Source organism: Gavia stellata, chromosome Z, assembly GCF_030936135.1.
Source record: "Gavia stellata isolate bGavSte3 chromosome Z, bGavSte3.hap2, whole genome shotgun sequence".
Classification (NCBI taxonomy): Eukaryota; Metazoa; Chordata; class Aves; order Gaviiformes; family Gaviidae; genus Gavia; species Gavia stellata.
The window spans coordinates 35,157,626-35,229,714 of record NC_082637.1 but is presented as its reverse complement, the minus strand read 5'-3'; positions in this window follow the sequence as shown (position 1 = coordinate 35,229,714).

The window sequence follows — 72,089 nt, the reverse complement described above, 5'->3', positions numbered from 1 at the left end:
AATTCCTGTATCTTATACTAATGCTCTAACTTTAGAGATAAGAAGTCAGTTTGTTATTTCTTAGCTGAAAAAAAATAAATCCAGGAATCTATGACAATCCTGAATTTGTGACTCTTCTAAAGGGATTTGTAGTGAGATTTAAGACTTTTGACTAAAATTAGATTAATGTCGGGTAAACTGCAATAATTATATTCTATATACCTCCCTCCAAAAACTTTTGATAGAAGATAGTGTGCTTCAGATTCTGCAGTGAATTTCATGGAGCAGGGATTAAATAAAGATATGTTTCAGTGTTTTATAGGCGATTTGAAGATTGTGTTTTCTGTGTATGAGATGATTACTCTTCACTATTGATTTGAATATTAACTCTTTATACCTCCACATCTCTGCAATGCCAATATTGCACTTGATGTTGAGTACCACACTGGTTGCATGTGAATACTTAAACAAGAAACATAGTTAAGTCCTAGTTAGTAAAATATTTTATTGGTAAAATGTCTGAATTTTTATTTAGAAAAGCCCCGAATCTTTAACTGTGAATTGTAAAAGATGCATAAACATGTTCTAAGTTATGATTTTATTTGAAAAAGCATCCCAGAATGAAAAATGTGCAAAATACTAAATTAGGCATAATGCTGAAATTACACTTAGGAGCTAGGTAATAGAGAAAATTTATGAGCTAGCAGTATCAGCAGCAGGAAACATTAGCTAATTAAACTGAATTATGATATGGGTATTCTAATGAGGGCTGCTGTCCAGTAGGAAGTGAACTGTGATCTTTTTTAGGCATAGACACCAATAGTAACATTTTATGCAAGTACAATTAATACACTTACTAACAGCTTTAGCCGTAAGCAAATAGTTCATGATCTAACAGAAGCAGGATCTTGTCACAGGGCAGAAAAGCTCTAATTTCATCCCTTAAGTGATTCATAAACATATGCTTAGGGTCAGAGATGGTTTAAAACATATAAAAGTCTGCAGTTTTCTGGAAGACAGAGTTTTTTTATTTAATGGTGGATACCTTATCAAGCAGCAAATAGAAAGTTTATGCTATCTCTACCACATGAAACTCTTGACTATATATTCTCCATTATTATGTAGAATAAGTGAATCCTAACATAGGCTAACAAAAGAGTAAGATTTGAATGTGTGGTTCTAAAAAATTGAGTTGGAATCTGTTTTGTTTAACTGGAAATATGTAATAGCAGTTGATGGATCTTCTGAGTGTGTTTCAGCATTTTGGAGTCCGCTTAGAGTTTACAATGAATCTAGGTCCAGTATCTAAACATATCATAAACATATAATTAGAAATATGACAATAAGGTATTTCCCCTTAAATTTCTGAGTACTGTCTTGATCAAATTATATTTACTTTCTTTACCTCCTTGTTTAAACTGCAAAATATAAGCTTAGGCCCTGATTCTGTGTTAAAATACTGCTGTTACTACAAGGTGCCACAGAAAGAAATGGAGAAAGTGTAAGCAGGTTCTGCAAGGATATCAGGTCTATTTCCTTGCATGGGAAAAGCAGAAAATAATTAGTTATTTAAACAAATTATATTATTAATAAAATAATAGTCCTGGCTATATTCTTACAAGATTGGCATCCAACCAGACTAGGAGAGGCCATTTACAAATGTGCCTGATACAGCTGAGCACCCTTTTCTGGTGTGTGTGGAGAGGAGAGGCGGGAATATGATGCCTCAGTGTGGCATCCTTCCCATGCAGTTCTTGGGCACTGCAAAATCGTTTTAAAGATCATTTTATAAACCAAATTTTAAACCTCTGCATTTAAAATTCTATACCCTTATTTATAATACTTAAATAAATCTCTCATGGATCATAAACAACCTCTTTTATATATTGCCATCTTGTACATAGTGAAAGATGTCTTTTGGCTAAAGACAAAGGCTCTATGATTCTCTATTTTTTTTAAATTATATTACCTTTAGAAAATGGATTTAGCCCACAAGAATAAAATATTTTCAAATTCTGACAGGTAAGGTTTTGTTAGACTAGAAAGAAATAGTTGCAGAAATGCTCACAGCTTACCTATCCTTGAAATGCTTATTTATACAAGTATAAATATATTTGTATTTACCTCTTACAAGTATAAAATTAGTGACATACGCTTGATGTATGTGAACTAAATTTTTATAAAATTATTTTAATAAAAATTTAAAGGAATTAAACCCAACAATTCACAAAAATAAATTTTAAACTTAATTTCATTTTTAAAAATCAGAATACTTGAAAAATCAAATTAAATGAAACCTGCAGGTGATGCAGACTGGATATGTCATTTTCTCCTACTTTAAACAGCAGCCTTTTGGATGTTTGTTTTTCAAAGAAAGAAGGATTCTTCTTGGACTGGATTTTCCAGTGGGTTCAGCATCCAGCAGCCTCAGTAAATGTTCAGATTCATAGGTGCAAATTGTTCTCAGTGGGAGCTCCTAGATGTTTATCTTTCTTGATAATTTTAGCTTTTGTAGAACAATTGAACACATGGAGATCTGGCTGTCTGAATTCTTCCTCCATCTTGTTTCTTTAGAAGATTTTTTTCTCTAGCAAGACAAGTGTATGGATAAATAAGATCAGCAAGGACTAGTGAGGTATTATTTGAAGAAACTATTTTTAGTCTTCAGGGGGTCTTAACCTAGGTTCATACCTCCGCTTCATTTACTGATGTGTATGTGGCCTTAGAGCAGTGTTTCTTTACCCACCCTGCTTTTTGATTCAGTAGTTCTTCTCACCTGCTGACATATTTGTGTGTTTCCCAGCTAGAAAGGGATACACTAACTGTAGTTTATTACTCATTCAAATTTTCCAGAGGACTCAGTAACAGACTATGCTGTGACCTATTCAAGCAGTAAGGTAGCAGAGAACCAGGTGTCCAAGCTAACTCCCTTTGGGAATAAAAACTGTCAGAGAGTACACCATGTAAGTCAAATATCCAGTTCAAGAGGTGTTACTTCCATGGTTACCACTGAGCGTCCTGTCTGACATTATGGAACTTAAACAAGGGAAGATACTTACTCCTGTTGTAATCCTACAGAATCACAAGAATATAAGAACGTAAGAAAGACCCAAGCCTCTCTGTGACAGTTTTGATGAATTTATTCATACCAATTCTCAGTGCAGTGTGTTCTGAAAAACAATTTTCTTAGACACTTAACTGTCTCTCTGTGGTCTGCAATGAGCCAGGACAACATAAGAATGTGTCTTATAGGACTGAATAGGCACCAGAGATCCACTGACATCTGCTCTTTAGAATACCTGTGTATACACCAATAACCAGCAGAAACATTTGATCCATTTTCTTGTGCCTAGTAAGTTATAAGTTGCTGCTGCAACAAATTAACAAAATAACGGCTGTGAACTGAGTTCTTTTTTCACATCTGCAAGCATAATTTTGAGTAAACTTTCCCCAAATCAGTAGCATTGCATTGGTAGAAATAAGATCATTATCACGCAGTGATATGCTGGGGTCTATATTGCAGCATTGTGGAATGAACTTGGATTTAATTAGCTTACTGTAGGGCATTTATAATATAAAGCTTCTATATTCTATAACCTTCCTTGTCACTTCCTATTGCCTGAGCTATCCCGCTCCAGCAGCACCTTGTTTCGGGCTCCGTGGTACAGGAAGGACATTGATAAATGTGACTGAGTTTCAGGGGAGACCTCAGAGATGGTGGAACCAGAGCCCTTGTCTTGTGAGGACACACTGTGGGACCAGGGCTGGTTCAGCAGAGAGAAGGGACAGCTTTGGTGGCTGTCATGGTTTAAGCCCAGCTGGCAACTAAGCACCACACAGCCGCTCACTCACTCCCCCCAGGTGGGATGGGGGAGAGAATCAGAAGAGTAAAAGTGAGAAAACTCATGGGTTGAGATAAAGGCAGTTTATGAGGTAAAGCAAAAGCTGCGCAGGCAAGCAAAGCAAAACAAGGAATTCACTCACCACTTCCCATGGGCAGGCAGGTGTTCAGCCATCTCCAGGAAAGCAGGGCTCCATCACGCGTAATGGTTACTTGGGAAGACAAATGCCATCACTCCGAATGTCCGCCATTTCCTTCTTCTTCCCCCAGCTTTATATCCTGAGCATGACATCATATGGTATGGAATATCCCTTTGGTCAGTTGGGGTCAGCTGTCCCAGCTGTGTCCCCTCCCAACTTCTTGTGCACCCCCAGCCCACTCGCTGGTGGGGTGGTGTGAGAAGCAGAAAAGGCCTTGACTGTGTGTAAGCACTGCTCAGCAATAACTAAAGCATCCCTGCTTTATCAACACTGTTTCCAGCACAAATCCAAAACATGGCCCCATACTAGCTACTGTGAAGAAAATTAACTCTACCCCAGCCAAAACCAGCACAGGGGCACCCAACAGCATCCCTCGCACCGAAGGGAGGGGACGGGAGGGGAAGGGATGCAGCCAGGCTCTTCACAGAGGTGCATGACCGGAGGGTGAGAGGCAGTAGCATAAGTTGAAACATGGAAGGCTCAGGCTGGAGGTAAGGAGAAGCCTTTTCCCCATGAGGACAGCCCAGTGGTGGGGCTGGGGCCCAGGGAGGTTGCGCTTTCTCAATCCTTGGGTGTTTCACATCCTGGCTGGGTGAAGCCCTGAGCAGCCTTGTTTGATCCCACAACTGAGCCTGCTCGGGGCAGGGGCTGGGACTATGGCCTCCGCAGGTCCCTGCCAGCCTGAATTGTCCTGCAATTTCTGATACCCCCAAACTAAACTAAACACTCCTTGGGGAAAACAGACAAACAAAACTCAGAAAGGTCTTGCATAGTGTTGTCTTCTTTTCTACCAGTTTAAATTCTGATTATTTTATCTGGTGCTTGCCTATGTTTTACAAGAGTGCACAGTGTACTGGTTTGTGTAGGATGGGCTAGTAGTGAGAATGAAGTATCTCTAGTTACATTTCTACAGATGAAATATATTATAGATACTGAACCATTCAAACTGAAGATATGGTATAAAGAGGACCATGTTTGTATACTGTGTGTTGGAAATAGATTACTCAGAATATGCAATTTTATTTACAATTGAATATATTTGATTAACTTGAAAAATGCTGCATGTTCTCACAATAATTTATGTACCTAACCAGAAGTAAACCAGAATCCTTTTCCATTTGTAAATATCTATTTCTTAAAATTACTTGATTTCATTGTAGCTCAGAACAATAATTTATTGCTTTGTGAATCTATGTGCTATTAAGTATTATTAATTATTCAAATTCAGCCAAAATTGTAAGGTATGTCCAAGCAAAAAACAACTGCTGGTGATGGTGCTGCACATGGCAGATGTATCCATATCTTAATAATTTCATTGATTGAGTAAAATTTCAGCAGGTATATTGAAGGTGCTATATCAAAAGAATTTACTGAGGTATATGAAAGTGTCCAGCAGTCTCCTTTCTGTCGTCTGTGAAAAACTAACCAGCATTCTGTTGCTGGTGCTTTTTCTGGTCAGGACAACCATTGGGATTTTGCTCAGTTAGTCATGAGGTTTTGCTATTTGATTCAGGATAGACAATGGAAACATTTGGTCTTGAATATATTATTTTCCTGGGATGGCCAGCTTCCAAATGCCCAGGAGAAAGCTGACAAAATATTTGTGTTGAATGTTTAGTTTTGTTTTAAATCTCAGCTTGCCTGTTCAACAGGTATTGGAAACCACTAGTGCATTTTTACTCATTTCTATCATGTTGCCTAATCTTCTTTATTGTTGGCTGGTTTTGTAGACCTGATACTTTCTGACAGTAATATGTCCTTTTTTCTTGTCTCTAGCCTTTGCTGTTTGCTTATTTACTTATGTTTGGCATAAAAATTATTTATTTTCTTCCTGCTGATTTTGAACAGGTCTTTACTTGGTTCTTCTGAAAGCTTCACTTTCACCACTTTCTCTCCTGGGGAAAATTGGTAGCTTTTTTCACTCCTAGCTGGTGTTTAGGATGTGAACAGGTCAGTTTACAGATTCCTGCTAAGTAACAGGAGTCTCTTTAGACATGTTTCTGTTCTGAGTTAAAATAAGCCTTCCCTGCACAATAGAGTTAAAATGGTAAGACTTATAAAAAGATGAGATTTGGCTCAATCCCGTCACTTCAGTGCATCTTCCTATTACACCTCTTACTAACTTTCAAGGGAGCACTGTTAGCAAGACATTAAATGCATTTGAAAGCCCATCCACAATGCCTACAATTCACTTCACTAGTGAATATATCCAGTATTAGGCCATTTTGCCCAGTAGTTATTTATTTATTTTTTCTATATAGTAGGACATTCTTCCCTTATAATTATTCATCTTAGACATGTCTCTCATAGCTGCTTATTGCATTGCTGGATTTATTATGATGATGAACATAAACATTCGTCTAATCCAGCTCCTTGATCACCTACTCATGTTAATTTGCAACATGGAGGAGTCACTGAAGTGCTTTAATATTTTCTTTTTTTTATTAAAAAGATGACTATTTTTAATAGCTGTTCATATGATTTTTTAACACTACTTCATTGCAAATAGATTTTTTATCTACACAGAAACGATCCAAATTAAACTGTGTTACTAATCTGCATATCTTGATTCATAAGAACAAAGAAATAGATGTGGCTGTAACTAAATTTGGATGCAGTCTGAACAGCTTACAAAAATTAAGTAATGCAAAGAAGCATTTTTTTAAAGTGTTTTTTTCTTTGTTTTGTTTTGTTTGTTTATTTGTTTTAAATGTAAATTTTTCCCAATAGGCATGAAGATTTGTAATCTGTTCAGTGGGACATGACTATGTCTCCATATGGGAGTACGTCCACATGAGTATGTTAAGGTCAGTCATGGAAGTGAAGAGAACAACAAGTGAACACAAATTGTGACCTGATTATTGACTGTACAAGTCACAAATATGAAATTCATACTCTTTCTTGCTTTGTATTCAGCTTTTGAAGTGTTCATTTCCATAGAGAATTGTGTGAAATATTTGTGTTCTTTCAGAGAGGCTCCAACAATTTATTTACTTGCAACCTTTTTCATGTTCAACTTAGTTAAGAGAATCTCGTGTTGTATTCTAGTGATATTTTAGCCACAAACCCCTATTTTTGGAAAGAAATTATATCTCACTATTTCTGTCATAATAATTGCCACAACTAAGGAAACTGGATGTAGGAATGATACAGGGGATATAGGCCAGATGAAAAGTTTAGTCAAGACCCTAAACCTTAGGGAAGCGAACTTTCAGTTTAAGGAACTAGTGGATTGGACCCCCTCGAAAACTGCCCTCGAGGGTAAAGAAGGAGAAAAGAGCTGGCAGCTACTTAAAGATATTTTTCTTAGAACACAAGAACTCTTGATTTCCATTTGCAATAAATCAGGCAAGGAAGGCAGGAGACCAGCACGGCTAAGGACCTCCTGATCAACTAAAACACAAGAGGGAAATGCATAGGCAGTGGAACCACAAAAAATCATCCTGGGAAGGATATAGGGATACTTCTTGGGAGTGTAGGGGTAGGATCAGGAAAGTTCAGACACAGCCAGAGCAAAGTTTGGCAAGGGATGTGAAGAATAATAAGAATGGGTTCTACAGGTATGTTAGTCAGAAAAGGAAGACAAAGAAAATTGTACTCCCTCTGATAAATGAGATGGGGATCTGGTGACAACTGACATGAGGAAGACTGAGCTACTTAACAATTTCTTTGGCTCAGTTTTCACCGGCAGTTGCTCTTCCCACATGTGTTGAGTCCCTGAATCTCAAGGCAGTGACTGGGGGAATGAAGTCTCACTCATTGTAGGACATCAGGTTCAAGACCACCTGAGGAACCTGAACATAACACAAGTCAATGGGACCCAAGGCAATGCATCTCAGAGTCCTGCAGGACCTGGCAGATGTAGTTGCTAAGCTGCTCTCCATCATATTTGAAAAGTCATGGCAGTCAGGCAAAGTCCCCCATGACTGGAAGGTCCCTTTAAAGGTCCTTTCCAACTCAAAATATTCTGAGAGTCATTCTTTGATTCATATTTAAGATGTTGATCCCGTATATATATATGGACAGAAACTTAAGTACATGCCAGTGAAAAGTGCTTTATTCTTTTCTTCTGTTGAAGAATTTTTCATCCTTTTCTGTGCTCTCAGTATAATTAACAAGTGAGAATCTGCCCACGCTACACCAGCAGAGAACAGAATAATACAGCTTTAAAAGAATTTCAACACCTGACTTTTCTACTAATACAGGAGTTCAAATGATAGACTTTTCAAATGTATTCTCAAAACTCAGCCAATTAATTTACATAATTTAAATTAACAAGTCTTAAAAAAGCATATTCTTCCACACCTCTTGGTAGGTGTCAGTCTCTTAACATAATATAAAAACAGTCTTGGGTCATTAATTTCAAGAAGTGATAAATCATACTTGGGAACTATGTCACTATCAACCAGCACTTACTAAACTTGAAAAAAATAAAAAAATTCTTTTTTTTCACACAAGAGGTAACTTTCTGGACATAAATTCCTTCAAATAACTATGAAATGCTCTAGGTAATGATGAGTTGCCTGAGTTCCACACAGAATGTGTGGCATTACAATCTCACTTTCTTTGGTGGGAAAAAAAGCCCTAAAAACATGGTTTAAAGAAAGAAAAGTGTTTGTTCTCATACACAACCTTCAGTATTCTTAACAAATGAGAGAATCTAAGCATACAGTTGTGGAACAGAAGGAAAAAAATAGGAGTTTATAACAGTGAAATACCTATACAGAAGCTTATTGATATAGACCATGTTTATCAACTGCTACACATGCTGCCAGCTATCATCTCTTTCCTGTCTAAAAAGTTTTGCTGTATTCTGAGAAGGACAAAAAATATGTTAAGACAAGTGGAAGGATGGATGGGGTGACTGTGTTCCTGTTTGTGTCCCACCAATTGTTTCAGCTCCGATACGCCTACTTAGAATTTTTTTCCATCTCCAGGTTAGTTCAGCTGGATTAGACACCATAATGTCTGCTGTTTCTGCTGTGGAGGTATTGTACTAGTTTCTAGTCTTCCCTTTTTTCTTGTAGTTAGTAGGAGTTCCATGACCCACACCCGTTATACATTTGGAGGCTGTTACAGTACACTTAAACTAAACATCTTACAGTGATTTAATGGCACCATGCCTGATTTTCATTTACAGTGAAGTTTTACACTGCCAGAACTGTGTAAGGTATCTTCAGTGTGAGATATAGCTTCATAGGTCTTTCTTCCTTTATTAATGTGAATTGCACGTAAAACTGTATTTTCTGCTTTGCAATTGACAAAGTCCAAAATAACTATGTTACAGAGACATTTAGCTTTGCATTAGTTCCAGTTCAGAAAGAATGTGGTGTTTTGACTTCCCCAAAGATTGTGAGTTAGATTTGGAAAGTCTTCATTTTACTCTTGGAAAACTTTATTTGCATAAAGCTAACATTAAAAAGCTCCGTAGCACAGTTTCCATCCTAAATTTGCTCAGGTATAGGCACTGATGGCAGTCAGTATGCAGCTGCTGTCTGTAAGCAAATTTGAGAAGCTCCTAGAAAATTTATATATGAGTTTGAGAAGTCCATTCCTGAGTTATTTCATTAAGAGAGTAAAACTTCTTCTATAGAAGAAAAAAGAAGTTCTGGAGGTCTATAGGATCATAACAGTAATAAGTAAGATATTGAGACAATGTTCCATTATAAATGTGATATTGCAGTGCTGATAGAATCCATGGGACTATCATGTATCTGTGGTCTTCACATTATATGTTATCACAAATGAGGGCCGCCAAAGCAAAGTGGCAAAGTGGAAAATGCCAAGACAAATAAATGTATTTTTCATGAGTAAATGGATTTTTCAATGCTGTTTGATATTATATAAATTCTAAATCTTTTACAATTGAATGTGTAATTATTAGAAACATGGTACTTGCCCTTCAGAGACGGTTAAAAAGACACATCTTGTCGGCATTTACTGCATAGGTTACTAAATGCAGTGACCTTCTACTTCGCTTTCCTTTATGCCCAAACCCAGAAAACTGACAACTTGGTTTTGCCTGCAAAAAGCTTCAGAGAACATTACACAGACAATAACTAGTAAGGGAGAAATTGCACACCAAGCTGCTGTAGCAGGTCTCTTAGAAGCAAAAGTAGTGGCACACAGGAAGCACACACTAAACATATGGACTCTAATCTGCCAAAGAAGAGGCAGGTTGCAGAGAAGTCAGTAAACCTTGCCAAGAGCTGTCTTCTGTTGCCTGCCCTTGTCACACTTTGGCTCTGCCCAGGTCTCTTCTGATCATTACAATGAGGATGGCATTGAGCTTCCCACCAGGACATGGGGTTCTCTGGGGCTTTCAGTGCTTCTTGCTAGTGAATTTTTTGGCAGGAGATGAAGGCTGTAAGAGGACCAAAGGGAAATCAGCATGCTATGGCAGCAGATAGGAGAAAAGCTAATCCTGAGCTTGATATGAAAAGTTAAAGGTAAAATGGACTGTATAATCTAATGCCTTTGACCTAACTGAATGGGGCAGAAAGTAAACACTCCCCACCCCTTAGCTTCATATTACCATTACTAAAATCTGGTATTTACAGTGCCACATGCCAAAAATTCTCACTAACCTAATCTAGCAGGCAGAGTTTACCTGCAATCTTTTGATATTCCTGCCTTTATCATACAAATCTGCTACAACTGCTCTGTTGAGCAGCAGTATAGTGGTGGTTTTTGTAATGATTTTTGTGCCATTCTGAACTGTGTTTCTTTATTTTTAACCTCATGTTTTACAGAATGTTTCCATCTTCAAGTGCTTTAGTAAAGATGCAGTATTAACTACAGTACAGTTTTTTAGCAAAATCTATGGATGCTTTGTTCTGGCCTGCTACATGCCTTCCAGTTTTTTTTTCCTCCACCAACAACTTTGTGGTGAATCTGAGGGCAGCTGTTATGACTGTTCTTCTGTTTATCACTTATCTGAAAAAAAAGCTCAATTAGGAAATGGTGCCTTGATTTTTCATTCCCCTACTATGGAGTACAGTGAGCTAGCTTGCTATATAATTAATATAATTACACACAGTGCTTGGTGAAAAATTAAAAATATTTGTGCTTACTGTTTACCTGATATCATATGTGTTGCAAACCCACAAACATTCTGTATTATATCTATATTTTTTTCCCCTCATTTAGAAAACCTGCATCAAAATCGACAACAGTAATTTTTCTCCATTATTTTGTTTCCCATGAAAATTGTGTGGCACGGTGGTAGTTTGATTTAGATTTTTTATGTCTAGCTTACTTTAGTGGAAGATGCATAGTAATCCTTTCAGTTAAACCTATTAAATCTATTCCACGTGCTTGAGTGTGTTGACCAAAAAAAAAAAAAAATTAATTTCATGACAGTGGATGAGGATTTAGAAAGGGAAAAGAAAGCACATATAGGAATGATAAAGTTTATTACCCAAAAGGATTGATTGAGGCTCCTGTACAGGGAAGTGAGAGAGAATGTATCTAATGAAAAATCATCTATCAGAACTTTTAATGCAAAACTAAGCTTTCAGGACACAGACATTTTGTATACTGTGTCTGAATTTCCCAAATAGAACTTTTCTGGAAGTTACAATAGTGCATCTCTGATTAAGATCCAAGTTCCATGTTATTTACTTTAGTCATCTCTTGCAACAAAGTTCATGAGCAGTTACATAGCAAACAGTTCTAAGTGATATTGAATGTGATCTCCTGCTTTCTTCTGGCCACTTCTACTCTCTAATGAAGCCATTCAAAATATAGAGAGCAAACATGCTCATATGTGGGCTAGAAGGGAAGACCTGTCAGGAAAAAGCCAAACCCATTTGCAAGTCTCCACACCTAGGACTGTTGGTAAGACCTGCCTTATGTTGCTGAATATCCAAGTTTTAGTAGCCTTTGGTGAAGCTATTTGAAAGTGCAACAAGGCAAGAGCAGTGGCTTGCTTTTCTTGTGCTGTGGTGCATAGGCACATGGACTAATTCTGACCCCCAGAGGGAACAGCAAGCAGTGAGCAGAAAAGGCTTCTTTCCAGACACCCATCATCGGGGATGTGTCATGTGAGCTATTTGGTGTCTGCCATGGGGTGAAAGGGCTGATGCTATAGTGCTCCAAAAAGCAGTCTTTCTATTGAGGCTTAAAATAGTCCTTTTACTTTGTCATGCTTCTGCAGCCTGATCATATAAACAACTACTAAGAGTGCAGTAGCTTAGTCACCTCTGCATAATGACAGATCCTTCAAGGCAGAAAAGAGAGAAATTAATATTCCTGACTCGTCTTTTCAAAAGTGCTGGAGCGAATGTTCTTACTAATAAAGAGAAACAAGAAATGATGAAACAAGGATGTCTGTGAAATCAGAACCTGATCAGCCTGGAAAATGTAAGTACAGCATTAGATAGACAAAATAAAATAATTCACTCCATTGCCTCTTCCATATTGAAAGTGAATGCACCATGGTCCCAGTCATGGATATGTCTGTTATTGATTTCTCAGAGAGTCTAGAAGAATGGAGAAAATGGTAAGCAATCAGTGCATCTGCTCTGTTCAGAATGGATCCTCAGCTCTGTTAAGCCTCCTAATACAAGGTGGCCTTAAAAACAATTTAAATGTCAAGTGAAGATTTGCTCTCCTTAAGTGCAAGATTTCTGTATGGCTTGATTGTGTTTTCAGTACAGATCAACATCTCAGGCTTTGGTAAATGTCTGTCTCTGCACTGATGAATCTTCCCTGTCAAAACTGCACTAAGCACCCATTAGTAAGCAGAAGGATAAAAGTTAAAGTACTCTTGGCCTGGGCGCTCAATTAAGCTCTACCAATATGGTTAAAAGACAGCCTTGTATCTTCATGGTGTGACTGGATGTGAAATTGATCCAGCCTAAGATCTGGACCAACCTCCGAATATGACTATCTGAAATTATAGATTACTTTGCCACTAGCAGTACAATGCAGAGCTTTCAAGATTTGAGTGGGTCAAAATGCCAGTTCTGCCAGTGAAGCTTTGCTGAATATTTCTCTGTATCTCAATCATTTTCCCAATCTGTATCCATCCTTCTGCACTTACTTTTCAGTCATAACCAGTCACAACACTGAAGCGGAACCTCATTTCAGGCACATTCAGCCTGTGTAAGAGTATATACATTGCAATGGACCCTTTCCTTTCACATGCATTTCCTTCCCGGGCATTAGCAGCCAAACATCTTTTCTCTTTTTTCTCTGTATGATGTTTTTATCATGAAAAACCAAACAAGAGAAGGACTTTTTCTGAGGTGGAGAATGGGAGAAATCAGCTACAGCTTAGGCTGATAAAAATTTATTTTCACCTCCCTGAATTGCTCCCCTGTGAGAATATCTTTGTAGCTTATCCTCAGTAATACTGGTGGCATCAATACGGTGAATAATGTCCTGCTTAGTGGCAGCTCATGCTGAAACCACCTTTTTAAAGAGAAAGAAATAAAAGGAAAATAGTGGCTTATACATCTGACCCTCTAATTAATAATCATAAAATGATTATAGGTGATTGCCCCTTTAGCTCTGTATGTGTGTATATGTGTATGTGACTGTAATAAGGTGTCTACTCTTTTTTCCATAAACTAATTATGCCTTCAGTAACCCAGTTATACTTCCTTTTATCTCTGAACTTTTAATGGCTTACCCCCTCCTTATTTAGGTTTTCATTTTATTGATCTTGAACCACTACCTTAGTTAACCTCTAAGCAATCCAAACTGAGACGAAATGTAGGGCAACATTTTTCTGGTGCCTTTTCATCCCTCATCTTGTATTTTGTAGTGAGTAGAACAAGGGAAAGAGACCATGGAAAACTGACAGCAGGAGATCAGAAGAAAAAATGGAGAGGAGATGAAAAATTTTGAAGAGTGATGACAGAAAACAAGCCATTAGTATGAAAGGAACTGCATAGAACAGACAGAGGAAAGGAAAAGGGACAGAAACTAAAGTTAGGACAAAAAACACGCATAAATCATTCTGCTGTTTACACATAGCTCCTTATAAATCTTTTGGAGCAAGTGTTTCCATCTATGGAAGACTTTCTTAGAATTACTGTAAATATAATAGTTACCGGCATGCTTTAAATATATTATTGCTGGTTTGGGGTATAAATGAAATGTCATCCTTTGAAGTTCATTAGAAACAGGACGGATCAGATCTTCTGTTCATGCAGATTATCATGACTCCATTGACTATGCTGATACCTACCTTTGAAAATCTGATATGCTATTTTTATGATGGCATGTTTGGTAATTTAATGAGAAATTCTTTCTATTTCTCTTTTTCTGTGAGTCATCTTGTGTCTCATGAGACTACATGTAGTTATCTCCTAGATAACTATCTTTACATTTAAAAGTAAACTTCAGACATCTTCAGATATACCAGTGAAATAACTGAATTAATTTCTATCAAGACTGATTATTTGTATAGGCAAAAATACTGTGTTTGGTGATGTAAGGGAGATCACATAAATGTTCTCCAAATACTCTTTCTTGCACATGTAAGATAGGCAAGAAAATCTTTTGTATATGCGACTGCCTGATTGGTCAGTCATTACAGTAAGCAATCCACAATCATTCATACAATTTTACACAAATCAAAAGACTCTATTTTCCATTTATTTTGACCATGATTTTTCATAGCTAATTTATCACTGTAATTGAATCACAGGAGTCTGGTATAATTTGCTTTGAACACTTTTGGCTCTTGGTAGTTCTTGAGAACCAGTCACATTGCATTTCTGGCACAAAACCCCTGAAACTTCTGAAGGACAGGTAAGGGGAAGTTTACCAAATGTTTTGGATCTTTTGGAAACTTGGATTTGGATTTTATTTTCAGAAATGTGCAAAGGCTCAGAAAAAAGCCTATTGCTTTTTCTAAACTTCTGACTTTCTGTAGAAAGAATGATCAAATTGTATGAGCGTAACCTCAAAATACTCCACGTCTTTTTGATTGTTCTAAAGACAAGCGCTGATTCATGGTAAAGTGTCTTGCCAGAAATAGATAACAAACAAACACATTCACCCCATAGCTCCTCATCTAGAGAGTTCTTCACTGTTCCACACAGAATAGAAATGGATGTTGTCCTGGTAATAGGTCTCTTTCATTTCAAGGAGTAAAAATGACATTGCCAACCACTATTTCTTACTGTTTGTTCAGAAAATGTAAACAATTAATTTCTGTTTAAATAAACAGAAATTAATTAAACAACTAATTTTCCTTAATTGGACAGATAGTCCAGTATTATTATATTTCTGCTATATGTGAAAAATATAAAGAAAGGGTTTTGTAAGTATGTGGTGTGAATACAAGATACAAATTTTGGTATTGTGGAACCCACAAAGCCACCATGGTTAACATTCAACGCTTGATTAACTTCTCTCCTATGGAGTTAAGGTTTTCTATTTTCAGATATTCTTGGTTTTGGGAAGCTGCAATGTAAGGAAGGTAATAGTCACTAAACCAGCTTTTAATTAATCTTTTGGGAATAATCATAATGACTATGTAAAGTCTTGACTATTCCATCTCTTATTTGATAGAGAGCCAGACACTAGCAAGGGATTTATTTTTCCTTTAAATGCAATTTAATGTAGGGCTAGCTTGTGCTTCCATTGTCTGTGTTTCCATAAACCAATGTAAGAGAGAGACTAGACTATGTCATGAGACTGCACCTCACTCTGCTTTGGGCCATTTAAGACTCTCTTATTAATGTGAAAGAAAAGGCATGATATACGTCATATAAATTATATTAGTAAACAAAACAGAGGCTAAGCTGGAAATATCAGGTGAGCAGGATTCTTCCTGAATCATCTTTGACTCCTCATATTAGATAACTTTATTTACAGTAGTTTATTCCCTATTCATTGTATTTGTATCATTGTTCCCTGGCCCAAAGAAATTCAAGAAAGTGTGTTTTAAAACAACACAGATTTTAAATTAAATCACTTTTTTTAATAGTATACTTAAAAGTAGCTTGAGTTGAATTCTGTCAAAGCTGTGGATCACTCAGCATTCTTAACTTTGCTGTTTTGCTTATAATATGTTCTCACCGCTGAAATTAGATGAACTGAGAAACATGCTGGGGTTGAAAAAATATGATACTTATCATGTTATCCAAAATATTACTCTTTACTGTACTGCACCAGTGTCTTCTTTTAAATCCAAGGCATAACAAAAGGCAAAATTCCTTTCTACAGGAGCTTGGGAGTTAGCCAGCAGAGCTAGCTTCATACTTTTATCATGAATAGCTAAAAAGCATTTCCTGTAGACACAAAATAATTATGGTTCTACCTAAAACCATACTCAGAAAAAGAAGATACAATTTTAAATGCCCAAAACCACATTGACTTAAACACTTGTTTACCTGTGAGATCAGAGAAGTTTAAAGTCTCTCATACAATGACTGTTTTATTGTCTATGGAACATTTTAATAAAACATGAAATGAAATTAAATAGAATCATCTCCCATAAGAGCTTCCTATCATATGGTAACATACCTGCCTTTTTACTACTATCTAATCAGTAAGTGAACCTTCTACTGCAGTTTTCTGGTGCTTCCCTGCTGGGTCTATTGCCCACTTAGAAGTGTAAAAACATGTTGTGTTTTTTATTGCTCTCAGCCATCCTAGCTCCCTTTTCTCTGGTAGACTATTTTGCACAGTATCACAGCGATATCAGATTAAGCCTCTGTAGAACAAACTCTTACTGTCTCTTTTAGCATCTCTTCATTGTCTGATGTAAGCCACTTGGTAAAAGTTCTTACTCCTCTTTATAGTGTTTTTCTACATACTGCACAAATCCTTTGGCTACCCAAGCTGTTTGAAAGAAGACATTAAACTTGACATGGAGAGAGGCGAATTCTGTGCTGCAGGGGTAGTGCTCTGGTATCAGTCTTTCCATAGCAAGTCCATGGCCTTGGGGCTGACTTTGCCTAAGACATCTAGATTCCTGGCAGCATAGAAGAAAGAGAAAACAATTTCCAACAAAGTTATCAGAGTACAAAACTACTCCCTAAGTTTCTACAACAACAGATCTGCTTTCCGTCACTTTACAGATGCTCCCAAATTTAACACAGGGAAGTATTCATGACGTTTAAATTTAAAACACTCCCATTTTTCATTAAATTTTATCAGCTTGAAAGAATATGCTAAGACTGTTTGATTTAGTGAAATCTTACAATATGGTGATTAAAAGGTACATTTTTAAGTTTGTGAAAATAGTACAATAGCTTAATTTCTTTTTCATGTTGTGTGTGTACTGTTCACATATTACTTCATGTTTCTGTGGCTCAATTCCACAGCTGTAAAATATTCCTTTCTGTGATGATTATAAGTTCTTCAAGAAGTAAATTGTCTTATTAGGTCTTTGTCATTGAAGGACAAGGGTATTTAAAAAAGAGGATTTCAGCTGGGAAACTCATAATGGCTGAAGCTTCAGCAGCACTTTGAGTCACTACATCTACAGCCTCATATTTTGTTTTCCTGTGCCTTTGGGGTTTTTCCTCCTAACTTGGACTTTTTCATAGTTATATCCTTGCACAATTTTCTTCTATTTGTCGGAAGACAAGTAACTGAATAAGAGTAACACTAGCAAATACAATTCTTCCTTGTTTTCAGAGAAACTAAGGGAGATTGCACACATAGACTATATTTCATTCCCTAAAAGCTGAATAAAAACCATTCCTCTGGCATTGTGTAATCTAACTTCTGCGAGAGTAGAATTTAAGGTATTCTAAAACTTGAGGACTTGTGTTTCAATCTATTACTATAAGCCTAGAACAGGGAACAAGGTTTTGATCACCCTTTTTTTCCATCAGAAGAGTAATCCTGATCTATATCAGCAAACACAATGTCATTGTAAAATTAAAAATAAAAAGTGAAAATGGACTTTTTGAGGATTATTTCCATTCTTTGATAAATAAAGCCTATTCTTTTCAAAGTCTAACTGTTGCAGATATGAAATATATGTGTTTAATATCAGCAAAACAAGAAAAAACTGTTAATTGACATTACAAGAAAGAATATTATGTCCTGCACAAATTTCAGAAAAGAGGTCAAGTAAAAATAATCTTTATTAGCAAACTGATTCTGTAAGTTTTTTACATCTATTTATAGCAGAATGTAAGAGTGTGAAAAACAATTTGTATATGAGACCAGACCACATACAGGCATTAATTTTAAATTAAACAACAATAAAATTTCTCTACATAAACTTAGAATCTGTACCTATTCCCACTGCAGTGAATGGTAAAGCTTCTATTTATTGCCATATTAACAGGGTTTGGCCCTTAAGCCTCATGTCTTAGTTGTAGATGTAGCAGTCAGCCACTTCCGAGGGCACGAGTAGAAATAGTAGGAAGAGTTCTGTTGACAGAAAGATGTTATTTACTGGTAACTCTTGACACGGAACAGATTCTGCTGAGTAAAAAGCAACTTCCCATTTTCAACACTATAAGCTGAAACTCAAACATACACAACAAAAGTAAAAGAGAAAGGAAAAGGAGAGTCTTCTGTCTGTTAAGCATGAACTGTATGGGACAGGTTAAAAAACTCAAACAGCTTAGGAAAGAATGGCAGATCACTGCCCTTGTTGAAGGTAAGAATGGTTTTGATGAAATCATCTGTAATTTGGACACAGCTGATGGTTTTTCTGCAGGTTCTTGGCTCATCTTTCAGTATGAAAGTATGGAATAGGAGAAAATGTAAGTGTCAAACTTTTTCCGTTTTTCCTTTTTTTCCATTTAGAATTACAGAATAGTTTAGGTTGGAAATGACCTCTGGAGGTCATCTCATCCAACCCCCCTGCTCAAACAAGGTAACATAGAGAGGTTGCCCATGACCATTTTCACATGGCTATTGAAGATCTCCAAAGATGAAGACACCACAACCTCTCAGGGCAACCTATGCCAGTGCTTGGTGACCCTCACAGTGAGAAGTGTTTCCTGATGTTCAGAGAGAACCTCCTGTGTTTCAGTCTGTGCTCATTGCCTCTGGTCCTGTCACTAGGGACCACTGACAAGAGCCTGGCTCTGTCTTCCTTGCACCCTCCCTTCAGATATTTGTACACAGTGATGAGATCTCCCCTGAGCCTCCCATTCTCTGGGCTTAACATCCTAGCCCTCTCAGCCTTTCCTCATACATGAGATACTCCAATCCCATAATTCTTTTAGTGGCCCCTTGCTGGCCTCTTTCCAGTAACTCCATAGTTCTTTTGTGCTGGGAACCAGATGCAGTACACCATGGGTAGCCTCACCAGTGCTGAATAAAGGGGAAAGAAACATCTCCCTTCGCCTGCTGGCAATACCTTGCCTAAGGCAGCCCGGGATACCATTAGCTTTCTTTGCGGCAAGGGCACACTGCTGCCTCAAGTTCCATTCACCACCAGATCCACGTTTCCCCTAGTCTTCCTTTTCCTGCTTATGTACTTACAGAAGCCCTCCTTGTTGTCTTTGACATCCCTTGCCAAGTTCAACTCCAGGTGGGATTTGGATTTCTGAACTGTGTCTCTGCATGCTTGGACAGTGTCATTACACTCCTCCCAGGTTACCAGTCCCTCCTTCTACCTTCTGTATACTTCCTTTTTTTGTTTGAATTTTGCCAGGACATCCTTGTTCATCCATGCATTTTTGCCTGACTTCCTGCTTATTGGGATGGACCACCCTTGAATTTGCAGCAGCTTGCTTGTACCTCTATTCCCTCCAGGCTGTATATCATGGGACTCTTTCAGGCAGACTCCTGAGGAGGCTAAAGCCTACACTCCTGAATTTCAGGGTTGTGAGCTTGCATTTTGCTTGCTCCTACCTCTCAGGATCCTTAATTCCACCATCCCATGGTTACTGCAACCAAGGCTGCCTTGGACCTTCAGAATCTTTTCAGGTCCTTCCTTGTTTGTGCATATGATGTCCAGCAAGGCACCATTCTTTGTGCAGTCTTCTGTCACTTGTGTAACTTGTCACTGATGCTCTTTGGGAGCCCCATGAGCTGCTTATGTGCTGCTGTGCTGTCCCTCTAGCAGATATTGGGGTGGTCCCATAAGGTCCAGGGCCTGTGAATGTGAACCTGCTTCCAGCTGTCTCATCTACTTGTTCTTCCTGATCAGGTGGCCTTAACAGATACCTGGTCTTTAACAGACATACTGGTCTGCTCTTTAATCCTTACCCATAAGCTCTCATTGGCTCGTCATCCATCCCCAGGCAGAGCTCCATGCGCTCCAGCTGCTCTCTTTTAAAGGGCAACTCCCCCTCCTCGTCTTCCTGGCTTGTCCTTCCTAAAGAGCCTGTATGTCTCCATTGCAGCACTCCAGTCATGCGAGTCATCCCACCACGTAGATGTGATCCCAGCAAGGTCCCAGCAAGTTGCAGCAAGTAGCCCTGCAGCTCCACACAGATCTCTAATTCCTTCTGTTTATTCCACATGCTGCATGTATTGCTGCACAGGCAATTCAGAGAGCAGCATGCTGATTTCCCAGAAAGGGTCTGGGTGGTTTTACCATAAAGGTACCTTGGAGGCTTGTCTTTGCTTACATGCGAATGCTCTGCTTAAGAGCTGTTTTGTTGATTTTATGATACCTTTCTGTCATGTCAGCCCAGGCCCTTTGCTTACCAGCTCTGTACATCATTGCCTCACAAGGCTGCTGTTCATTGTCTCTCTCCCCTGTGTCATATACACTCCACATCCATATATATACATGTGTACATATATATATGTATATGTAACTATACCCATACATACAGACACACACACACAAAATACATATACATATACATATACATATACATATACATATACATATACATATACATATACATATATGTATACATGGGTCGTGGTTTAAGCCCAGCTGGCAACTAAGCACCACACAGCCGCTCACTCACTCCCCCCAGGTGGGATGGGGGAGAGAATCAGAAAAGTAAAAGTGAGAAAGCTCATGGGTTGAGAGAAGAACAGTTTAATAAGTGAAATGAAATGAAATGAAATGAAATGAAATGATAATAATAATAATAGTAATAATAATAGTAATAATAATAGTAATGAAAAGGAAAATAACAACAAAAACAAACAAGAAAGATAAGTGACGCAAATGAAAACAATTGCTGACCACCCTCCGACCGATGCACAGCCCAAGCAGCGGTCCCCCGGCCAGCTTTCCCCCTAGTTTACATACTGAGCATGTCATCATACGGTATGGAATATCCCTTTGGTCAGTGGGGGTCAGCTGTCCCAGCTGTGTCCCCTCCCAACTTCTTGTGCACCCCCAGCCCACTCACTGGTGGGGTGGTGTGAGAAGCAGAAAAGTCCTTGACTGTGTGTAAGCACTGCTCAGCAGTAACTAGAGCATCCCTGTGTATCAACTCTGTTTTCAGCACAAATCCAAAACATGGCCCCATACTAGCTACTATGAAGAAAATTGACTCTATCTCAGCCAAAACCAGCACAACATGTATGAGTATATGTATTTTCCATTAATGAGCTTTCATCCTGAAGAGCCAAGGAGGGGATCAGGTTGTTAGTCCTGTTCATGTTTGTGAGTGTGTTTTCTTTCTGTGTTGATTACAGTGACAGGCCATACATATAAAATACATGTATAGATCTTTGTAGGTATATATATACACATCTAAAGTGCAATGTGTTTCCCCATCAGGTTTACATGCTCAGTTTGCTGCTGGCTGGAATTGCAAACATGAAGTCGCTGCACACTTGCAGCTATCAGGCTATCAGATTTGGCAACACCTAACAAACAAACAAACAGGATTTAAGAAAAATTGGAGATTTTAGTTTTTTGTTATCATCTGACAGTGAATGTCAGTCTGTTTCGGCAGAATGGGACTTGTGCTCTTAAAGACCCACATTACTCCTTTTCATTTGTTCACAGATTAGTACAATGCCTGGTCAGCAATATTCAGAACTTCCCAACTCTGGCTCATGATTGTGCTTCAAACTGACTCAAAATAACTAAATTTGTAGAGAATTTTTGCCTAGGCAAAAACAAGCGTGTGTTTTCTTTGCATATACCTGACTAATCAGGCAGGAATTTAGAAAAACTAGCCCTTCAAAATTTAAACCTGGTAGGATGAATATCTTCTTCAGCCTCCCGGTTGAGTCTGCTAAAAGGCAGTCTTCTCCCACTGAAGTGGATAGTGGGATTGGGATTACAATTTGGGAACTGGACTGTTGATAGCCACTAAAACAAAAAGCTACCAGGTTACATGAGATGCATCCACATGTGGTCAGTATTAGTCTGGAATTCACTGAATTTTACTTTAAAGGATCTGAACTCTGAGTCATTCAGGTCTCAGTGCATAGGATATTAACATTTTAAATGATTTTATCAACTTAATGGTTTGTGTATCTGAGACAAGGAACAGAAACATGAGTTTTATTGAATTTCAATTCCAGAATGTGAGCTTTTCCCTCTTTGGTCTGTATAACTCTGTGTGAATTTAATACTGAAATCACCTGCCTGACTATGACTTGGCTTCCTTGATTAGTCATTCCCTAGTGTGTTATCGCAAAGTCACTCAGGCTGTTGTCAGTGACTTATTGGTAAAAGAAGGGTTTAAAGAATGGAAAACGTCAAAAACTTCGCTTAAAGAAACAAAACGACACAAAAGTCCATGGTAAGCAGGAAAGAGAAGACAGCTGAGGAGTCATTGTACGAAGTTCACCAACAGAGGTAGCAATAAGCTTATAGTAAGGATATTCTAGCTTTTAATTTCAAATTTGGAAGAATTATATCCTTCTAGAAGAGGGCTACCATCATTACATGCTGACTCGTAAAATCCAGAATACATAGTTTCTCTGTAGAGAAACTTCATGTTTTCTTTATTTTATGGGATTATCAGTGTCAGGTTGAGTTGTTGTTGTTGTTGTTGTCCACTATTCACAAAAAGCCATCTTCACCAGAAAGTAAATAGTGACTCTGGATAGAAGAAACCTATAGAAAATAGTTCTTTCTAAATTGTTCTTAAAGGTGTAAAACCAATAGTTTTCAAATCAATGTAAAAATTCTTTGCCTCCTTTTCCAACATTTTGGGATTTCTACAGTTTTATTTATCTAACATTAGGACATCACATTATCCTATTAACAGAGAGCAAGGGGAATTTGTCATTTCTTCACATGAGAAATGTAGGCAATTGACTGCAGATGGTAGATTCAGGGTATTTGGATCAGATATTTGGGCCTTATGTGAAACTTATTCCATTATATTTACTTGCAACCTGCTCAGAGGTAAAATGTTAACAGCCCAAGGAAAAAAAAAGGAAGAATTTTTTTCATCACTGGGATAGAAAGGCCCATAGAGGTTTTTTCTGCATTCATCAGAAGTGAAGAGAATGTCATCACTGTGGTATTATCACATCTATCTATTACCCAAAGGAAGGATATGCAGGAAAACTTTTGATTAGTAATATAATGTATATTTTTACAGTTTATTCTTTCATAAAGTCTTAAATGACTTAATATGTTTTCCAAATTCTATCATTTTCTCATTAAATCACTTTTTCCATTTTCACTGAAATCAAAGGTCTATGAGACATGGACAACCAACAAGACTATACAGCAATTTTAACAAGGAAGTGGGGAATTTCATACCTATTTCTCTTGGTAAGTGAAATTTCAATTGCTGTTCCCCCAAGCAGTGCAACAGGACATGTCAGAGACAGTAGTGATACCTTATTATGACCATCGGAATAGACTTTATATTTTATAGGTGCATTATGCATTTAACTGAAGTCCTTTTCTAACCAGCTGCAGACAGAAAAAGCTCAAACCTCCCAGGACTATGTCATCTGGAAGACAGCACGGAGCTAGCCAAGGTTTTGTGTTTGAAATTCAGTGTACACACTGGAATAGAATCGTATCATATGTGAGGAAGTGTTAGAGTATCCTGGGGAGGAGCAGAAGTAAAAGGGCTATTCTTTAAGCTAGAAGGCTTAGTATGAAGATTCTCTGTGGGAGGTTGCTTGTATATGGCATTGTTCCTGCATGTGTCATACCTTTCTTAAAAAAGAGGGAAAGGGGGAAAAAAGAAAGCAAGGAAGGGAGGGAGATAGAGAGGGAAGAAGGAAAGAAGAAAGGGAAAGAGAGACAAAGGGGGGGAGACAAGGAGAAGGAAGGAAGGTAGAGGAAAGGATAGAAGAGAAGGAAATCCATTATTTAATTGTGTCACTAGACCAAAACCCCCTCATTAAAATTCCATGTATTCTTTTTTGAGAAAGAGAGGTTTATGCACATTGGAAGGGAAATCTGGAGTAAGAGGCAGTGAAGAATCTGCAGCTGTAGAGAAACCAAGTTCTTCTTTTTCTGCTGTATTTCCCACCTTCACTATGCACACTAGTCCTCCAGATCTCCCAGGGATGTATTGGTCCTGGATGTGCTGTAAATGGTAGTAAAATATAGAAGTTAATGCTGTGAATGTGAACACCAGTTTGGGTTGGAAAGCCTTCATTATCAGAAGGTTATGGAACATAAGGTAAAATTGTGTTCTGCTTTTGGTCTCTATGACTGCACCAAGTCACAATAGGAGGTGATCCTGGTTCACTCTCCACCTTCCCACTCTGCAGAGAGAGGTTCCCAGGAGAGAAGAACTAGAGCTAGTGTGACCCAGATCTCAGCACATGGTGGAGCAGGAATGCGGCTGTGGTGTACATCTATATTTGTGAATGGGGGAGCACTCCCTGACATACATCCAGCCTAGAGTCTTGCCTTGAGGGGTCTGGAGCACAAGTCTTATGAGGAGCGGCTGAGGGAACTAGGGTTGTTTAGTCTTCAGAAGAGGAGGCTGAGGGGAGACCTTATCGCTCTCTACAATTACCTGAAAGGGGGTTGCAGAGAGGTGGGTGTTGGTCTCTTCTCCCAAGTGACAGGTCAAGAGGAAATGACCTCAAGTTGCACCAAGGGAGGTTTAGGTTGGATATTAGGAAAAATTTCTTTACTGAGAGAGTGGTGAAACACTGCAACAGGCTGCCCAGGGAGGTGGTGGAGTCACCATCACTGGAGGTGTTCAAGGAACATGTGGACATGGCATTGTGGGACATGGTTTAGTGGACATGGTGGTGGTGGGTTGACGGTGGGACTTGATGATCTTCCAGGTCTTTTCCAACCTTAATGATTCTGTGATTCTGTGATATACTCATCTGCAGAGAAGTAGATTTGGAAGATCAGACAAACTCACCAGTCTTTTCTTTTCCTTTTCCAACACATTACTCTTTTCTTTCTCTGTGCATCTCCTCACCCTGTCTGTTGTGGTGGGAAAGGTTTGATCCCATTGTAGTAATTCTCATGCAAACCTAACTGTACAAAAATGGCTTTACATTTGCACTTAGTGTTATTCCCCTCATGATTTATGAGGAAAAAAAAAAGTTTTTATGGTAATTGATAATATGCAGTGATTTAGCTATAATTGCTCATAAATTTGCCATTTCATCTCTCATTATAGGGAAATAATATTGTCTGCACAAAATTCTGTGGGGTATTGCTTAGTGCAATAAGTGTGAACAGCTTATCTTTTTTGTCAATTTGTTAATCTACATGAGTTTGTAAAATAACTAACTTGGCTCTGATCTATAAATCTTCTAATTCCAACATCCAAAAACATTGAATTCAAAATTATGCTTGCATTACTAAATTTAATTAAGTCTTATAATTGATTTATGCAAAACAACAACCACACTGATGAATTCTGAATGCCATTAATTAATTTCTTATAAATTCTGAGAAGTGGCTTCTATAGGGTGTAGGAGTCAAGGTTTTGGTAGCAGAGAAGGAGGCTGCAGGGGTGGCCTCTGTGAGGAGGGACCAGGGCTGCCCCCTGCCAGACACAGCCACTTCCAGCTGGCTACAACGGACCCACCGCAGGGCACAGCTGAGCCCCTCAGCCAAGATGGTAGCATCTAAGGGGAAATGTATTTAGCAAAGGGTAGAAACACTGGACAGAGAGAGGAGGAAGGTAAAAAAGGAGTGAGAAAGTGAGAAACATCATAGAGAACACTAAGGCCAGAGAAGAAGGAGGGGGGAGGAGTTGCAGCTGGGTGGGCATCTGGATACTGCTGTGTCTAAGCCACCACACAGTTACAAGTTTCTCATTTTCCTTACAGGATTGGTAGGATTTGTGATACAGCAGAAAGTTGAAACCAGCGATGCTTGTAAATCTATTCGCTTGTTTACATGAAAATGGTAATGTGTCCATCAGAAAGTGGGGAATCCACATAGTGTCTGTTGCTTGCCACTTTCTGCGGATTATATTGATACTCAGGATGTAATGCGAATTTTAAACATATAGTCATGGAATCTGTTATGAAATATTCCAGTGAGCTCAAAAAAAAAAATTTCCTTGATGTCAGCCAAAATTAAAGAGAGAATGATGCTGTGTGATCTGTGAGCCATCAGGCTTTCTCTTGATTTAGAATCAGAGCATCAAAAATTCTTTGGAGAAGTACCTTCATAAAATACGGTTTCCTAAAAAATGTCAAAATAGTGTCAGAAATCACATTATGGTATAGCAATTAATTAATTAATTAGAAGAAAATGTATAGGCAGAAAAAAAATACTGCTATCCATCTATATCCTTCTATGTGACCCTAGTTTAGGAATATTCAAGTGTAGAATTTTTAGCCTGAGCTCTGTTCTTCCTAGATCATCATAAGTTCAGGAAGCTCTGCACTCTGAGTCATCAGGCATCTCTATCCAATGACATATATCCATCAGACCATGTTCACAGTCCATTTTTGTGAATTCTCCATGTCTGCTTGTTCTGTCTGTCACTGTCTTTACTTCCCACATTCACAATTCAATGAGGAATCTGCAGCAATAGTTTGTATATCTTTACTATAACTTATGATTTAGCATATAGCATACAGCAAAATACTGAGTAATATTTTTAGCTGAACACTTTCCTTTTCAGATAGCCTTACCTATTATAACTAACCTCATCTAGTAGACTGGACAGGACAAACATTATTTTTTGCAGAAAAGTGTCTAAAGTGGTGATCATTCTCTTGCCTATAACGATTCCACAAATGCTAATAGTAAAACAAATGTGTTTCTTTCTATTATTATTTGTGCAAGATTATATTAATTTACATGTGTAATAGACCATAGTTCAGAAACTTGAGGCCTTAGCGGGAAATTACTTGTTAAATTCAGATTAACAAACTATTCAGAAGTTATGTATGTTTCAGAAAGAAAGAGTGTTACCTTGACATTCATGGCTTTACTGTTATTCCTATCTGTTACTTTCTGGTCTTTGTATTAATTTACAAGAATCAAACTAATATTTTATGACTACTGTGGAGGAAGGAAAATAAAATTAACTTTAAGAAGAATGACATTTTCACTTCCCAGTTAAATGAAGCATCCATCTATTTTTCTCTCGGTCTCTTTATCTGGACATTTATCAGTGGTGAGAGAGAGATATTGATAGAGAGTTAAAATTATGTGTAACCATGGAGATAGCATTTATCCAGATGCATGTATAGAGTCTTATAAATTGTTAAATTCTACCAGAAAAATAAAAATAAATAATTACTCTTAAATGTTTTTGAATTGGTTGGCTTACAAATAGAAATTCAAAATCACATGACTTGCAGCATCTCTATGCAATTTGGTTTTGTAAAACTTGTAGCTCATTGTTTCATGTTGTTGTAACCAGCATTATAATTCTGATTCTTTGGCAGAGAGCCTCAGCAGCAGTGCACAGTAAATTTGTATATAAGTAAGATGGGAGAAAAAGTAGACATGCATGTCTCATTCTTCTTATGGACAGAAAGTGAATATAGAATCGTAGAATCATAGAATTGTTTAGGTTAGAAAAGACCTTTAAGATCATCAACTCCAACCACTAACTCAACAATGCCATGCCTGTCACTAAACCATGTCCCTAAGCACCATGTATACAGGTCTTTTTAATACCTCCAGGGATGGTGACTCATAGTGACTCAACCACCTCCCTGGGCAGCCCATTCCAATGCCTGACAACCCTTTCAGCAAAGAAGTTTTTCCTAACATCCAGCCTAAACCTCCCCTGCCGCAACTTGAGGCCATTTCCTCTTGTCCTATCTCTTGTCACTTGGGAGAAGACCAACACGCACCTCTGTACAACCTGCTTTCACGTAGTTGTAGAGAGCAATGAGGTCTCCCCTCAGCCTCCTCTTCTTCAGACTAAACAACCCCAGTTCCCTCAGCCGCTACTCATAAGACTTGTGCTCCAGACCCTTCACCAGCTTCGTTGCCATTCTCTGGACACGCTCCAGCACCTCAATGTCTTTCTTGTAGTGAGGGGCCCAAAACTGAACACAGTATTTGAGGTGCAGCTCCACCAGCTCTGAGTACAGCGGCACGACCCCTTCCCTGCTCCTGCTGGCCACACTGTTTCTGACACAAGCCAGGATGCCGTTGACCTTCTTGGCCACCTGGGCACACTGCTGGCTCATCTTCAGCCGGCTGTCCATCAACACCCCCAGGTCCTTTTCTGCTGGGCAGCTTTCCAGCCACTTTTGCCTAAGCTTGTAGCATTGCATGGGGTTGTTGTGACCCAAGTGTAGGACTTGGCACTTGGCCTTGTTAAATCTCATAGAATTGGCCTCAGCCCATCAATCCAGCCTGTCCAAAGATGCCTCTGCAGCACCTTCCTACCCTCAAGCAAATCAACACTCCCACCCAACTTGGTGTCATCTGCAAACTTACTGAGGGTGCACTCAATCCCCTTGTCCCGATCTTAGATAAAGTTATTAAACAGAACTGGACCCAATACCGAGCCCTGGGGAACACCACTTGTGGGAGGTCGCCAACAGGATTTAACTCGATTCACCACAACCCTTTAGGCCTGACCATCCAACCATTTTTTTACCCAGCGAAGAGTGTGCCCATGCAAGGCATGAGCAGCCAGTTTCTGCAGGAGAATGTTGGAGAAATGTGAAACAGATAAAGTTACTATGCATATATATAGATATGAATGTCATTACTGAACTTGTTAACTAGTGAACTTCTGAACTTCAAAATCACACTTCAGCCAATATAGAATTTATAAAGAAATTTTTTTTTCTAAAAAACCCCAAAAATAAACCAGACAAAATCAAAGCAAAACCTCTCAGAATCAAAAACTTCAGGAGTGCTAGGCAAAAGAAGAGAGAGAATAGAATAAGATAAAAGCAAACTATTAAGAGTATCAAATAAGTACAACTGATATCTGCACTGCATAGAAGGCCAATGTTTTTAATTGATATGGCTTATCATTGTATTAGTCAATGCATTCTTTTACATGTGGTGGGTTTTTTTCTTCCTCATGTTCTCAGTTCAGTGCATTCAAAGTATCAAAAACATCAAAGAAAGAAAACAAGCATCAGAGTGTACAATATTTTATGTGTGGCTATAGGAAAACTAGTAATATAACATATTAATGAAAACATGTAGATATAAATGACATAGAAACACATACTAGAGGAAGTGTGCTGGTTGCTCTTGCAACCACTAGAATTCTGTCTTGGATTTGTGTGCGCAGCCTCAATCTTTTTTATTAGTAGGCTGCTTTTCTTAAAGGTTGTTTATATTCTTTCTAAATATTAATATCCATAGACTCCTGCTATTGAAGTATATATTTAAGACAAGGCAGCTAGAATGGTCCTTAAACATCTTCAAGGACACGTGAGGTCTCAGGCAGAATAAAGAAAGTTGTGTTTTGCCTGATCTTCAGTCTGGTGCTTTTTACACAAAATCCCCCATTTTTCTTGCCCTTATAACTTCAGCATGTCTCATAAGGAGGAAGGAAACCATGGTCAATTTGCTAAGTGGACAGACAAAATAGCCATGGGTATAAGAGAAGAATGGCATTGCAAAGACTGAATTTTCTTTTTCATCTTGTGCCAGACAACTTGTTGGCCTGTTTGTGTACCATCTGCTACGTGTGAATCACATGCTGCCCACTAAATCAAGTGGATCTTGAAAGACATATTTTCTTTAAAAATACCTCAGAAAATTCATCTGGAATAAGGTCCTGGAAGGAGGATAGGGGAATAGAAGGGGCATAGATCAAGCAAATGTATAGAGCCTGTAGCTTCAATAGACCTCTTGAGACTTCAGTAGGAAGAATGATATCTAGAAAACAGATACAGTAAGGAAAGAGGAATGAATGAAGTTTTCTGCAAGCCAAATATCATTATTGTTAGACTTGCTAGAAGCAAGATCAGAGGGAGAATCAACATTGCAAGCATGCAATAGGCAGACGGGAGACTTGTTTTCAGATTTTTACTTCCAGGCTGTCTCACTCACCAGATCTGTATTCTCCCCTGTTTGAAAGGTTACCTTCCTCTTACTTGTTTTGTGTGATATGTGGCTTTAGAAATTTTCTGAATGTTTCAGTTCTGCTTGCTTATGGGGAAAAAAAAAAAAAAAAGGAAGAAAAAAAGAAAGAGCTTTATCTGAAATTTCTGCAAAACTTGAGATCCCATTCGACATCACACAGTTGGAAAGTCAACACCTGTGGTTCACCTGTGAGGTTGAGCATCAAGTCCATTTTCCACTTTCAACGTATATGCCCTAAAAAGAGACATGCACACATGTACCTCACATATACCAGGGAGCAGTCAGTTGCTGATCCACGTCTTGTCATTAGGTTATTACCATCACCCACCTGATTGCTAGATATCCTTGATGCCTATCTTGGTCATCTCTGATCCATGACCAAGCACTAGAAGGAGGAAACATGAGAGAGATCCCGGTAACTCTGAAGCCTATTTCTATTCCCATCTTGCTTCTTGGTAGATATTGCTGTGAAGCTTTAAATAGCTTCAAGAAGAAGTGGTCACTCACAAGAGTGCTTTGTTCATTGTCTCTGCCACTGTCTTTTTTTTACAGCCCTGGCCCTTTGATTCCTTGTTCTTCCTCATCTTTTTTCAATTTTTTTTTTCCTCCTGTGGTCATTTTGTCACTAGTCTTCCTGGATGGTGAAAAAACACGAAGCATTTCAATTATCTTTCCCTAATTGGGGAGAACAATAGAACAGTGGCCAAATGCAGATGCCTGCAGTAGTACTTCTCCAGGGTGCTCTACCAGACTTCAACAGCCTGTCCAGGGGTTACCAAATGAGACATGTTACCTTTTAACTTAGAAGTTTGGATTAGAAGAATGGATTGAGGGACTGAGAGCAGCCCTGAGGAGAACGACTTGGGGGCGTTGGTTGATGAGAAGCTCAACATGACCAAGCAGTGCATGCTTGCAGCCCAGAAAGCCAACCATATTCTGGGCTGCATCAAAAGAAGCCTGACCAGCAGGTCGAGGGAGGTGATTCTCCCCCTCTACTCTGCTCTCATGAGACCCCACCTGTAGTAGAGTGTCCAGCTCTGGGGCCCCCAACATAAGAAGGACATGGACCTGTTGGAGTGAGTCCAGAGGAGGACCACTAAGATGATCAGAGGGCTGGAGCACCTCTGCTATGAAGACAGGCTGAGAGAGTTGGGGTTGTTCAGTCTGGAGAAGAGAAGACTCCGGGGAGACCGTCTAACAGCCTTCCTGTACCTGAAAGGAGCCTACAAGAAAGCTGGAGAGGCATTTTTTACAAGGGCATGTAGTGATAGGAGTTCAAGGGGTAATGGCTTTAAGCTGAAAGAGGGCAGATTTAGATTAGATACTAGGAAGTAATTCTGTACCATGGGGGTGGTGAGGCACTGGAACAGGTTGCCCAGGGAAGCTGTGGCTGCTCCAGCTCTGGAAATGTTCAAGGCCAGGTTGTACGGGCCTTTGAGCAACCTGGTCTAGTGAAAGGTGTCCCTGCCCATGGCAGGGGGGTTGGAACTAGAAGATCTTTAAGGTCCCTTCCAACCTAAACCGTTCTATGAAGTTGAATAATAGTAAAACAATCAAACAAACAAACATACAAACACAGTGTATTCCTCAGCCTTGAATTAGTTCATTAACTTCTGAAAACATTTAAACATTCATCATCTGTAAAATCTCGCAGCGGGAGATCCACTGTTGGACAGGAAAATGGGCCAAATGGTGTCTGTGAAGGTACCACTGGTGAACTCTGCGGTTTGGCACTTCATCCTGCACTCTCTGTTTGACTTGAATCAATCGACAGGTATTGTCTGTGGGGAAAACCCTCTCACTATCAATCAAAGAAATTAGAACATCAGCGAATGCATATGTAGTTCCCAGGGCACTCCATCTGAGAACCAGAAACTTCTTTAAACAAACACAAAGTACGTCTTTGATTTTTTAAGAACTGTGGAAGCTCTATTAATTGAGACATGTTTATGGTTCTTACACACTTCCATCCAGTAAAACTTACGTTGTTAAGAAATCAGAGCAGTAGCTTATAAAGATACACTATCTTTTATTAATAAAGGATGAAAAATTATATTTACAATTACTTTTTTTTCTCCACAAATAGGAGATAATATGTCAACATGGCATTCCCCTACTAAAATACATGTCCTAAGGTACAGTTTGCTTAAACCATATCCTTGGCCTCATACTAGCATAGTGATCAGTATTTTGTTGTTCTTGTTATGTCATGCGTTATTCTTTTTGATTTCTTTTTATAGACAAGACAGTCATGTATGCTGTAAAGACTGTGAAGTTTTACCTGAAGTTATTATCTGGGTGGGCTTTTTTGGTCAGTCATGCAATCCCCATGGAAATAAAGTTAGCTGATGATACAGTTCTTAAAAAAAAAAAGGAGTGGGGAAAGTGATATCTGAACAACATGTGATATGGAGGGGAAAAAATGAAAATGTGGAAAAAAAGATTAGTCAGGACTATTTCTGCAATAATTTCTAATTAAAATACACCACTATCCTCCACCCATTTCACCCCTGTTCTTTCATTCATAGTTAGAACCTTAAACATGCAGAGACTAGAAAACTATTAGACAAGACATCAGCAAGAATGCGAATCAATTGTCAGATATGAAGTGCAAGGCAATTACTGTGTTTTGTGTTGGCTACAGAGAAGCTGATGAAATAAACAGAATATGTAACATGATGTCTCTTTCATCTATAAAAATATCAGCTCAGAGGTTATGCTTCATTAGCTTCAAATGTAGCATGTATAATAAAGGAAGAAGGCACGGCATTCTTTTGATTCATTGTACAAAAGCTTATCATTCCCTCTTTCAAGTAACAGTTTATTAAATAAGGTGAATAACAGAAAAAATTCAGACTAGATCTGAATCATAGTCTGACACTTGCTGCCTGATTACAAAGTAAATATCGCAGCTCTGCACCTCCATTTTGTGTGATTCAGAAGTAAATGGGATAAGATGTATGGAGCTCCCTGCAGAGTGCTTACTCAAACCTTTTCTCCTTAAAAACATTAATTGAATCAGAAAAAAAAAGTTTAAAAAAATTACCTTGGTGCAAGACACGAGGAATCTTCACTTCCTTTTCATTAGATGCAATGAAACATGTGAAGCATAAAGAATAAATATCTACAGTAGCTCACCAGTTTTTACACACCCTTTGCAATGTCGTAATGCATATGCCACTCCAGGTAGGTGCTACTAAGCCATTTTCATAACCTCTATAAATTGCATTGCATTTCCTTATATTTCATTTGATTAAATGTGCCAAATACCGTAAAAAAGAACTCCTAGTTCATATTATTTTTGATCCACAACCATTCTTAGACAGCTGAAATTTCATTGGATATTTTTGTGTCTAGATAAGTAGAAATAATAGTGTTTCATTGGTTTTTCTTTACAGTCTGTACCATGATTCTCTTTAGTACAGCATAGTCATGAACAGGTCCAAAAGACAGTTGTGAACAACTGTAAAGACCTCTTTGGATCATAGAATAATAGAATTGCTTAGGCTGGAAAAGACCTTTAAGATCATCAAGTCCAACCGTAAACCTAACACTGCCAAGTCCACCACTAAACTATGTCCCTAAGTGCTTCATCCACATGTCTTTTAAAAACCTCCAGTGATGATGCCTGAACCACCTCTCTGGGTAGCTTGTTCCAATGTCTGACAACCCTTTCAGCGAAAAAGTTTTTCCTAACATCCAGCCTAAACCTCCCCTGCCGCAACTTGAGGCCATTTCCTCTTGTCCTATCTCTTGTCACTTGGGAGAAGACCAACACGCACCTCTGTACAACCTGCTTTCACGTAGTTGTAGAGAGCAATGAGGTCTCCCCTCAGCCTCCTCTTCTTCAGACTAAACAACCCCAGTTCCCTCAGCCACTACTCATAAGACTTGTGCTCCAGACCCCTCACCAGCTTCGTTGCCATTCTCTGGACACGCTCCAGCACCTCAATGTCCTTCTTGTAGTGAGGGGCCCAAAACTGAACACAGTATTTGCGGTGCGGCCTCACCAGCGCTGAGTACAGGGGCATGATCCCTTTCCCTGCTCCTGCTGGCCACACTGTTTCTGATACAAACCAGGATGCCGTTGACCTTCTTGGCCACCTGGGCACACTGCTGGCTCATCTTCAGCCGGCTGTCAATCAACACCCCCAGGTCCTTTTCTGCTGGGCAGCTTTCCAGCCACTTTTGCCTAAGCTTGTAGCATTGCATGGGGTTGTTGTGACCCAAGTGTAGGACTTGGCACTTGGCCTTGTTAAATCTCATAGAATTGGCCTCAGCCCATCAATCCAGCCTGTCCAAAGATGCCTCTGCAGCACCTTCCTACCCTCAAGCAAATCAACACTCCCACCCAACTTGGTGTCATCTGCAAACTTACTGAGGGTGCACTCAATCCCCTTGTCCCGATCTTAGATAAAGTTATTAAACAGAACTGGACCCAATACCGAGCCCTGGGGAACACCACTTGTGGGAGGTCGCCAACAGGATTTAACTCGATTCACCACAACCCTTTAGGCCTGACCATCCAACCATTTTTTTACCCAGCGAAGAGTGTGCCCATGCAAGGCATGAGCAGCCAGTTTCTGCAGGAGAATGTTGTGGGAAACGGTGTCAAAGGCTTTACTAAAGTCTAGGTAGACTACATCTACAGCCTTTCCCTCATCCACTAAGTGGGTCATCTTGTCATAAATGGAGATCAGGTTAGTCAAGCCAGACCTGCCTTTCATAAATCCACGCTGGCTGGACCTGATCACCTGATTGTTCTGTATGTGCCACGTGATGGCACTCAAGATGATCTACTCCGTAATCTTTCCTGGCACTGAAATCAAGCTGACAGGCCTGTAGTTCCCTGGATCCTCCTTCTGGCCCTTCTTGTAGATGGGCGTCACATTTGCTAACCTGCAGTCAACTGGGACCTACCTGGTAGCCAGGACTGCTGGTAGATGATGGGATGTGCTTTGGTGAGCACTTCTGCCAGCTCCGTCAGTACCCTTGGGTGGATCCCATCCAGTCCTATAGACTTGTGGATGTCTAAGTGGTGTAGCAGATCACTAAGTGTTTCCCCTTGGATTATCGGGGCTTCATTCTGCTCCCCACTGCTATCTGCCATCAGAGGGGGCTGGGTACCTGGAGAACAACTGGTCTTACTATTAAAGACTGAGTACCTCAGTCTTTTCCTCATCTTTTGTCACTATGTTTTCCCCCACATCCAATAAAGGATGGAGATTTTCCTTAGCCCTCCTTTTGTTGTTAATGTATTTATCAAAGTATTTTTTATTGTCTTTTATGGCAGTTGCCAGGTTACGTTCTAGTCGATAGTTGTGGTTTAACCATAGCTGGCAACTAAGCACCACACAGCTGCTCACTCACTCACTCTCTCCCTGCCCCAGAGGGATGAGGGAGAGAATCAGAAAAGTAAAAGTGAGAAAACTCATGGTTTGAGACAAGAACAGTTTAAGAAATGAAATGAAATGAAATGAAATAAATTAAATTAAATTAAATTAAATTAAAATAAACTAAACTAAACTAAATAATAGTTATAATGCTTATAATACTTATACTACTACTACTACTACTACTAATAATACTGATGAAAAGGAAAATAACAACAAAAAAAAGGAAATAAAACACAAGAAAGACAAGCGATGCAAATGAAAACAATTGGTCACCACCCTCTGACCAATGCCCAGCCTGTCCCCAAGCAGTGGTCTCCCAGCCAGTTTTCCCGCTTGTTTGTACACTGAGCATGACATCATACGGTATGGAATATCCCTTTGGTCATTTGGGGTCAGCTGTCCCAGCTGTGTCCCCTCCCAACATCTTGTGCACCCCCAACCTAGTCACTGGTGTAGTGGTGTGAGAAGCAGAAAAGGTCTTGACTCTCTGTAAGCACTGCTCAACAATGATGAAAACATCTCTGTATTATCAATCAACGCTGTTCTCAGCACAAATCCAAAACATGGCCCCATACTAGCTACTACGAAGAAAATTAACTCTATCCCAGCCCAAACCAGCACATTGGGATTTGGCCCTTCCAATTTTCTCCCTGCAAAACCTGACGACATCCTCATAGTCTTCCTCAATGATCAAAGGTCATAAACTCTCCTCTTTTTCCTGAGTTCCATCCAAAGCTCTCTCTTAAGCCAGGCTGGTCTTCTTCCCTGCTGGCTTGTCTTTTGGCACATGGGGACGGCCTGCTCCTGTGCCTTTAAGACTTCCTTCTTGAAGACTGTCCAGCCTTCCTGCACACCTTTGCCTTTCAGGACTGCCTCCCAAGGGACTCTGTCCACCAGACTCCTAAACAGGCTGAAGTCAGCCCTCCGGAGGTCCAAAGTAGCAGTTCTATTGTCCCCCGTCTTTATTTCTCTGACAATTGAAAACTCTGTCCATGATCACTATACCCAAGATGGCCTCCAATTGTTGCATCCCCCACAAGTCCTTCTCTATTCACAAGCAACAGGTCCAGCAGGGTGCCTTCCCTAGTTGGCTTACTCACCAGCTGCGTCAGGAAGTTATCTTCCGTACACTCCAGACTGTTTCCTGTCTGCCGTATTGTAATTCTAGCAGACATCTGGTAAGTTGAAGTCCCCCCTAGAACAAGGGCTAGGGACTGTGAAACTTCTTCCAGGTGCTTATAGAACATTCTGTTTGTCTCCTTATCCTGGTTGGGTGGTCTATACCACACTCCTACCATGACATCTACCTTGTTGGCCTTCCCCCTGATTCTTGCCCACAGACACTCAACCCTATCATCACCATCATTAACCTCTAGATAATTGAAACACCCCTTGACATACAGGGCTACCCCACCGCCTCGCTTTCCTTGCCTGTCCCTTCTGAAGAATTTGTAGCCACCCAGTGCAGCACTCCAGTTGTGCGAATTGTCGCACCATGTTTCTGTCATTGCTACTGTGTCATAGTTTCCCTGCTGGACAATGGCTTCTAGCTCCTCCTGTTTGTTGCCCATGCTGCATGCATTGATACAGATGCACTTTAGTTGGGCTATTGATCCTGCCACCTTTTTGGAAGGAGAAGCCCTAATTCCTGTATGACTATTCTCAGGCACCTCCCTGGTTTCTAGCACATCAACAGCTCATGCATCTTGCTGATGCCTGGGACTCCATCCTCTACCTCTACTGAGACGGCAGACCAAAGGTCCTCGCCAGTACAATGCCCTTCAAACTCTGGCGTGTCATGCCCAAGCTTATCTCCAGCAAGCCTGGTTTTATCCCTTTCCCCCTTCAAAACTAGTTTAAAGCTCTTTCAATGAGCTTTGCTAACTGCTGTGCCAGAATCCTCCCCCGCAGAGACAGGTGTTCCCCACCTGTCACCAGCAGGCCTGGTACCATATAGAGAGACCCATGACCAAAGAACCCAAAATTCTGCCGGTGACACCAGCGTTGGAGTTAAATGGTGATCTGCTGGCTCTTCCTATTTCTTCCCTCTTCGTTCCCTGCCAATGGAAGGATGGAGAACACTACTTGTGCTCCTGATCCCCTGACCAGTTGTCCCAAGGCCCTGAAGTCCTTCTTGATCGCCTTCAGACTTCTTGTCACAACTTCATTGCTGCTTACCTGAAGAATCAATAATGGATAATAACCTCAGGGCCATACCAGGATAGGAAATTTTCTTGTCACGTCTTTAACATGGGCCCCAGGGAGGCAGCAGACTTCCCTAAGAAGTGGGTCACTGTTTAATCATCACTATTCCTCCAAGGTGGATTGGGAATTCCCAAACTATAATAATAATAAATGTTGCTGTGAGGAAAAAAGAAAAAAAAGGAAAAAACCTCCCCCACAACCACACCCAAAAGCACTAGCAGTTCCATCCTTCTTTGTATAAAATCATCTACTCCCTTCACCCTGGAAGTATGCAGTATGAGTTTAAAATCTCAGGCAGATATCAAAGGATGTTTTTAAAAAAGGAATTGGATAATAAAATATTTTGAGTGTTTTCTGAATAATAAAGACTATACAGCAACCTCTGTATCCTTGCAAGTCAGACTTTTTCAATTAATAAAGAAGAATTAATGTTTATATCCATAGAAAGGAAGCAACAATAAGGCACCTTAGATATTTTTTCTTGAAATATTGGAAAACGAGAGATGAGGAAAATGAAAAATTAAGCTTTCTCGTCTTAGAAAATAAGATAGAAAAAAGAGAATTTAAACTTATACCTTTAACTCTGATCAGTTTGAAATGTTTAAACGTGATAGATGGATGAAGTTTTACTGTTCATTTCCTTACTTGTTTCAAAATATTTCCATACATAAAACTTGAAATGCAATAAAGAAAAAAAAAAAAAGAGAGAAAAAATATTAAAAAAAAAAAGCTTAAACAAATAAACTGTGGACAGTGGTCATTTCATTATATTTTTTGACAAAACAGGGGAAATGAAAAGGACATTTTCAAGTTTGAAGAAAATCGCATTTTTGGAAAAAGATAAACAAGACATGTTCTCTCATATGAAAACTCACTGCGTTTTCCAACCCTGTGAATTAGAAACAACTTCAACATATTTCATGTTGCAACCAGCTCTTCTCAGCAGGTGTTTAAATAATTGCAAATAAAGAGAAATATGTCCTTGAAAGTCAACATGAAAAAAATTTGGCAGCTCTAGTCATGAGAAGAGTTTGATTTTCTGTTTGTTTGTTTTCAGTATGCTTCATACAGAATACTAAGCCCATTTTGTTTCTGAAGATCATAACAGGCAAATAATATTGTCAATGAAATATTTAAGGAACTGTGAATTCATACGTGAGTTAAGCAAACATCATGAAATTATGGATTATGATGACAATGCTGCTACAACCACAACAGGAGCAGATCACCTTTGGAGATCTGTACAGGTGCCAGCACCTGCCCGTATGGGGTTTATTCTAGAATCAGGACTGAGTTGTTTTTTTTCTTCAGCTGCTAAAGGATATTAGCCAGTGCTCACTCCAGCTGCACATTATTCGGATTACTTTTTTCTTTTCCTCAAAGGTTAATTTAGAAGTTTCATGCAAAAATTACACTTAAATTCACGTTTATTAAAGTGCCTATTTAAGATTTGAATGTGCTCCTAAAAATGTGAATATGGTCCAATAGGGAAGAGGTAAATGGTAATATGATGATCTGAAAAGTCATTATCAATCTGCATAAATGTAACTTGTTGAATAACAAATGTGCATGAATAGTTATTACAGATAGTGGTACCTAATGCAAACAGCATTAGTATTAGAACATAAACAAAAGAGTTAATTTATAAACAATTCAGAGACAAAATGTGAAAAAAAGACTGAAAAAATAATAGACCGAGAGGGAAACCTGTATGTATCTCATGAGCAGAACAAGATGCTAAATGTCATAACATTCCTTTTAAAAAACTTACTTGACTCTAGTCTGTAGTGCTTAGTACTCAATGCTTTAGACATTTCTGGCTGATCCTACATAAGACGGGGATTACAGTTGTCTAAAGAGAGTAAAACTGCTCAAAGACTGAAAATAATTACTTTTTATTGCAGATTTTGTTTAGTGTTTCATTATCTGAGCACAATATCACTGTTCCACTTATGAATAAGAAGCAGTTAGGTCGAGTTGTCCTAAAGCTTTAGCCTGTTAGATAAGGTTTTGATCATCAGGTTCTGACTCACAATATGACATTATGAAAAATCAGCTTTCCAGGCTTGAAACTACGTTTTCTTCTCCTCTATAAAATATATAATTTCATAAACCCCAGAAAACTCTGCTACTGTCATTCCATGCAACCTCAGGGAAACGTATTTCATCCTAGCAGTCACTGAAGCATCAAGCAACCTGAGAATATTGTAACCAAATATTTGCAATGCTATTTTTCCAGTTTTTCTATCATGCTAAGCTTGAATTAATAATAATCACAGAATCACTAAGGTTGGAAAAGACCTGTAAGATCATCAAGTCCAACCATTAAAAAAAAAAAAACAAAACCCAAAAAAACCAAAAACAAAAACAAAAAAACCACACCACCCACAAAACACAAAACACACCACAACCCACACCAAAACAACCCACCCACACCACACAGCACCATGCCCATCAAGCCACATCCCACAATGCCATATCTACACGTTCCTTGAATACCTCCAGGGAGGGTGACTCCACTACTTCCCTGGGCAGCCTATTCCAGTGTTTCACCACTCTCTCACTAAAGAACTTTTTCCTAATATCCAGTCTGAATCTCCCCTGGCGCAACTTGAGGCCATTTCCTCTTGTCCTGTCACTAGTCACTTGGGAGAAGAGACCAACACCCACCTCTCTGCAACCCCCTTTCAGGTAGTCGTAGAGAGCGATAAGGTCTCCCCTCAGCCTCCTCTTCTCCAGACTGAACAACCCCAGCTCCCTCAGCCGCTCCTCATAAGACTTGTGTTCCAGACCCCTCACCAGCTTCGTTGCCCTTCTCTGGACGCGCTCCAGCACCTCCATGTCCTTCCTGTAGTGAGGGGCCCAAAACTGAACACAGTATTCGAGGTGCGGCCTCACCAGCGCCGAGTACAGAGGCACGATCACCTCCCTACTCCTGCTGGCCACACTATTTCTGATACAGGCCAGGATGCTGTTGGCCTTCTTGGCCACCTGGGCACACTGCTGGCTCATCTTCAGACGGCTGTCGATCAACACCCCCAGGTCCTTTTCTGTGGGGGAGCTTTCCAGCCACTCGTCCCCAAGCCTGTAGCGTTGCCTGGGGTTGTTGTGGCCAAAGTGTAGAACCCGGCACTTGGCCTTATTGAACTTCATTCAGTTGGCCTGGGCCCATCGATCCAGCCTGTCCAGATCCCCCTGCAGAGCCTTCCTACCCTCAAGCAGTTCAACACTCCCGCCCAACTTGGTGTCATCTGCAAACTTACTGAGGGTGCACTCAATCCCCTCATCCAGATCATTGATAAATATATTAAACAAGACCGGCCCCAAAACTGAGCCCTGGGGGAGCTCAGTTTCAAGTATCAAATGAGAGAATACCAGCAAGCATTTGGCCATCTAATTGGCGGTCAGTCACCAGTGGTGTTACCCAGGGCCCAGTTTTGGGGCTGGTCTTGAAATAGGATGATAAGAAATAGATTGAAATAGGACAATAAGAACTTTCAGCAGGGCTTTCAGAAGGATGGAAATGGCCTACCACCTGAAGACCAATTGTGCTGACTGAATTATGTTAGTGTAGAAGGGAGGCATGGCTGAACTCCAGTTAGTGTCTGCACAGTGTTCTGTGTAGTGATTTTACATGCATGCTGAGGAAGCACAAAAATGCCATCAGTTATCCTTTTACAACACAGGTAAAATTTTATTTCCTTCTTTTGTTCAGGTATAAACAACTTCTATTTCTGATCTAAGTGTAGCAATTAATATGATTTGATAGTGTCCTACACTGCCTTTGCAGAATACCTGCAAATTGTAGAAGGCAGTAGGAAATTTGGCTCACTCTTTTTATTTTTATCTGTCTGATGTCACCACATATCCATGAGCATTGATTCAAATTTACAAAAGAAGTTGTTTAATCAGTGGTTAAAAATGTATTTAAACAGTTGTCGTGGTTTAAGACCAGCTGGCAACTAAGCACCACACAGCCACTTGCTCACTCCCCCCCTGCCACAGTGGGATGGGGGAGAGAATCAGAAAAGTAAAAGTGAGAAAGCTCATGGGTTGAGAGAAGAACAGTTTAATAAGTGAAATGAAATAAAATAAAATAAAAATAATAATAATGTTAATAATAATTAAAATTGTAATGAAAAGGAAAGTAACAATAACAACAAAGAAGAAAGGCAAGTGATACAAATGAAAACAATTGCTCACCACCCTCCGACCAATGCCCAGCCCAAGCAGCGGTCCCCCGGCCAGCTTTCCCCCTAGTTTATATACTGAGCATGACGTCATATGGTATGGAATATCCCTTTGGTAAGTTGGGGTCAGCTGTCCCAGCTGTGTCCCCTCCCAACTTCCCGTGCACCCCCAGCCCACTCACTGGTGGGGTGGTGTGAGAAGCAGAAAAGTCCTTGACTGTGTGTAAGCACTGGTCAGCAGTTACTAGAGCATCCCTGCTTTATCAACTCTGTTTTCAGCACAAATCCAAAACATGGCCCCATACTAGCTACTATGAAGAAAATTAATTCTATCCTAGCCAAAACCAGCACAACAGTTCACAAATACGAATTGATTTTGTGCTCAATGTGAAACCATCCTATACTGACATGGAAGGTCCTTAACGTGAAAAACATAATTTCTTTTTGTTGACCTATTCCAAATAAAGGGCAACTATTCAGAATAAAACCAGAACACAAACAGCTATATTCCTTTTCCAAATAAGATCTTTCAAAATGTGTTCTGGATTTTGCTCCTTAGACATCTCTGGGTATTTCTGAAAGAAATTAATTAATTTTGTTTTGACTTCATATGATAGAGACTCTGTCCTTTAAAAGAATGTGCATCTTTTCTGGTCATCAGCAAGATGTTTGAATTATGGTGTTTTCACATTGTTTTTGATACATCCTGTGAAAAACATGCTAATACTTAGAGACTATGAAATTTAAGTATACGAATAATAATTGTCATAGTATTATTTATAATCAGCAGTAAGGAACAGGAAGATGAAAATTATTCTGAATTATACTATACGATCTACGTTTGCTATGGAGAAGGGTTTTGTTGGAGTGCAGCGAGGGTAGTGTACTCAGCAATTCTCATCCCATTGAGCTTGAAATCTAATTGAAATTGAGAGCACAACATTCTCCTTGTTCTGGATCTTCTAGACTTATAAACACAGGAATTTTATTACTCTGTTCCTTCAGACTTGGAGGCTAGCTGTGTTCCAATTTCTATACTGCTGCCTTTTGTTGTGATATTCCAGGTTACTCGTGGTGGCCAAATAATTTTACAAAAATAGCTAGATCATCATCCAGACTGTCTGATCTCAACCACAAGTGCTAAGTCAAGGCCTGGAGAGAAATGCAATGTGTTGCATGGCTGAGTTCACTGCCCTAAGGAGCTGCGTCCTGCAGAGATGAAGGAATTCTTTGTACACACTTCTATGTGAGTACACAGTCAGCTGAAGGCTCGTTTTCTAGAGTCTAGGTCTTCCTTTTTCAAAAAGTGAATTTCAGTGATCGGTGAGCGTCTGTGTATGACCACATTTTAGCACTGCCTTTTCATCTCTTCAGAAGCTTAGTCAGGGACAGTACTCACAGAATCACAGAATGATAAGAGTTGAAAGGGACCTCTGGAGATCACCTAGTCCAATCCCCCAGCCAGACCAGGTTCACCTAGAGCAACTTGCACAGGAATGCGACCAGGCGAGTTTTGAATATCTGCAGAGAAGGAGACTCCACAACCTCTCTGAGCAGCCTGTTCCAGTGCTCTGCCACCCTCAAAGGAAAGAAGTTCCTCCTCATGTTTAGATGGAACTTACTTCCTATGACCAAGTTTGTTCCCGTTACCTCTTGTCCTGTCACTGGGCACCACTGAAAAAAGACTGGCCCCATCCTCCTGGCACCCACCCCTTAAGTATTGAGAAGCATTAATAAGATCCCCCCTCAGTCTTCTCTTCTCCAGACTAAAAAGACCCAAGTCTCTCAGCCTTTCCTCATAAGAAAGATGTTCCAGTCCCCTAATCATCTTGGTAACCCTCTGCTGTACCCTCTCCAGCAGTTCCCTGTCCTTCTTGAATCCGGGAGCCCAGAACTGGTCACAGCACTCCAGATGTGGCCTCACCAGGGCAGAGTAGAGGGGGAGGATAACCTCCCTCGACCTGCTTGCCACACTCTTCTTGATGCACCCCAGGATGCCATTGGCCTTCTTGGCCACAAGGGCACATTGCTGGCTCATGGTCACCCTGTTTTCCCCCAAGACTCCCAGGTCCCGTTCCACAGAGCTGCTCTCCAGCAGGTCAGCCCCTAACCTGTACTGATGCCTGGGGTTATTCCACCCCAGGTGCAGTACCCTACACCTGCCTTTGTTGAATTTCATAAGGTTCCTCTTTGCCCAACTCTTCAGCCTGCCCAGGTCACGCTGAATGGCAGCACAGCCTTCCGCTGTGTCCACCACAGCTCCCAGTTTTGTGTCATCAGCAGACTTGCTGAGGACACACTCTATCCCTTCATCCAGGTCATTGATGAATATATTGAACAGAACTGGACCCAGTACTGACCCCTGGGGAACACCACTTGTTACAGACCTCCAGCTAGACTCTGTGCCACTAATCACAACCCTCTGAGCTCTATCTATCAGTCAGTTTTCAATCCACAGCACTGTCCATTCATCTAACCCACACTTCCTAAGCTTGCCTATGAGGATGATGTGGGAGATGGTGTCGAAAGCCTTGCTGAAGTTGAGGTAGATAACATCCACTGCCCTCCCCTCATCTATTCATCCAGACGTGCCATCATAGAAGGCTATCAGATCGGTCAGAAATGACTCCCCCTTGGTGAATCCATGTTGACTACTTCTGATAACCTTCTCTTCCTCCAGATGCTTTGAGATGACACCCAGAATGAGCTGTTCCATCATCTTTGCAGGGATGGAAGTGAGGCAGGCTGACTGGCCTGTCGTTTCCTGGGTCTTTCTTCTTGCCCTTTTTGAAGACTGGAGTGGCATTGGCTTTCCTCCAGTCCTCAGGCGCTTTGCCTGTTCTCCAGGACCTTTCAAAGATGGTGGAAAGTGGCCCAGCAATGACTTCTGCCAACTCCCTCAGCACTCACGGGTGCATCCCATCAGGACCCATGGACTTGTGGATGTCCAGTTTACTTAATTGGTCTCTAACTTGATCCTCCTCTACCAAGGAAAGTCTTCCTTCTTCCAGACTTTCTCTGTTACCTCCAAAGTCTGAGGCTCTTGAGGGCTGGCCGGAGCAGGAAGACTGAAGCAAAGAAGGCATTCAGTAACTCCGCCTTCTCTGCATCTTCTGCCATGATGGCACCTGTCTCATTCAACAGCGGGCCCACATTTTCTCTAGTTTTCCTTTTGCCTCCAACGTACTTGAAAAAACCCTTCCTGTTGACCTTGACATCCCTTGCCAGGTTTAATTCCAAGGAAGCCTTGGCTTTCCTCATTTCATCCCTGCATACTCTGACAGCATTCTTGTAATCTTCCCAAGTGGTCAGTCCCTTCTTCCACATACTGTAAACTTCCTTCTTCCACCTGAGCTTTTTCAGAAGCTCCTTGCTCACCCATGCAGGTCTCCTGCTTCCCTTGCCTGATTTCTTGCTCTTAGAGATACACTGATCCTGAGCTTGGAGGAAGTGGGACTGGAATATCACCCAGCTCTCTTGAGCCCCCCTATCCTCTAGAGCCCTAACCCATGGGATTTCTCGAAGCAGTTCCTTGAGGAGATCAAAGTTAGCCCTCCTGAAGTCCAAGGTTGCAATCCTACTTGTCGTGTTGTGCATACTGCGCATGATCCTAAACTCTATCTTCTCATGATCGCTACAGCCAAGGCTGCCCCCAACCTTAATGTCCTTCACTAGTCCCTCTTTGTTTGTGAGTACTAGGTCCAGTAGTACACCTCTCCTTGTTGGCTGCTCCACCACCTGAGTCATAAATTATCAATAATACATTGGAGGAACCTCCTGGACTGTACGTGCCTGGCTGTGTAGCCTTCCCAGCAGATATCAGGGTGATTGAAGTCCCCCATGAGAACCAAGGCCTGTGATTGTAAGGCCACTCTCAGCTGTCTGTAGAAGGCCTCATCAGGTTCCCCATCCTGATCAGTGGCCTGTAATAAACACCCACAACAGTGTCTCCCATATTAGACCACCCCTTAATCCTTACCCATAAGCTCTCAACTTGCTCTTCATCTGCCCCCAGGGAAAGCTCTATACATTCCAGTTGCTCTCTCACATAAAGACCAACTCCACCACCTCGCCTTGCTGGACTGTCTTTCCTAAAAAGAACATAGCCATCCATGACAGAGTTCCAGTCATGTGAGCTATCCCACCACGTCTCAGTAATTGCAATGAGATCATGGCCCTCTGACTGCACACAGGTCTCTAATTCTTCCTGTTTATTCCACATGCTGCGTGCATTGGTGTATAAGCATTTCAGGGAGGGAGTTGTGCGTGTAATTTTCGCCCCTGAGGGGTGGGGGTGGTAGGCCTTCAGGTTTTCAAAAATACTAGCATGCTGCCCTACAAGTGCTGAGCTACTACACCGAGGCGTCTCTCTAGCAAGTCCAGTTACCTCCCTGTCCCCCTTCAAATCTAGTTTAAAGCTCTCTCAATGAGCCCTGCTAACTCTTGTCCTAGAACCCTCTTCCCCCTCTGAGACAGACTTTTCCCATCTCTAACTAGCAGGCCTGGTGTCTGGTAAATCAAGCCATGGTCAAAGAACTCAAAGTCTTGCCAGTAGCACCAGACTTGGAGCCAAGCATTGATCTGCTGGCTCTTCCTGTTTACTCCCTCATCATTCCCTGCAACTGGAGGGTTAAAGGAGAACATGACTTGTGCTCCCAATCCCTTGACCAGTCATCCCAAGGCGCTGAAATCTCTCTTCATTGCCCTTGGACTTCTTAGTACATCATCACTGCCTACTTGAAAGATCAAAAGGGGATAATAATCTGAGGTCCGTACTAGGGAAGGAAGCTTCTTCTTTACATTATTAACCTCGGCCCCAGGGAGGCAGCAGACTTCCCCATGTAGCTGGTCCGGTCTACGTATCGGGCCTTCCGCTCCCTTCAGAAGTGAGTTGCCTATGACAATGACCCGTCTTTTATTTTTTACTGAGGTGGTTTTGATACTCTTTTGGTACTCTTTAATGCTGAGAGGTCTTGAATACCTGTTGACTTTTGTCGTTCCTTTATGTGATAAACTCAGTCCATTTCTGTGATATGCTGAAGAACAGACACTTACTTGAGCATAAATTTGGTATCATGGATGAAACATCTTCCTTATTTTAGTCTATGGAAACCTCCCATTAGTTTCAAAGGTTCTAGAATGCTTTTTGATTAACTCATTTTTGTTCATTTGAGGACCATGGCTGTTAACAAGCACACAGAATAGTTTCAGTGATGCATTTCCTCTAAAGAGTTCTGTTTCGAAATAGGTAACATGATAATTGGCTGCTGAAAAGTGTTCTTTTTATACTGTATAATAAGGACTCTATCCTTGCCTGCGCACTTAATTAACGTATGGGACTTGGACTTCAAACAAAAACCCTGCTCACAAATAACTTCTCATATTTAGTAAAATAATTTTTAAATTTAAGCAAGTAAAGAATAAACCAGTTTGGCTGACAGCTTGGTGCAGACTCAGCTGGGGTGTAATAGATTTAAAGTGATGGTAGTATCTAAATGGGGATATCATACAGGCTTGCAAAAAGTAGATGCTAATTAAAACAGATTTTTTTTTTTAATGTCGCCTTCTCTCTGGACTGTCTTTGTATCTTTTATCTTTAGTGTAGTCAACACATACTGCAAAGAACTGATTAACATAAGAAGAAATTATGAGTACGGAAACAGGGTTACCCAGAGGATTTTTCCCTCCCTCCCCCATTTCAGGAAATGCTTTTTAATCAAAGAGTAATGACAAATCTTCAGGACAGCTAATTAAAGCCACAAAGATTGAGCAGTGAATACATTAACATTGCAAGTGTTTCCGTTATATACTTAAGTAATATATGAGTATGCCATTGAAGAGGATGATAGGCTTTTATTAAATGCTTTTTATCCAGAGAGTAGGGTAGGCTGACAATGATATTTTCTCAGAAAAGCAGCAGGTTTAATGCATCAGCTGATGGAACAGCTGAATTAGAAGACAGAGGGGTCCAGACTGAATCCTGATCAAGGTCCTTTCTTTCATTTTTTTCCCTTTCCACAATGCACACACAGATGCTCACACAAACAAATGAGTTAACAATTGCTTTTGTAAATAGCAGAATTTTTCAGGATGCATGTAGTCCTATCTTTTCCCTTCTCTCTCCCTTTCAAAGCACTTTCATACTGTTCTGAATTTTTCCACAAAAAGCAAAAGGGTGAAAAAAACCCCTCCCAACCATCTGAACAGAAGATATGTATTTACTCCAAATGCTTCTCCCTTCTTTTTGTTCATCTATAATTTTGTGTAGTATTAAATTGCCTTGTTCAAGGAGTTGTACTGGCTTTGAGTTTCCTTCAATAATAAGGTCTTTTCATAGTTTAAATCTGCTGAAAAGAAAAAAAAAAGAGAAGTGCATATTTTCATGATCTTTAGTCTGGGGCACTGAGTTTTCTTTGATCCACAAGCTTTTCACAAAGAAAAAGAGTACCAGAGATTTTAAAACACTGTGACAATCTCAGTCTACTTCAAATTGTCTATCACAGTCTATCAGGATGATTACCAAAGTGAGTCTTTTCTATTTCTCTGTGATTGCTCACAAATACCTTTATACTTAAAGGAAATTACCCAGAATATGTAACTACAAAAATGTTTTTATATGGAAAGGTGAAAATGTTTGCGTGTAAGATTGCTCTTAACCCCCTGTTCACCTTAAAAATGGTACTGAAATAGCTGATATTGCTGCTGTAACTTTCCTCCTGATCATTTTCTATCTATCTATGTTTGTGCATGAAAACAAAAAAACACTGTGCAAATGAATGAAGCATTTGTGAACTTTTCTTTAATACTACTCAGGTGAAAGACTGTGTACACATGCAAATGGTATCATAACAGATGATCCTGAAACTAAAGCACAGATGCAAATGTTACCTCTGTCTTAACTTAATAGTGATTAGAGCTTTATTCATAATCAGGCAACACATTTTGTGAAACATATTCACCCTTAATCAATATTGTCTAAAGCAATGTTGCATAGATAAAAAGTAAAAAATAAAAACAAAACCAAAACGTGTGATGATTTGTGATATCACAAGTGATATTTTAATTCAAAAAAAGTGCTGCTGAATATTCCTTGGACACATATTTATTTGTATTTTGAAATTTTCTACAATCTCAGAATTTTAACACGGAAAGAAACAAAACAGACCAAAGAGGGTAAAAAGAAATCTATCATCTTCAGATACTCAGCTATCTCACTCATTCAAGGTTATTAATAAACTACAAGGTTATTATCAACCTTACAGGACCCATTTTTCACCATCCTACAGTAACATCCTACATTTACAGGAAATGAGGTATGTCAGACGTCACTATTTACAATGGGAATTATTGCCCTTGAAAATGTGGTCCAAAATGAGAAATGATATTTTTAACTTGCTATATCTGTTAGTCTTATGACAAATGTCTCCTTCCAATAAAGTAACAGAAGGGCATATTGTAAAGGTTTCTACATATACTTAAAGCCCTAGGAAAGTCTTTGTCACCACTGGGATTTCAACACCTGTTTAATTCATATATCACAGTAAAACATTCTCCTCTATCAAAATCTTTCACTTTTCCTAATTGTTTCATCACAGTTCTTTTGACTGTCTGAACACTGCTGTCAGCTCTGCATCTTTTCATTACATTTTTATTAATGTAGCTTTATTTTGGTTGTAACCAGCGTTTCAAGTCCATTGGTAAATGCAGTGGGATTACAGAACTTTGTAACTAACTGTGGGAGCACAGTCATATTGCCCACCCTTTCAAGGTGGTTTCAGGATACACTTATCACTGCCAAAAGAAACTAAAATAAGAAAGCAAGCCACATTTTCTTTTTGGTGGATTTATGAAATGGTCTAGACATTCATTGTCATCTTTGGGAGAGAGACTTCATTTTCTCACACAAATGTTTGGAAGGCTGAGAAGTAAGTAATGTTTTCTTATGGCTCCATCAACACATCAAAAATGTATGCCTCAAAGGAACTACTTAAGCAAGAGTCTTCTCATTTGAAGTACAGTTGTTTAGCCAGTTCACAGGCTAGTATAAATTGATACAGCTGCTTAATTAATATTGCCTAGGCACTGCCCTGGTGGTGCTCTTCTCACCCAATATTCTGTGTTCTAGTTAAATTTAAATCGATATCACGAGACAAAGATGAGCAAAAGACATCAATAATCCAATTATGTGCTGGTTTAAGTATAATTTCCATCTGTGAGGTCTCAGTCCATAGCCAACATGATGGTGTTGAGCTTCCTCTGTGCTGACCCGTTTCCCCCGTGGTGCAGACTGCAAGGAGCCAGCTGCTCTGGGAGCTTGGCCCACGTCCTCCGTGTTTTGGCTCAAGACCTGCACCTGAGCTCAGGCATGGCCTGGGATGTGCTGCTGCCATGCCTGGCCTTGCCGGTCATGACCTCACCTGGCTTGATGGACTTCTCAGCTGGACGTGCCGGTTTTGTCTGGGGTAGAGTTAATTTTCTTCATAGTAGCTATGTTTTGGATTTGTGCTCGAAACAGTGTTGATAATACAGGGATGTTTTCGTTATTGCTGAGTAGTGCTTACACAGTCAAGGCCTTTTCTGCTTCTCACACCACCCCACCAGCGAGTAGGCTGGGGGTGCACAAGAAGCTGGGAGGGGACACAGCCGGGACAGCTGTCCCCAGCTGACCAAAGGAATATTCCATACCATATGACGTCATGCTCAGCATATAAAGCTGGGGGAGGAAGAAGGAAGGGGGGGACATTTGGAGTGATGCCGTTTGTCTTCCCGAGCAACCGTTACGTGTGATGGAGCCCTGCTTTCCTGGAGATGGCTGAACACCTGCCTGCCCATGGGAAGTAGTGAATGAATTCATTGCTTTGCTTTGCTTGCACCTGTGGCTTTTGCTTTACCTCTTGAACTGTCTTTATCTCAACCCACGAGTTTTCTCACTTTTATGATTCTGACTCACTCCCCCATCCCAACAAGGAGTAGTGAGCAAGCGGCTGTGTGGTGCTTAGTTGCCAACTGGGGTTAAACCACAACACTGGACCTTTCACTTTCTCAGATTCACAGGAGGCATGTTGGCTAGCCCTGGCCACTGTCAAGGACCTTGCCTGCCTGGCACATCAGGAGCCCTGCCTGCCCTGTACCACGCTGGGGTCCCCCTCAGCCCTACTGCCCCTGTGGAGCAGCCCTGCCTGCTGCTTCCTGACACGTCCTTGTTAAGCTGGCCATCAAGCTCTTCAGTGGATTGTCCAGTGGATTATCCCTTATGAAACATGGTAACAGCCATCACTCCAGCAAGTTGAATACCACTGGTGGTACGGAAGCAAGACAGCTCCTAGAAACAAAGCAGGCAGGAATTGGGAAGGACCTCAGGAAAGGCATGCTGTATTTCCACATAAAAAAACCATGGGAAAAAATGGAAATAAATTGGAAATGAATGGGACCTCTTCACTGGAGTGGGCCACAAGGGATAAAAGTAGGGAAAAAAAAATAATCCATCTCACAGCAAAAATATAGGTTGTACAACAAAACACCCTACAAGCTTTTCACCAACAAGCTCATATACACTCTGCAGCCTTAGGAAATCACTGTCTTATACCACCATGTCCCCACTATCACTTCATTTTCAGTTTTCCTCATACCCTACTTCTTTCCCCAAGTGTACATGTAATTTCCACCTATTTTTTCTAAGTACTAGGTGGGCAAGAGGTAGCATGTATTACAGCTGATTTTGAGCTACATATATACTGTTTGACTTACTAGTAAGTGAGCTGAATGGCCAGCTTGCGGGGCAAACAATCTCTTGAATTCATATTGTGGCCTTTTACCCTCTTGAGGATATTAATATGTATCTGTCACTCTTAAGCGACCACCACTCTTCTTCACAGCTATAGAACATTGCTATTTTTTCAGATTTTACCTCTCCATTTTTATATGGTTGAAACTGGTCAAGATTCAAAATTATTACACTGAAGAACTAATAGTCAGATAGCATGATGACTAAATAGGCTTTATTAAGAAATCTGGTTTAAAAATGAAAAGCACATGTGAGACCATGTGCTTTTCCACACATGATTTCCACAGCTGGTTTACAGGAGTACTAAGGGAAGACTACAGAGAAATAGTCACTTCAAAGAAAAGAAACAGATAAAACCCCAGATATTAACACATAATGAGGAAAAAATTGTGACCTACATGCAGATTTTGAAAGAAAGTATTTTCCAGTGAAGCTTTTGATTTTTCAGGTGCTCCAGCTGGACGCTGAGAAATGCCAAATCAAAGAATGAGAAAAAAGCCAGCTGATTTACAGGCTATCTGAGAGTCTTTTTGAGTTATTGTGGCATTGTAACAGTCAGAGATCTAAGACCAAGCATTTGAAAGAGTGAAAGGAATCACAAGTAAAGCACTATATCTAAACTCTCTCAACCTTGGGAGCAGCTCAAGCTACAACAGTGCCTCAGGAGAATGGCCAGCACAGGTGAAAGACAGCAACCCATATTTATATTATGAATCATGGTAGCCCAGAAAAAGGGATATTTTCACCCTGAAAAAGAGCTGCTGGCTGTACTACTTGCAATGATGCAATCCCATCTGCCCTTCAGACACAAGGGGGTTGGGAAGCCCAATTCAAGTGTTTCAAAAGAACAGTACATGCTTAAATGATCGAGTATACTCTGTTGGGAAAAACAGACCTCTCCCAAGGAAGGGTATGAGCCCATGGAGTGACAGGCATGTAGGGGATACCGTCTTTGCTTATGACACCAAGTGATCCTCATTCCAGTATCGAGAACAGGGCACATAAGGTATGAGGAAGAATCTGCTCAAAGCCAGTAATTCAGTGCAACAAGAGAGGTAAAGATGGGCAGGTATTTAATTTTTCTGGCTCCTACTATAAAATAGGTGCACAAAACAAATCTGACAATCTAACTACCAACTCGAACACAGTCGTCACAGGAGAGAGATGCAAAGTCACGACTGTGGTTTGGACAAGGCATACCCAGCCCAAAGAGGCTAAGGAAACAGAATCACAGAATCACAGAATCAATAAGGTTGGAAAAGACCTGTAAGATCATCAAGTCCAACCTAAAAAAAAAAAAAAAAAAAAAAAACAACACACACACCACACAACAACAACAAACCACAACACACCAAAAACCAACCCACCCAACACCACACAGCACCATGCCCATCAAGCTACATCCCACAATGCCACATCCACATGCTCCTTGAACACCTCCAGGGAGGGTGACTCTACCACCTCCCTGGGCAGCCTATTCCAATGTTTCACCACTCTCTCAGTAAAAAACTTTTTCCTAATATCCAGTCTGAATCTCCCCTGGCGCAACTTGAGGCCATTTCCTCTAGTCCTGTCACTAGTCACTTGGGAGAAGAGACCAACACCCACCTCTCTGCAACCCCCTTTCAGGTAGTTGTAGAGAGCGATAAGGTCTCCCCTCAGCCTCCTCTTCTCCAGACTGAACAACCCCAGCTCCCTCAGCCGCTCCTCATAAGACTTGTGTTCCAGACCCCTCACCAGCTTCGTCACCCTTCTCTGGACACGCTCCAGCACCTCAATGTCTTTCTTGTAGTGAGGGGCCCAAAACTGAACACAGTATTCGAGGTGCGGCCTCACCAGCGCCGAGTACAGAGGCATGATCACCTCCCTGCTCCTGCTGGCCACACCATTTCTGATACAAGCCAGGATGCTGTTGGCCTTCTTGGCCACCTGGGCACACTGCTGGCTCATATTCAGCCGGCTGTTGATCAACACCCCCAGGTCTTTTTCTGCGGGGGAGCTTTCCAGCCACTCATCCCCAAGCCTGTAGCGTTGCCTGGGGTTGTTGTGGCCGAAGTGTAGAACCCGGCACTTGGCCTTATTGAACTTCATCCGGCTGGCCTCAGCCCATTGATCCAGCCTGTCCAGATCCCCCTGCAGAGCCTTCCTACCCTCAAGCAGATCAACACTCCCGCCCAACTTGGTGTCATCTGCAAACTTGCTGAGGGAGCACTCTATCCCCTCATCCAGATCATCAATAAAGACATTAAACAAGACCGGTCCCAAAACTGAGCCCTGGGGGACTCCGCTTGTGACCGGCCGCCAGCTGGATTTCACCCCATTCACTACAACTCTCTGGGCTCGGCCGTCCAGCCAGTTTTTTACCCAGCGAAGAGTGTACCTGTCTAAACCACGGGCCGCCAGCTTCTCCAGGAGAATACTGTGGGGAACAGTGTCAAAGGCTTTACTGAAGTCCAGGTAGACAACATCAACAGCCTTTCCCTCATCCACTAGGCGGGTCACCTGGTCATAGGAAGACATCAGGTTGGTCAAGCAGGACCTGCCTTTCATGAACCCGTGCTGGCTGGGCCTGATCCCTTGGTTATCCTGCACGTGTCCTGTGAGCGCCCTCAAGATGAGCCTCTCCATAACCTTCCCTGGCACCGAGGTCAGGCTGACAGGCCTGTAGTTCCCTGGATCCTCCTTCTGGCCCTTCTTGTAGATGGGCGTCACGTTGGCAAGCCTCCAGTCATCTGGGACCTCCCCCGTTGACCGGGACTGTTGATAAATGATGGAGAGCGGCTTGGCAAGCTCCTCCGCCAGCTCCCTCAGCACCCTTGGGTGGATGCCATCAGGCCCCATAGACTTGTGAGTGTCCAGGTGGCATAGCAGGTTGTTAACTGCTTCCTCCTGGATCATGGGGAGCCTATTTTGCTCTCCATCCCTGTCATCCAGCTCAGGGAGCTGGATTCCCTGAGGATACCTGGTGTGGCTGTTAAAGACTGAGGCAAAGAAGGCATTAAGTACCTCAGCCTTTTCCTCATCCTTCGTGACAATGTTCCCTTCCGCATCCAGTAAAGGATGGAGATCCTCCTTGGCTCTCTTTTTTTTTTTAATGTGTTTATAGAAGCTTTTTTTGTTGTCCCTCACGACCGTGGCCAGGTTGACCTCTAGCTGGGCTTTCGCCTTCCTAATTCCCTCTCTGCATGACCTAACGAGGTCCTTGTATTCTTCTTCACTTGCCTGCCCCTTTTTCCAGAGGTGGCAAGTTCTCTTTTTTCCCCCGAGCCTCAGCATAAGCTCCTTGTTCAGCCAGGCCGGCCGTCTTCCCCGCCGGCTCTTCTTACGGCACATGGACACTGCCTGCTCCTGCACCTTCAAGATTTCCTTCTTGAAGAAGGTCCAGCCTTCCTGGGCCCCTTTGCCCTTTAGGACTGTCTCCCAAGGGATCCTCCCAACCAGTGTCCTGAACAGGGCAAAGTCTGCCCTCCGGAAGTCCATGGTAGCGGTATTGCTCACCCGCCTCCTTACTTGGCTAAAAATTGAAAACTCTATCATTTCATGGTTGCTAAGCCCAAGACGGCCTCCGACCTTCACTTCTCCCACCAGACCCTCTCTGTTTGTAAACAGCAGGTCAAGCAGGGCACCTTCCCTTGTAGGCTCGATTACCAGCTGCGTGAGGAAGTTATCTTCCACACACTCGAGGAACCTCTGGGACTGTTTCCTCTTAGCTGTGTTGTACTTCCAGCAGACATCCGGTAAGTTGAAGTCCCCCACAAGAGCAAGGGCTTGCGATTGCGAGACTTCTGCCAGTCGCTTGTAGAACGCTTCATCGGCCTCTACGCCCTGGTTGGGTGGTCTATAACAGACCCCCAGCAGGATATCTGCCTTGTTTGCCTTCCCCCTCATCCTTACCCATAAGCATTCAACCCCGTCATGACAATCATCCAGCTCTATACAATCAAAGCACTTCTTGACGTACAGAACCACCCCACCGCCTCTCCTTCCTTGCCTATCCCTCCTGAAGAGCTTATAGCCCTCCATCGCAGCACTCCAGCCATGCGAGTCGTCCCACCATGTTTCTGTGATGGCGACCACGTCATAGCTGCCCCGCCGCACGATGGCTTCCAGCTCCTCCTGTTTGCCGCCCATGCTCCGTGCATTGGAGTAGATGCACTTGAGCTGGGCTATCGGTCTTGCCCCCGACAATGGCATGTCACCCCTAGGCTCACCTCTGGGTAGCCTGGCTTCATCCCCTTCCCCCTTCGAGTCTAGTTTAAAGCCCTCCTGATGAGGTTTGCCTCAGAGTAAGTAACAGAGAGATGGTTATGGTGTTACTGAGGATGTGAAAAGTTCTTTTCATTTGGCAACATGCAGTCCTCTCCTGTTACTGCCCAACACTACTCATATTGAAAAATGGCAGTGCTGTCCTTTTTGTAATAATGGAGCCATACTGAGTTACATCAGCTTTCTACCTTGTCCAAATTATATAGTAACTTGGGGTCTAATAATGCTGCAACCACTGAAAGAAGGTTCTGTCAAGAACCTGGAAAAAAATGAATTGCCAATTGACTTTATGTATGTATGCATGCATGTATGTATGCATTTAATTTAAAGAAAGTTACTGAACAATTTAACCTCATGCACTGGTAATGTCATATTTTCACTGGAAATTGAAGGGTCTCAGTCACAGAAACATTGTCCTCTTAGTCAATACTCAGAAAAAATACTACTAAGAGTGGGAAAAGACTCAACTACAGTCAGTAGCTGCATTAAAGGACTGAACCTGATGTTTTCCAAAGACTCTGAAACTAGAGGCTGTGTTTACATTGCAATATTAGCTATGAAGCTGGTGTAACTGTGTAGACCTGGAGTAGTATGTTACATTTGTACGGTGAAACTGATGTGGGCAGGATAGAGTATTTTGGGCACAAATAAATACACCCTACTTTGACACAGTGTCTTTTGTGTGCGGTGATGTATCCTGGTGCTTGTTTTCTGTGGCTTATACCTGCAAGTGCAGAATCAATGTGCAGGTGGGGTGAACGGGCAGAGCTGCCACAGAGGTGGTATGACTGTCCCGATTTATCCCAGCTAAAGAATTTTGTTCTCTCAGTTCCCTCTGGCAAACTTATGAGCCCTTCAGAAGCACATTTAATTTGGGGGAATTTCAGATTTTTCTGCAGCCATTTGGGTTGGAAAAACTTCATCTCAGTGTTAAACATGCTGTTACCCACATTGCTCTTTTCACCTTTTTTGGCCTTGGTACAGAAGGAGATTGTTGTCATTTTGCCCTTTTGTTTCAGAAAGATTCTTATTACGTCATTTGCTTTAAAAGAGCAACTCATGCTCATTGGTATGTTCTGAGGATTTTGTGCCTCTCCACTGATGAGAAACCAACATATACACGGATGAAAGGAGTAGTTACCCTAGGACTACAATCATTATGAGCAAATGAGCAGCAGAAAACAGGTAAAGTGAGTTTAATGGTAAGTTAGTTCTTATCCATATTGTTTCTTTTCATTGATATCCACTCTGTGAAAATCTGTAACCATGTCCTCATGCTATTTGCTTTCCCAGTTTTTGAAACATTGGCTTATACCAGACACAAAATGTTCTTTATTTTATTTTCAATCTCCATAGCTGTATCTGTTAATTTCTATGTTGTCTGCTTTTTCTAGTGTTACAAATCTGTAATATAAAAACTCATCTACACAATGTATGTAGGTGAGCAGGCACTTCTTTATTGCAGCGCTGGACGCACAGGGGATCACTCCACCTAGTGTGCGTGCTTAGTTTCTCTGCTACAAAAATTATATACAATCAAAGTATACATGTTCATCATATTTCCAAGAAACAATTAACATATTCATACAATTTCTGAGAACTCTTTAATAAATGTAAATGCCCGTGACACACGCACCTTCAGGTACACAGGTGGTCCTCTGGTGGTCGTCCATGGTCTTCCTCGTGGTGTCCTTTAGTTGAACCCAATCTTTGCACATGCTCAGGTTGGTTGCAAAATTCCATTTTTGGAATCTTCTTAAGTTTTCCTCAATTTACTGACCAGGCCTACAACTTATCATTCTCTTGACAAGCAAATTCTACCTATTCACAATGCTACATTGTTCAACAGTTAGTTTATGATTAAATCACAGATAAATCATACCTAGTTACCTTCATACAGAATATATATAATTTAATTTTTATTAATCGCTCCCTCGATTATACTATTCTATCAATATCCATACTTAAAATAATCAATGGTCATTTCTATTAATATTTATTGATTGGCATTTTTGGTATTCGAATCAAGATGGGAAAGTTAAGGAATTTTCCAAGCAGCATCACTTCTTGGAAGTGCATATCAGGTCACATTGTCACAGGACTCAAACAAGACTTTTCTGTTCAATTCTTCATCATTCCATCTCATTACTATTAGTTCCTTAGTACGGAACAGTGACTCCCTGGTGAGGTTCCTATGGTTATTTTTTCTAACTTAACAGTCCTAACTTATGCATTTGTATTTTATTATTTTATTTATTAATCAAATTTAACCTTTCTCTATGATCATATTTTGATTATTTTAGAAAATCAGAGTATTTACAACACTAGTGATCCTTATAGGTTCTTTGGGCTGCCTTGTTTGGGCTCTCATGTCTTTTGCAGAAACTCCGTAAATTTACATTGACACAATGATTTGTCTGTCTGTGATTAACATGATTCTATTTCTCTGCAAAACTCACACCTCTTTCTTGTGATATGTCCCTCACCATATACTTCTTCAGTTTATGGATTTGTTTCCCATTAACCCATGCTATTTTTATTGATGGTTATTGCTACTTAGCAGCACTTTTACTATGAAGGCAGTGATTTATTGATATGGGACATGCTGTTTTATAATGATGGCCTAATCTCTGCCTACTAACAAGAGTGACAAATGTATTATTAGCTGTTCAATTACTTTCTTACAAGAAGTAACAGTAAAGAAAAAAATGAGGTTCAAAGCACCTTATCAAGTACTATTATTTTAAGCAATTTTCAGTCAAAGAGTAATTTTATTGATTTTTCTAGAAGAGCTTTTCTTTTTCAGATATTTAAGTAAGTAATTTATTTCCATCATTTCCATAATTATTATGAGGTAAGTAATAAATTCTTTAAAGGCTAATTATTTTCTTAACTTGCAAGAAACATATATCAGAGAACCCCAGAGCAGTATTTATTTTTCAAATTTTATTTTTTTCTTTCATAAAAGAATAACAAAGATAGGTGTAAGACAGTGTGTGCATCTGATGGAGAAAGCCATGTAGAACTGAAAATTCTTACAATGAATCTTGTCTTAGCTCTTATTCATGCTTTAGCATAGGAAAATTAGACGCTGTGCCAGGATTTGCAAGCTGCAGGCTCGTTACCTCATTCTAAAATGATCAATTGCTGTCTTTCTGTGTCCCAGTTCCACTGTGAGAAATGACTTTAAAGATTTCTAGGAGACACAATGTGCCTATTAGATGCTAATTGTGTAACTGCCAACGTACCTGACTCCTGCTGATTCTTTACCAATCAGTGGAGTGCCATTCAGGTTATTCACTGCTGACTTGATGTTTACAGTTATATATAAATGTTGTAGTCCAAAAAGAGATTCTCATTTTGCTATAAATCCTTCTAAGACTATTTTGTTACTGCTATGAAAAACTTTTTTATGGTTCTTTCAGTCTTTGGTCAGATCAGTATGGGGTTTTATATCTTTGTCCTTCTGTTACAGCTTCTTTACAAAGCAACAGTGCAGCTCAGAAATACTATTCAGGGCAATATAACTAACTAAATTTCAGTGTCCTTTTTATCTCCTTTCTATTCTCTCTTTTCATCTTTTAAAATTTTTTCATTGGTTGGTGGTATGCTTTTTCAATGATTTACGTAAGAGGATACATAAGATAAGTTAGAAGGCAAAAAAGTTCTTGAACTTCAGGCCATTTTTGACAATGTCATACTAAGGCATGAATTTTCTTTTAGTACCTTTTAAACTGACCAGTCAAATGAATAATTCCACTCTTGTAGTATGGGGGTGAAGAAGAGTACGAACTCATTGCTTTTCCCTATTGTCTATTCGAGGACTAGGCAAAATACTTTCTGAAGTCACTGTTACAAAAATTTGCTATAAACAAACACTTTTCGGAAGTTCTTGCATTTTACATGTTTTATTTTTCAAATAAATTGTGTTTTATTGGTGTAACAAGCTTACTATACTTATGATTATACATGTAGCTGATTTACTAACACATAAGCTTGTATTCCAGAAAGCAGGTTTTTACTTTGTTCTTTTTTCTATTATTTGTTCTTTAGTTTCATCTCAATTTTATTCAGTTAGTCCCCTGCAGAGGATGTGAAATAAAGTGGAGTGATTTGTTAAGCATTCTTCCTTTATAAAGAAACAAAAGAGAACCAAAATGCAAACATGTTAAAAATTTCATTTAGAGAAGGAAACAAATATAAGATTAGTTAAGACCCTGTACTGAGGCCTAAGAGTCCCCTTCACAGTCAGATGCAGTTCATCCCAGAGTACATCAGAGCAAGCTAGCAGAGAATATGCTCCTCTATCATAGGGTGTTCACAAAGGTAGAAGCAATGGTTTGATGCTCACATGAAAAAGAAACATTATCTTAAAAAAAGTGTTTGATAATGGTATGGAAAAGTCCCTGTTTCAGCAAAATGATTTGAGTCACATCAAATAAAAGGAAATAAATGTAACCGTGTTATAGATACAAGAACAATGGTTAGTAGGTGGCTACAAGTATGACAACAGAATGCTTTAAAACATTGTTAAAGAAAACAATCTGTAACTATTTTAGAACTCACCATGAATTAATAATATTATATAAGTCAAAAAACCTGAGCCTCTGTCCTTCCAGACAGCAGAAGGATAGCTGGAATTAATGTTCTGTTGGGTGAGTGGTGCAAAAACCAGAATTTATGTTCAGGAAACACATTTTTTCTCTGTACCAATGTCTTCCACTGTCTACAAGACTGTGAATGTATGGGAAAGGATGCCATGAGTATGGGAAAATCTGCACCCACTAAATCAGTGCAGTTACAGACATGTAGCTTTTTTCCTCATGGGACCCCAAGGATGCAGCATGTGCCTCTGTGTGGCAGGGTGATTCCTGAATCTTCCTTTGGGGCAAGAGAGTTCGATGCTGACACCAATGCAAGGGGTGCTACTTGCTGGGAAAGCCAGCACAGTCTTCCTTGAGCACAAGGGTGACATAATATTCTTGTTCCCTGGCCTGATGAAATTGTCTGACAATTAGTTCTGTTTTGAATCTGTGCTGAATGTCAGTGAAAAGCCTGTACCAAGACAAGGCAGGATGAGCACTCAAAAGCCAGAGTTCAAAGGGAACAGGCACCTTGTATCATTTGCCAGTAAATTGTCCGTATGCAGCGGTGTGAGTGGGGAAACAAAGAGAAGTGTGCCATAAGCCAGGTGGTTTTTTTCCTTTCTGTTTCTTAGCTCTGAATGTCAACATCTTGCTGTGTTGTGGGGGGAGTAATCATACGCAAAATTCCACTGCAACTTGGCAAAAGCCTGTCAAAAATGGGTTGATTGAATGATTGGTGTCATCTCTGTGAGAAAGTGGCCCCCAGCTCACAGGTTGTATAGAATTCTATGCTCAGCAGGAGCTTGGTGTGAAAGCAAGATCTTTCCTTTTCATGCCTCTGCCTTTCCCAAAGCAAGCCCATCTCATATCTTAGTTTTTCCACTTCTATTAATCAATTTCAGGTACTTAAGAGATAAGACTTTGCATGACCATGAATAGTAATTTCCTGTTCTTTATTGTTATGAATTTATTTTTTGTAAAATGCCTTACACTGTTAAAATACATATATTTTTTGGTTACAGCTAAAAACTGTATACTTCAAATACCAAGTTCTGACAAGAGGTGTATGTGATTAAGGAACACATTGCTCTTATGAAAGCAAACCTCTATCCAAAGTATATGATTGGTTTACTCTCAATAGCAAATTTCCCCTTGATACGTGCCTGTGTGTATTCACAGAAAATAGAGTGTTCAGGAAATACTGGACTGCTGGTGTAGTTTTTGTTTTCTCTAGACAGGATCATATCAAGAGAAACACTGTATTTTTCCATGCATCTTCTGTATTTCCCTGTAAAAGGAGCAAGCAATTCCTTTTAAAATATAGTCTTCTCTGAAAAGAAGTCCCTGGATAACTCACATAAATTTGAATTCTACAAGAGGAATCAGAAACAAAAGAGATGAAGGGCATGAAGACATTGTTCGGTGAACTTCCTTTGCACTACTCACACGTATGGAACTATTACTGTTGCTGAATTGTAAAGCTGCTTTGCAGATGATTTCTAGATTACACTAAATTAAAGTACAGTGCTTTTTCAGGAACTATTTTATATTATACTTTTATCATATCACATCATCATCAGTACAGGATGAATGTAAATAAAATAGAATGCTACAATTCCTCTGTAACACACAATCAAAACATAGTAGGAAGGCCACAAAAAGCAATATGGATCTTTTAAAAACTATGTACAAACTACAACAACTGATTAGAGCTCTGCTCCTTATCCCTCATTCTCTTCCGTCATCTGACTTCTGAGTGACTGTATGAGCTTCTTGTAGATGAAGCCTTGATATATGTCACCATTAAACAGCAAGATATAAATGTGAATGATTATGTGCTGCTGCTGCTGCATTAGAATATCTTACAATACTCAGTTGTTAGCAAAGATCGGTATCTTCCCCATTGACGGTAGTATTTAGCATTACTTCAAATACATCTGTCATGTCTTCCTCTATGAAGGCAAATTGAACAAATGGAGTATTGTGCTTCCACAAACTGATTAGGTAGGTGCCTCAGTAAGAAAAGTCTGCATACACAGAGTTGGGCAGTTGAATGACATGTGCACAGCTGGGACATATTGAGTAGAGTGCTTGAAGTAAACAGCTCTGCCAATTTATAACTGCTGAGGCCTGAGTTTGTTTTCTTTGGCAATTATTATTCTTCTTTCTAGATTTTTCCACCCTTGACAGAATGACTAATGTGGTCACATATTTGCTGTCACTCTTGCTGTTTCTTTCAATATTCCAATTTCCATTTGGGAAAATAAGGCAAATCTTTTGTCTGAAGCACAGTTCCGTATAGCAGAGGATATGTCTGTCCCAAGTATTGTTTTCAACATGATTCTGTTGGTGTTCTTTAATGGATTTCCCCTTCCTCTGTCTCTTTTAGTGTTTTCTTGCCATGTTGTGGAATTTAGTAGATAAAGGCTAGTAAATCATTGCTTTGTTTTAAATATTTCCTCAGTACAGGCACTCGAAAGCACCATAAGCAGTACTACTCTTTACAATTCTCCACCAAATCTAACAGCACAGGAAAGAACAGAAGTTAATTAAAAGTGCAACTAATTAAATAAGATTTAGTTTTATTTTCAACACTGTAAAAGACACTATATACTGAATCCCTAAAGGAAAGTATTTCTGCAGCCAAGAAGCACTGACTTTAGCATGTCAGGTTAAAAGGCCCAGATATTTTTATTTCACTTGTACAAAACTTGTACTAAAATTTAGGAAATAAAGCAAGTGTCATGAGCTTCAGACTCCACACATAAGCTACTGTGAAATATAGAAGCTGAATTTACAAGCTACCCAAGGGCCACTGCAAATTAGGCTAAATGGTTACAGTAAGACTCTGTCTTGTGAAACAAAAGGTCAATCAACGAATTCACTAAAATTGGCAATGTATAATGAAACACATCTAGTCTAAATAATGTATGTAACTACTGATTTTGTAAAAGCTGAAGATGATTTGGGTAATCACTGAAAGTTACGGTGTGTATATATATATATATCATCTTACCTGGAGGTCATGACTGTTAATAGTTTATATTTCTAGTTAATATATTTACCATAATATGTAATATATTTACTGCCTCATTTGCAGGGGCACCTAGAACAAAATGACACAACTCCAAAAATCACAATTATGCCAGATTTGTCCTAGATGTTATTAAATGTTGGTGAAATAATAAAAGATCTTCTGTCTAACATTGAATGCATTTACTAGATGTTATATCATACTGTTGCATTTTCTTTGGAGCTGACAGAGCAGAAAGCTGGCAGTCTTGTATCCACTATAGATTCACAAGTATTTTTATGGTGTACAGAGAATACAACAAATATCAGTGTCCTTTTACAGTAAACACCGAGAAGAAAAAGAAGGAAACCTAATCCCATAAAAAGTTTATTACCTGAGGATGAAAAAAGAAGGCAAAGGATATTGCACTGAGTTGAATTAACCAAAGCATTTTATTTTTATTTTTTCTTTTTTTCATTTTACTCTTTAAAAAAAAACAAAAAATGGGGAGACATTACATATTGGTTGCTTGTTTAATCAAATGTGGTCAGAGGATCATTTACTCCAGGACTGCCTGGAGTAAATCTAGGGATCAAGAGAACCACAAGACCTGTCTAAAAAAAAAATCTATCTGCTTATTTTACTGGACAAAAGACTGTGTGGGCTATGTTTTACATTTTCCTGTCCATGTTGTTGCATAGATTTCCCTTTCAGCAGTCTTCCAGGTCTCTTTCTTTCAAGTACTGCTGTGTGCATCTACTGGGTGCAAATTGAGCACTTCATTTATTTAGGTGTATTGAATAATAATGATTTTCCTGCTAGACTTCATCATCACTGGAATCATTTACAAGTCAAATTTGACAGTCCAGCTTGACGCTTGATGGGGAAGACTGATGTATCCTCTCCGAGCTGTGATGGGCCAGATCAAACCTGCGGTCTCCAGGAGACCTCTCTCTCCAAGAGACCTGGCTCTTCACCACCATCACAGCAGCACTTCCTTCACTATGCCCAGAATCTTCCGGTAAGGAAGCTTCACTGTAGTTTAGGATCTACAGTCCACAAATTAGGATCATAGTCCATAAAGTACAGATTTGGGGAAGAATCCGGATTACTTCAACATCTCCCTGTTCATACGGAGTTGTGTTTGCTATTGGTCTTACATATATACAGAAAAGTTTCTCAGACAATATGTAATAAAATACATACTACCTAAGCCATTGGAAAAATGTAGCCATCCCTGTTAAGAACAAAGCTTCTCAGCCGTCATAAAAACCTTTTTTCCTCTTCCATCTTCATCCAGGCATAAATGAAAATATATTAATGAAAGCCCATGCATAAAGCAGTAGCACTGAGTTCTGGAAATTTTTGTTTCACTTGTGTCAAGTGAAGAGACCTCATAAAAGGCTCTTTGGAACTGCACAGTTTCATCAGCTTCATGGTGTGACCTGGACAGGCTGGAGAGTTGTGCAGAGAGGAACCTTATGAAATTCAACAAAGGCAGGTGTAGGGTACTGCACCTGGGGTGGAATAACCCCAGGCATCAGTACAGGTTAGGGGCTGACCTGCTGGAGAGCAGCTCTGTGGAACGGGATCTGGGAGTCCTGGTGGACAACAGGGTGACCATGAGCCAGCAATGTGCCCTTGTGGCCAAGAAGGCCAATGGCATCCTGGAGTGCATGAAAAAGAGTGTGGCAAGCAGGTCGAGGAAGGTTATCCTCCCCCTCTACTCTGCCCTGGTGAGGCCACATCTGGAGTGCTGTGACCAGTTCTGGGCTCCCGGATTCAAGAAGGACAGGGAACTGCTGGAGAGGGTACAGCAGAGGGTTACCAAGATGATTAGGGGACTGGAACATCTTTCTTATGAGGAAAGGCTGAGAGACTTGGGTCTTTTTAGTCTGGAGAAGAGAAGACTGAGGGGGGATCTTATTAATGCTTCTCAATACTTAAGGGGTGGGTGCCAGGAGGATGGGGCCAGTCTTTTTTCAGTGGTGCCCAGTGACAGGACAAGAGGTAACGGGAACAAACTTGGTCATAGGAAGTAAGTTCCATCTAAACATGAGGAGGAACTTCTTTCCTTTGAGGGTGGCAGAGCACTGGAACAGGCTGCTCAGAGAGGTTGTGGAGTCTCCTTCTCTGCAGATATTCAAAACTCGCCTGGTCGCATTCCTGTGCAAGTTGCTCTAGGTGAACCTGGTCTGGCTGGGGGATTGGACTAGGTGATCTCCAGAGGTCCCTTCCAACTCCTATCATTCTGTGATTCTGTGATCAGTTGCTGTGGCACCCAGGGGTGGCCAGTCTCATCAAAAACTGCTAAAAAACATAATGAAGAAGCTAAATCTGAATCACCATAATGCACACTATTGGAGTGTTTGTGATCTTTTCTGAGGAGTGGATGCTGCCCAGGTATGCCAGTGATGCTGCAAGATACTATAAGCAAGGCAGGCCTCCCAGTGTACATCACAGATGTCTGTGTGGATTGGGAGTAGAGTCTAACAACATGTTATGATATTTTCACATCTCTAATAAAAGGTGCCAGGCAATCCAGCAAATCACTGAGCAGGAGGCATGCTGTAGACAATGAAACACTTCATTCTCCAGGGGTATCCAGACTGAAGTGAGTGTGTGCCACAAGAGTTTACTACCTACTGAGATATAAGCTGTGTGTGCAAAATGGAATTTTGTTTACAGGAGACCAAACAATAATCCTGGTAGAGTTAAGAGTTAACATCACAACAGTTATTCATGCTTCAAACCCAGAAGAAGAGGCATGGGAAAACATAGATAGGAGGTATGTGTCTTGAAAAAGAGAAGAGATCAAGCTCAGAGTTACAAGTGAAGTATGAAAGAGTAGAGTAATAAAAAATAAAATAGGACAGTGAAGTCTCCTGCAGCTAACTTCCACTGGCAGGGAATCTTTTTATTCTGTACATTTGTAGTGTTGTATCAGTTAAGGAGGGCTTTCTGGAAGTAATGAAAACTGGGACCTGGAGACTGAAGACGCATCTTGCAGGTGGCATGTATGGTCAGATAATCAAAATTCCAGTGCTTCATCTCCTGTCAGGAACTGGAATCAAAAACTTTTTCAAATGCCTACTTACAAAGCAATCATTAAGTGAAACCATTAAAAGAAACAACAAAGGTATCAACCATGTAGGCAAGACAATCTGGAAGACATTCCTACCTGGCATGTCAGCCCGTTATGATATACTGTCCCAGATATTACACGACTTGTGGCCCATGCAAGTGCTGGTGGGCTCAAGAAATAGCCCTCATCTTTCCAACATAAAGGACAATTTGCTTAAACTTATGAAGGAAGAGCAGCAGAGGGCAGCAATTCAGATTCAAATGAGTAAGTAGTCAATTTTCTAATTTAAGTGACGTCACGTTACATCAAATGAGTATTTCTGGACTGAACCAGCAAATAGCATTATAAAGTGTTAGCAAAAGAAAATACTTAAAGCTGCCATAATTGTGAATTACACACCAGGACAGTGAAAGGGATGGCTTTATAATAATGCCGTCTTGACAACAGGACTGACGTTTCATTATAAGATTAAAAATTGGAAAGATCAGTGACTACCAACTAACATGACAATGTCAGACTCATAATAGCTTTCAGGAAGAAATTAAGTATAGGTGTAAATGCACAGAAAAATAGGACTCTAGAAAGCAAGGCCTATTGTGAAGTAGATTATCCTTTCCTTTTATACTAGTTTCCACCTTGGATGTAAGACAGATTACTGCTGAAACTGGTATATGTATTCCTGTGGAAAGCCTCATCTTGGGTGAACCACCATTTTAAAATAAACTAATGTGTTTCTGGTTGCATGTTGCTTAGCTTGTGCCCCAAGTGACTTCTTTTTGGATTGTCACCTGTTTTGTGTGCTTACTGTAATTCATCAACTAAGCTTGTGCTCTGGTATCCATACATAGAGTTTTCCCTAGAATTACAGTTTAATTTTTAAGATGACATTTTTTTCCGGGTTTAATAAATTTATTCTTGCAATCGTTAAAATTCATGCTAAAAAAAAAAAAAAGAAAAGAAAAAGAAAAAAAATGCCAGACAGCACTAAACATGAGTTAGAGGAGGTGGAAGCTTTTATACTGTCACCATGAATAATAGAAATCCAGAGTGCTTGCACATTGCACAAATGTTCTTCCAGTAGATTTTCTAAACTGCAACCATATGCTTGCAATGCAAAAATATCACAGGGAGTACTGTCCTACTTATTATAGCAAAAACAGTACGGTTTAGCTCTTCTCAGTTAGGCAGCAATATAATGTAGTTAAATCAGCAAAGCATTCCCTAGAACATAAAATCCTTGTAAAATTAAATAGTTGCATTGTTCTGATGCCTCTGGTGTATATTTACCCTGGTAACAGGGACCCAGAGAGGTTCCCATGGGGAATAGTGGAGTACAGAGACAATCTGAAGTAACAGAACAATGTGAAAATAGGTTTCTCTTTGCTTGTTTTAAAGTAATACAGAGAGAAATAATGAGCAAGGAATGATCGCACTTATTTAAAGACATAAAATTACGAAAGCATTGTGTGCAGAACAAGTCAGGAGATTATCTGAGGACGGTACAGTGACAGCTGTTTCTGCTTTATTATATAGCAGAAATAAACCTGTTGGCTTGTGAAATGCCCCTTTTGTATTTCTAGCACTAACTATCAGCAATTACAGTATGATACTATAACATATGGCAATGTAATTGAAGGTGTGGCAAGAAATCAGAGTTAGGCACTTAGGGCCATATGTTCCCCTCCACTAAGCACAGTGGAGGGAAGCAGATGGGCAGAAGTTAAAGTGAGGCACAAAGGGCTGGCATAGTCCACCCAGAAGGCAAAGGCAGCTAAGACATGCTTTGGTGTGTGTCAAAGTGGTGAGGCTTTAGGAATGAGCTGAAATCAATGTGTTGCCTCTTAAGATCTAACTCAAATTTTGAGGTGTTTAGCTCTGAACAAAAGAGTGCTAGCTGAATGAAAACGGGTAGCTGCTGCTCCACAGTGTGTTTCCAGAGACTGTTCTCATAGACCAGCACTGGGTGAATAAGCCAGGGAGCAGGCTGATGAGACAGCAAGTGTCCAGGAAAGCTGTGTACAACTGATATGGGCCACAGGTTCCTCTCTCCCTACCCTAACATCAGACTGCTATGAAGTATATCTTCCAATAATTGTCCAGATTTGTGGTCTTTGCTCATTTATTTGTCTTCCATCCTCTTGTCTCAGGAGCTACTGCATTATGGTTTGACTCCAGCCTTTTTCAGGATGTTTTTGGCAGCATTTGGAAATTGAGATAAACCACCACCTGTTCCACTTAGTGATTATCTTCCTTCTTCACTACCCTTCTTGTTTCTAAAATAGACACAAAGCCTACTTTCAAGTTAGAATGGCAGAATTTTGCACCAAATTTACATTAAAGTTTTGACTAAACATATTGGCAAGAAGTGTGGGAAAGTTAAGTCATAATTATTATATGTTTTGATTTCAGAATGTTATTAAAGCAGAAGTTAAGGAAAAAAGAAATTAAGAAAATTAAAAGAAATTAAAAATTAAATGTTAGTGTTTTCTTACAGTATAACCCCTTTCCTCCAAGAATAGTCTTCATTTGGGAGTACTCAATATGTGAGTAATAAGTCAATTTTTAGTCAGCAATTGATTTTAGATCATTATCTCTATCACTTGGTATCTGTGCCTTCAGAAAATCAATAGCACAATAAATATCTTCAGTATATGATTCACTATCGTATACACAATGTATAGAATCCTATACTAAATATTCATTATTTTGATTAACATTGGAAACAGTATGCTGATTTTTTTTCTGTAGTGAGAACTGATCTGTTTTCTGTGGGGACATTAGAAAGAATATTTTTCTTATTTCACTGAAGAAAATAAAATAAGAACATGATTTCAGTGCTAAAATCTGGATTTCAACAGTACCCTTCATCGTGCAGCTACAGAAACCAGGCTATACTTTGCCATCAATCAACCCTGCAATTAAGAAGTTAGGTATTAATAAGACATTTAAGAATGCACAAGCCAAAGAAAAAATAGAATTGTAAATTCATATATACCACTGTGGAGTGCTTTGTTTTTTTCACGTTTGAGTGATACCTTGTTCCACTTAATGTTAGACATAAACGACAGTGAGCTTGTTATACTACAGCAGGGGGCAGCGTGGTATGCAGTTTTCCAGTCGATAGCCAGGCTTAAGGTATTAACAATGTGATTTAGTAATTAGCACCGAGCTTTGCTGGTTACAGACCGTTGTGTAAACTCCATTCCTATCAAAACAGGCACAGAAGTGCGAGTTCCATGGACAATCTGCAGGACTTGGCATAGATGCAAGACATCACTAAAGTATCAAAAAGGAAAAGAAAAATTATTATTCACAAAGATTACAGTATGTAGTGTAGGTTAAGACCTCATTTTTTAATCAGTCCTTAGCCATTAATGCATAAGTGCTTCAGACAATAAACATCAGATTACTACTAGTCTCCCTGTTGTGTTGCAGACATGAGGCTAACACAGTGATAAAATGACACCATTCTCCGCTTGCAAAGCTGTTCCAGGGTCTTTATATTGTACCGTTTCCAGCCCAAATGCTCACACTGAAATCAGTTTTGCTAAAGACCATTACATCATTAAGGCATTGAGTCTGAAGACACGTTTTTGTGCTAGATACTGCTGGCAATTGGGAAGATTTATATTTAGTATTGGTCCCCCGAAGGTCAAAAGTGAACACAATTATCCCAAAAGCCTTTTGTTTATAGATATGCCTCTAGGATCGATACAATTGTTATGAAGGTGTGCTGGGAATGAGGAGGGCACTTGCAGTATTTTACATAATTGATTCTCCAGTTGATTTAAAATGCACTGATCCTTACTTCTTGGTTTTTTAAACTCAGTGCCATGAATGAGAAGATTCTAGTTAATGCTTAAGAATCTGTTTTACCACATAATTTCCCTGCCATGCTAAATAGACTGTTTTGTCCTTATTACAGTATAAATTAAGGAGAGCAGAAGGAAAACTGATTATTAATTTCCTTTAAAGCAGAGCAGAATTAATGATATCACAGCTTTTTGATGAGGATGGGTAGTTTCTTAAACCAAACAGAAAAGTAGTTCTAACTGCTAATCAATTACACCTGGATTAGGAGATATTACTAGCAATTAATGGTCATGTAGCATTGAAATCAATGAGGCCTGTCAAAAGAAATAATAAGGCCCACTGTTCAGCTACTGTAACCTCAAATTACTGGATGAAAAAAAGAAAGTCCCTTACTAAAAGTGACGAAGGCTAACTGCATGCTGAAAAATGTTAGGATGCCCAAAAGAGAGGATGGCCCAAATATTCCTGGGCTCTAAAGATTAATTAAGAATGTGCTTCTGCATAATCTTCATATTGTAAGGGCGAAAAAAGAGACATTTTCCTTTTGATTAATTAATTGTATTGAAAGTGGGTCACATTATGATTTTACATGATGTGAAATATGCAGATTTTCAAGGTTTCAACATTGAACCAGGTGATACTCAGCAATTTTGCTTTGAGAGTCTGAGTTTGTTTGACCTGAAACTCAAAGCAAAAATTGAGGAGGAGGGTACAAATCTACATGAATAAAACGGAATAAAATATTTGTACAGAACCTACAAAGGCAAACGTTAAGTTTTGCCAAGATCTAGTAACAAAAAAACCCATAAAGTTGAGCAGTTATGTTCTTGCTAAGACTTCTCAAAACCAGCCTAATTTTAGGATGGTAGAGCATCTACTGCTGTTTATTTCAGTGATCACCACCTTTGAAAACAAGTCTTCTTGTACAGTAATTACCTACTTAAATATGGGTTTCCTCCTTGGCTGGTGTATTTAGGTTTGTGAATGTTGTCTGTTTCCTTTTCTGAAAATGAGTGCTGTCAGGGAAAATTCCATTCACAATAGTCACATGTGTCAACAAAAATGCAGATCAAGTTTGTGGAAAATCACAAAGTATTTGCAGGGGTGAAGGAGTATGGATTTGCATGTACCAGCCTTGACAATCCTGTAGAGTAGACATTCAAAACTGTTAAATTACATACAAATCAACCCCTCAGCACAGTATTTTCAGAAGATGACGCTCAGTGTACTTAATGGTCCTTAAGTACATCTAACATCACATCTGGAAGTCACTGTGTAGCTTGGTGCATGGAACTTTGAGGCTCAGGAAGAAAGTTCATTTGGGAAAGTCCAGAAGAAGAACTAAGGCATGGTCTGCATGAATGTTGTTTATTCATTTTTACCCACAGATCCTTGATCACATGGCAAGGGACCCAGGGAGAGCTAGATGTTTAAGAGTAAAGCTAGG